Source organism: Ambystoma mexicanum, chromosome 8 (genome assembly GCF_040938575.1).
Source record: "Ambystoma mexicanum isolate Mex_15411 chromosome 8, UKY_AmexF1_1, whole genome shotgun sequence".
In the NCBI taxonomy this organism is placed as follows: Eukaryota; Metazoa; Chordata; class Amphibia; order Caudata; family Ambystomatidae; genus Ambystoma; species Ambystoma mexicanum.
In genome coordinates, this window is record NC_090929.1 from 1,306,316,251 (window position 1) to 1,306,388,339 (window position 72,089).

The following is a 72,089-nucleotide window of genomic DNA, read 5'->3' on the forward strand; positions in this document are numbered from 1 at the left end:
TTCATGAAAAGAAAGAAGTGTTTGCAAATAATATGTCAGGATGTGGTATCCTGGATCATCTTTCCCCATCTTTTGTGCACAGGGTAAAGTGGGATCCTAGAGCACATCACAGTCTCGAGCTTCCCCAGCATGAGGCGACAGTTCCACTTGCAGCTATCAGGGCTGTCAATGGCCAAGTTTAAATTCTCTTTAAAGTCTCTTGTCTTTGCGGGCCGGACTTATCCAAATAACAAAAAAAAACTTCTCTTCAACTTACTTAGGGTGAGGATTCTTCACCCCTGGGTCCCCTCTTTTGGGCACTGACCCCTCACATATCATATTCCACAATTTACATAATAGTTCCTTTTCTCAGTGAACTTTGAGTGATAGCCCCACCCATGGATCTCCCTCGTTCGGGCTTGGGCCCGTCTTGACAGTTAGCCTCCCTCCACCGGGTTCACTATGGCTTTCAACAGAATCTTTATCAGTATGGCTTTTCAGGGTGATGGTTTTTCACCCCTGGGTCCCCCTCTTCTGGGCACAGACCCTTCTCAAATCTCTGCTTCCCTCCACTGGGTTCTCTCTGGCTTTTCCTTCATCCACAAATCTTAATGTCTTTTTAAACAGTTCCAGTGGACATCCCTCAGCCGGGTTCACTCTTGTCAACACACTGTTTCTTGGGACTTTGGACTTGCCCCCTTCTTGTCGGCATCCCTCGTCCGGATTCACTCTTGCCAACTTCACATTCACATTTAGTTTCAATGTTCACAGGATTCACTTCCATTGCTTTCGTTATAGTTCTTAGGTCAAAGGCTTTCGACTGTACTGGGATTTTGCTTGACCTCCTGTATAACCACTTTGACCTATCTTGGAGGCTCTCTTATGGCCTTCTGGTATCTGCAGTTTCACTCAGATGGAGATAGACCAGAGTTTCTCAGACAGCATCCACGTGGTGCCGACCCCCCTCTGTAGCTGGTCTCCCCTTTGCAATATCACAATTATGTTTCTTACTTTGTACCTTTGCAATTTTCATTCACCACAGCCCGGTTCTTATCGGCTCTTCCCTCGACTCACCAGCTGTGATGAACCACCTGGCTTTCTTCTTTACTGGAGTCAAGGCCGGTACCACGGAAGCAGGAGTTTCCCTCACTCCGGCTTATCAGCGTCAACACGCTCTGTGTACCGATGACATCTGCTGCAGCACACTTGGGCTATTGTCCTCGCTCTTACTATTCTTTCAGCGGAGGGTTCGCACGGTTTTGTCGAAAAGCGCAAGGTTGTGTCTCTCCTCGTCAGCTTCTCGATATTTGCTGCCTTTCACCTCCTCTTGAACTGCCAGGTCTGGATAGCTGTCTCGTCGTGTGGTCTGCCTTTCTCATACTGTGCTCTCTTGCTCCTCCTTTTATCCCTGTGGGGAAGGGGAGTCAGGTGTGTGGGATTCTTGTCAATTTCCTGACTTTAGCCTGATGACCCTTATATTGGGACATGTCAGGTAAACGGCTCTGGTGTTCGTCCGTTGTGCGAATGTGTTCGTGTTAGGAAAGGGGGGGGGCGGTGTTTTCGAATGTCCTACGCGGTAGGATAGGGAAGAGTTATTGAAGGAAGGGTCATACTGCATCTCACCCGTCAGTGTCCCACTCCCACTCCTGAGAATCCCCCATCCAGGTGATCCTTCCTCACTGGTCCAGCCCCAGGAACTGGATCCAATAGCGATGGCCGTGTCTTGGCCACCTGAATGACAGATCCCCCGGGGATTTAATCAGGGAGACACCCTCAGGTTTCTCACATTACCGAAAAGCTTCTAGTTACAAACTCGCCCCTTAGTTCCCCTCCAATTCCCATATTTCTCTTGGTGCCCTCTAGCCACCCCCCCACCGCTAGCCTGATGGCATTTGCATGCTTTTTGACCCGCAAATGGCTTTTTTACTACGTTTCATTTTCTGACATTCGCAGCTAAAGCTGCAGCTATTTCTCAGATCGAGAGAAAAACAAGATGACAGCTGTTTCATTTCTAAAAACACAGAGTTTGGCAATTTACCCGAGATATAGCAATCTATTTTGAAAACTACTGCACGGAATGCCCCCAAACCACAAAAAGGCCTCCAGTAAACGCTTTGTGCCCAAGTTGTTTTGGACCTGGTCCAAATCCATCCAGCGGTTTTGGCTGTGCGGTCTGGCAAAAATGTTCCTTTTTTGTCTATGGGAAAATGAATGGGAAGTAGGCTTTGTTTTATTTCTTTTTTTCTTAATAAAATTTTTATTTTTTAATAAACCTTTACCAAACTTTTCATTTGGAGAGGTTGGAGTTTGGGGGGGGGCGGCTGTCCCTAAATGACTTCAGAATTTTGGCCGAATCCGTCGCACAAATCAAAAGATATTAGCAATCGGATTTTTCGAGATTACTATGGGATTCCGACTCACCTTAACTATAGGGCGGTGACCACCGACCTATATTTTTATTGTTTATTTCTCATTCTGATATATTTCTATCAGTGTTCCACAGTTATTTACACTCTACATTACAACAGGATGCATTTTCATTTTAAATCTTATGTTCTTGACGACACCTGTTTCGATCCGTTAGGATCTTCTTCATGGCTTTTGGTTTTGCAAAAATCGAGCCGAAAGGGGACAAAACAAGTGAGGAGAGAACTGAAAAGCCTACAGAGAAGAAAGTAATAGAGAAACACTTTAAACAACTTAAGAAAAATGAAGATACAGATCAAATCTAGTTTATAGAAATAGAAGCTGAACGTAAATAATCATGAGAGAAATTGACCAGGAAGTCCAATAAAAAGTGGAATGGAAGCTTACTCTGAAGACAAAACTCAGTATTAGCCATGAAGCAGATCCTAATGGTTCGAAACACGTGTCGGCAAGAACATAAGCATATTAGCACCCAAAGATAGGACCCCGTCCATCTTATACTGCTGTGAATACTTAGGCTATTGTATAATGTTGTGAATATTCTGTAATTTATATCATGTAATGGAACGAATGTAATGTTTTTGAATTTTACTAATTGCTAAGCTGTCTTTTAACCACGCCGTGACACCTGAGGGTTTGGGCGTGTAACAAATAAAAAAAAAAAAAATAAAAAATAAAAAAAAAAATATCAAAAATTCGAATTAAACTCTTACAAAAATGTAAATATGTGTAGACAGTTGCATCATTGCAATTCAATTTATATTATTGATAAATAAGAGTGTGTATCTATGTAAAGATTCCATAAGAATCCAAAGCATTTGCGCTAGCATGAAAATGTCATGCTGACATAAATGCTTGTGCCTCTGCCATGCAAATTAATGAAAATATGGTGCAGCATAAAAACCATGTACATATATTTTACACATTTTTATGCTACGTCACAATAAACATCATCCCCACTCTAAAATAAATTGAAAAGGTCAACGGGTATATGTCACAATCTTCCAGCTAGCACTGCACAATGTTAAGAATATTTAATATCCACATAAGCGTAAACCTTTTTTTGCATGTCAAGGTCGTGGATATCATGGCTGTAAACTAATATTTAGAAAGGGATCTTCCTTTTTTACACACTGCAATTGTCTTGGAAGCAGACACAGATTTGCTAGTTAATTGGAGGTGCAAAGGATGCTTTCAGTTGGAAATGCCACAATGCAGGGCAACTTGCCTAACAATTCACACACAGCTGAAAACAAAAAGAAAAAAATCGGGCTCTGTTTAGAGTCTGCATTTCGTCCTGTGAAGGTCAGCAGGTCCCTTCAGGACTTTTCCATCATATGGTGTGTGGAGTCCAATTGGCGAAATGGTGTTGCACACATGGTGGGAGTCATTACAACATTGCATTTGTGACAGGGGTAAAGAAAAAAAAGTTCTCAAAGAAATTCATCATAGGCTGTGTTCGTGCCCTTCAGACAAACAAGCCGCAGCAGCCATGATGGGTTAGGAGCCTTTTTTGAAGTCCAAAGCATCCAAAAAGTGGTGACCATATTAGCACGGGGAGGTATTCAAATGGTGAACTTGAGGTGGTTGCAAAGCTAGGGTGTCACGAATAAAGCGTAGAAGGTGCGCATGGAAACAAAACCTGATTTAAAAGCACCATGGAAACAAAGTAACCTTCTGCAAATCTTCCACCAACTTAAACAGCTCCACTTGCTCCTACAAAATGTCCCCCATTGTAACAGAGCTTTCTTCTGGATGCACTCGCATGACGGAGCATCTGTATGGCACGACGGCCCCTAATATACATATTCATGAGCGATGGAGGTGAGCAAACCTCCCTCTAACCAGACCGCAAATGAAACAAGAGAGAATTAAAGTGGTATTTAACAGGCAGCGTAATTGCCTACTGCAAGCTTCTCCAGCTGAATTGTACGGGGAAAGTGAAAGGAGTGATCAAAAGTTGGCATTGAAGACCCTGTGCACCATCTCAGGGTCCTGCCTACAAAATGACGCTCCCTGGGTCTACAACCACCAGGACTCTGCCTGCAAGTGTAGAAGCCATTTGAAACAGTGTGCCTGGCTCTCAGAAAAACATGTGACTGTCTTGCGGTTCATTTTTCAATGAAAAAAAAATCCATTACTACATCCTGCTTTGATAGCGGTCTCTGTGCACCATCTGAGGGTCCTGCCTACAAATCAAAGCTCCCTGGAGCTACAATACCCAGGACATTGCCTGCAAGTGTGGAATCCATCTGGAACAGTGTGCCTGGTTCACAGAGGAACATGTGACATACTGCCTCCCCTATCCAGTCTCCCCTGCACAACCAGCCCATGCATCTGCAGCCAGGGGCCAAAGTCAGCTCACTGTTTGGGCCTGCTGGTGACGGACAAGGTCCTATAGCCAGAACCTTGCTTAAGTCTGGGCTTTACCAAGCTCGCCATTTACCTGACTTCTGGTCTGCTTGCACGCATAAGAATCCTTCCACCCACTGACTAACCATTCCCTGTGCAGCTTCTGTTACTTCACAGGATCAAGGAACATTGCTGTTTTGGGTCTGTTAACTGCCATTTAGTTACCTAAAGCCCCATTATAACCCATCTCAGAACTTACACCAGCTTCTTCTCAGCCAGCCAGCCTGCCATCGACCCCTTCCTTTTCTGATACCAACCTACCTCTCTCTCTCGGGCTGCACCCCTTCCTAATGTCTTCACTTGCCTATTTCGTCTATCCCCTCCATTATGCATATAGATTTCGCTCCATTCTTCCATCTAATCACCGTTCGTCTTCCTGTCTCTCATAGCCTTTAGCCTCAACTTAGCATAACTCTGAAACATTTTCGGGCCTTCCCATTTTCCTCCTTCCCTCCTGCACCTGCAGTCCACAAATAAGACGCATCCATGCTCCCAGGATCTCCATATAGCCCCTCACCAATCACACAACACCTACACTTTACCCCCACATTCACACTTTCACTTGGCCTCTGAAATGCACATTCCCTCTGCAACAAGTCTTCCTATATCATGGATCACTTTGACTCTTATCACCCTCAACTTTCACTTCTTGCTTTCCCAGAAACCTGTATCCTCCCGCATGGTTCTGCTACACTAGCAGCTCTCTGCATTGGCTCTGCTACCTTCATCCACTCTCCCAGAACTGTTGGTGGCAGTGTGGGGTTCTTATCAATAAGGCCCTCAGCTCTGCCCCTCTACCCCGCTCTGGCATCAACTTAACCTTTTTTTAACATGCCACTATTCAACTCTTCCCTCCTACTCCTCTCACTGTTCTGGCTCTCTATTGACCCTTTGGTCTCTCAACCTCTTCTTTCCTGATACAACTCTTCTACCTGAGTCACTTTGTACTGCCATCCTCATTGTCATGCTAGGGAATGTTAACCTTCCCAAACCCTCTACGGCTACCTGCCTTGAACATAAATCCCTATCTGACCACTCCCTATACTCCCTCCACGACCAGTCTAACCAATCTGGTGGGAACTTTCTTGACCTTGTCTTTCTCTCTAATTCACTCACCTTCTCTGACCTTAAATTGACCCCTCTCCCTCTGATCACTCCATTGTTCAATTTAACATCTCGGTCCCTCCATATTCCACTCATCATCTCCCCTCTTCAATGAGTAAGAGGAAATTCAGACAGGACTCGCTTTCCCCTTACCTCAATGATGTGAGAACCTCTGTCCTGTCTCTTTCCCCTATTCCTGCCTCTCCCATGGACTGGGCTTTCTATGACTTTCACTATGCACTTATGACTTCATTTGACCAACACCATCCTGCACGCAGTCACACCTTCCCATTCCCTTGGATCATCTCTGAGATTCAGACACTCAAAACAAACATTTGCTCTGACTTACAATGCTGGCACAAATTAAGGACACCTTCCCTACTCCTAGCCTACAAAGATTCCCTTTCTGCCCTAACCTCTTCACTGGACTCTGGCAAATCCTCCTACTTCACAAAACTAATCTCTCTTCACAATCACCCCTGAAACTTTCATCGGCTCATCATTAAAACATCGACGTTTTTACTACAAGGTTGAAAACCTTGAATTTAAAATAATGTATTTTCCATTTTAAATGTGGGGGGAGACCCCCGCAAATCCCCCCACCACATCTTCCCACTTTATTAAATACCCCAACTTAAAGCTCCATCTATTTTTGCATCTGAATTCATTGTTTTACCTTTGAGGTTTTCTACCTTGCAGTAATTGCCTTCAATGTTTTGTAGTTATAGTCTACCCTCTGATCTTTGCTCACACCTCCCGAGCCAATATCTATCACCCCCTTTCTTTCTGTTAATGAATTTGCTCACTACGCTTCCTATAAAAATTCATAACAATCTCACAGCCCACGTCTCTCTCCCTCCCCAACCATCCTTCTGTCCACCACCTTTCCCCCACCCCTTCTACACTCCACTTCTTCTCTCCTTTTGACTTCTCACCCATCCATCAGAGTGCCAACCCAGCTTGTGCTCTTAACAGCTCTTTTGCTCCCCAAATGGTCAAAGACATAGTATCAATCACTTTTACTTATCTCTCTGAGCTCTTTATGTATTCATTTATTTGCACATTTATATAGCGCGCCTAACCCTGGGGCATCTAGCGCCTTTCTTGACAAGTAGGATACATGGTTTAACATCTGTCTCCGCTGGACTCTTCCCTGCCCCCTTCAAATCTGCAACTGTGTTACCACTATTGAAGAAACTCTCTCCTGACCCAAACGTCCTAGAAAACTATCGGCCAGGTTCTCTCCTTTCCCATTATTCAATCAGCGGGGAGAGCGTGGTCTGGGGGCGACCAATGTAGAGCTTTATCAATACAGTTCCCAACAGGAATCCTTTTGTATATCCTGTTTTTGGGCGACACAACCGGATCAGTGCCAAGATCCAAGCAGGGGAAGGTGCCCCGGCTGCCTTTTCACTGAGGCGGAGCCGATATTTAGTGGTAAACTTCCCGACAAAAATAAGCATAATGGCCGAGAGCTAAAATGGCCACTGCATGTCAGTGAAACCGCTTTGGCCCATGGCGAGAAGCTGTAGGGGGTCATCTGCACCAAGGAGAAGCTTTTCCTCACAGAACCCTGTCTGGGGCTGCTGGAGAGGAGAGGACTTGATCAACGTGACTCCTGAGACTTCCGAGCATAATAAGCAGCCAGGAGCACGCTCCATGAGCCGGCTTGAAGAACTTGACACCGCCACTGGCCCGGGTGTGAGGTAGGTGGAAGCCTGAGCTGTGGTGGAACAGTGAAGGTCCCGGCAAGATCTATCACCTACAGAGGGGAAGGAGAGCAGCGATGCACCAGACAACAGAAGCAGGAGGAGAGGAGCCCAGATGGTCTGCAGGGTAGAAGCCACCACTTATATTTACTGGAACGGGCTGCATTAGCAGGAGAAGGAACACACCCCACTGCCTAAGAGCAGCCCGAGGAGCCCGACTGGTGGTGGCATAGAAAGTGGGGAGAAAAAAGGAGGGCAGAGCTGCTACGGGGGCCCTGGCAGTTCAGCACCTTAGAAAATCCCTAGCCCAGAGTTGCTATACCACATAATCCTGGAGTAAGGACTTGCACTAACAGACCAGGGGAGCGGGACAAAAGAACCTCCCACACTGTCACAGAGCCGGGAGGATGGATGCTCCACAGGCACTAGAGCAGCGCACTGTGCAGCTGGGGAGTGCTGCGCTGTGCACCAAGGGGTTCTCTGACCAGGATCGCAAACGATAAGGAGGGTGAGAAGTACCTGGGAGCCTACCTGGCACAGCGGGTGAAGGAGACTGGCTGCTGCATAAGAGGCACAGCACAAGGGAAACCCGGAAAGGCTGTCACATAGCAGTGAAAGGAGGGACAAGGTCTGGCAGAGTACACCTGTCGAGACATTGGACCCTTTGGGGTGACTGGCCTGGCTGATGCAGGCGGCATTGCACTGCCCGAAGCGCGGCACACCAAATGAGGGCCTTAACGGGGTCTGGGTCCCAATCCCTCACATAACCCCAGTTGGGGTATAGGCATCAGATGATAGGGCGCCCATTAGAGATCACCAGTTGCCACCGGGTGGCACTGAAAACAGACAGCAACAGCTTGGACCTCAGTCTAACCTGCTCTGGGAGAGCCGCACAGATGACCGCCGGGCCGGCATGATTGGGGGCAAGGGCTGGCAGCCCAAAATTGAGTTCACAGCCCTGAATTCACAGCCACCACCTCCTAGGACGTCGCCTCTCACCCTGCCGCAGGAGAATCAAGCACAAAACCTGGAGGACAGAATTGTGGAAATCTTGCAGGCAGTGAAAAGCTCCAGGACAGTGTCGGAATATAAAATAGGCACGATAGGGGAAGAGCTGACCCTCATCAGGGCGGCCATGCAGAATTTGCCAGAGAGGCAAAAGGCGACAGCGGTATGGGTTACAGCAATAGAAAAGGAAGTGCAGAGACCCTCAAGAAACAAGTAGCCACGCTGATTCAGGCCACCAAGGCCCTGGTGGCCCGATCAGAAGACGCAGAGGGCCTCTCAAGGAGGAACAATGTAAGAATAGTGGGCCTACCAGAGACCACAGATGGTGATTTGATGGAATTGTTCTTGGAGAAGTGGTAACCAGAACACCTGGAATGTAAGAGCCTGTCACAATGGGTCACCATGTAATGAGCGCACATGGTGCCAGCACAAAGACCAATGCCGGGAGACCGGCCCAGACCAATTGTGACCAGAATACTCAACTACCACAACCGTGATGCTCTCTTGCAAGCAGTCAGAAGACAAAGCACAATAGGCTTCTCCACCTCCACAATCATGGTGTTCCCTGACTACACGAAGTACATGCAGCAGCAGAGTCTGAGCTTTGAGGAGATAAAGCGGGTCGTGAGAGATAATTACTTCCGTTACATGCTGCTATACCCAGCAAGGCTCAAAATCATCAGGGGCAACCGCCACTGGTTCTGTAACACCCCGGAAGAGGTCTGGGAGTGGTGGGGAATGGAAGGAAGCTGGATATCAAGTTTGTCTGGGAGACAGCAGGACCGGCGCCCCAACAGCTGAGGACGCAACTGCACCCCATAGGCAGGAAGAATACATTTGATGAGCAGGCGGGCCCCAGCAGGGTCACAGTAGCAGAGGACAGAATCCTTCAAATAAACGGGGAGAGTGGGCAACCCTGCACATGAAGATGCAGGATTATAGAATGCACTGATGGAGGCGAGGGGGTGTCGCTGCAGTGTGGACACGGACGGGAATGCAGAGGGGGAGGTTAATCACCTTTATAGTTAAGACCCTTGTCACCGGGCGGTGGACCTGCATCCTCTATGGGTCATCACGAGACGTGCAACCCCAGCACGAGCGCTGGGTCAACCTCTATGACACGCTGCAGACATTCTGATAATGATTTGGAAGTTATTGAAGTTACTTGTTGATGTCATGGGGGTGAAAAAGGGAAAGGGAGGAGGTTGGGGAGTTTCAGGGGGGCAAGGGGGAAGCAACAGGAGACACCATCTCAGGAATTCATGCTATGGTTGAGATTGAAACCTGATGGCCGCTGTCGGGAGGAGGTGGGAGATTCATATTCCAAAAAGGGGATCATTGACGATTCTTACTTGGAACGTAAGGGGACTGGGGCACCCGGCCAAATGCAGAGACTTTTTGGGGTTTCTCAAACGGTGGGGTGTGGAGATAGCATTCCTCCATGAAATGTACCTTAACAAACCTGAACTTGGGAGGGTGAAATGTAGCTGGGGTGGAAAGATGCACGGTACAACCTTCTCTTCCTATTCCAGAGGAGTTCTGATCTGGATTTTAAGGCCATACATGATGATGATGATGGGAGGTTGCTCCCCCTCCTAGGGACACTGGAGGGACAGGAATTATACATCACAAATTCATACACCCTCAGCATGATGGGGGGGGGCAGGCACAGAGGAAAAATATGGGAGGTGACTTCAACTGTATATTCCAGCCTTAGTTGGATAGATTGGACACCAAGGAGTGGAGTAAGCCACTGTCCTCTAAATCCCTGAGCCGAGCACTGGCAGACCTGGACCTAATAGACCTATGGTGGGAGAGCAAGTGTGATGAGAGGGGCTGCTCCTTTTATTCTCATCCACACAGCACTTATGCGCTTATTCTTGTTTAGACCACCTCTTTGTAGGGAAGGAGCTGTATCCTCAGTTTTGGTACGTGGGATATTTTGGCAAAGTGATATCAGACCATGCCCCCTTAAAAGCCACACTGTTCTGGGGGAGGAAGGGGAGCACATCCTCCACATGGTGATTGCAGGTCGAGGCCCTGACAGATAGAGCATATGCAGGGAAATCAGGCGAGCCATAGTAGAGTATTTTGAACACTATGGAGTAGTGTGGGAAGTGTTCAAGGTGACGATTAGGGATGAGTGCATAACCACCTCTCATGGGACTTGCTCCACTTTAAAGCACACAGGGGAGCGGATCAGGAAACTGGACAGACAGATAGTGACGGGGTTGCTGTGCGGGGCCAAACTCCTTCGGGCTATTGTACAACGACAACAAGCACAGGAGCATGGAGAGGGGGGACAAGGCAGGACGACTTCTGCCTTCTCCAGCAGGAGCAACCGCGGTGCCTGATCACTCAAATTGAGGATGAGTAGGGGTATTTGATAACCACGCAGATGGGCATAAATGAGGATTTACTGAAATATTATAGTAGGCTAAATGATAGCACGGGGCCTGGGAATGCTGAGGACATGAAAGACATGTTGAACCAAGCCTCTCTTCCACGTCCGAGTACGGAGGTAGTGTCAAAGTTAGAGGAGCCTTTGTCAGTGGACGAAAATCAAAATAGCAATAGAGACCTTGGGGAATGGGAAAATGCCCGGAGGCGATGACCTCTCGGATTAATTTTATAAAATGCATTCAGATCTGCTGATTCCCTGGCTCCGACAGCTTTGCGATGTGGCCTTTCAGAGAGGCCGCCTCCAAGCTTCGATGAGGAAGGCAATTTTCGTAGTCTTGCTGAAACCGGGGCGGGAACCACAGGGCAGTGGGTCATACCGCCCATCTCTCTACTGAACATTGACATCAAAATTCTGGAGACAGTGCTGGCAGCAAGGCTACTAAGGGAAACCTCCCGCTTGATCCACAGGGACCAATGTGGCTTTGTATGGGGCAGAAATACCACTATGAATCTTCGAAGGCTCCAATATATAATAGAACAGGTATGGGGGTGGGAGAGGAATTGGCAGTGGTCTCCCTGGATGCGGCAAAGGCCTTTGACTCAGTGCACTGGGATTGGCTTTTCAGTGTGCTTGAGAGGAATGGTCTGGGCCCGAATATGATTCGGTGGATCCGCCTACTGTATCAGAAGCCCCTGGCAAAGGTAAAAATGGGCAAAGTGGCCTCACATAGTGTCATGAACCGTCATCTGCGCCCCTTCTGGACTTTGTGGTCCCTGACCCATAGGGGATTGAATACAGTAATCCTTCCAACATGGCCGCTAGATACGGAACGCTGCTTGCCAGTCTCTGCGCTCCACGCTCTACGTTCTACAAAACAGACACGCCCCTGCCGCTCTGCGCATCTCAACGCTACCGCTTGCTGTAGTTGGACGTGTGTTGCCGGAGTTCGCTCGGGGCTTTCTTCTGATTCTTGGTTCCCGGTTCCTTGAATTCCCCTTCCTTCCACCCTTTCCTCTGCCTTACCTCCAATCTTCCTGGATTTTCACCGGCGCTCGGGTCACGGCGTTCCGTGCCTCCGAGTGTGAGCATCATTTCTTCCTGGTCTCCGTCCTGGTCATCTGAACGTATCCTGGAGTTGGATTGTGAACATCACGCTGGAATCCGAGGACCAGCACACGGGTTTATACAAATCCCGGACCGTGAGAAAGAAGATGCCACAGAAGGTCGCAAGCAAACAACAAAAACAGATGAGAAGGGGAGAGACTTGTGACAGATTGAGACGCCTAAAAACCTATACAGATACAGAGATGGAAGCCGTGGTTCAAGACCTCATGCGAGGCATGCAGGAACTAACCACAGAAGTCCAGAACCTTAAGGCTGAGAATGCTGCATTAAAACAGCTAGTTTTGTCATGTAACTCTGCAACTAAGGAAAGCGTGTTATTGGGAGGAGTAGTGGACAAATATGATGGTTCTTCAAAGTCCCTCTGTGCCTTCCTTGATTCATGTCTAGTGCACTTCACCTTCAAGCCCTACTACTTTTCCACTCCTAGTGCAAAGGTGGGGTTTACGATATCACACCTCAATGGTAATGCCTTGACCTGGGCAACCCCCCTAGTCAATTTGGGTGATGCCCTCCTGGATGATTATGATGGGCTTGTGGAAGCTCTAAAGGCCATGTTCGATAGCCCAGAGCAGGTTTACAGCGCTCAAGAACGTTTACTTGAATTTCAACAAGGATCCTAGGATATGCTTACCTATGTGACCCGCTTTAAACAACTCGTGAAGGAAGCTGATTGGTCTCAAGAAGCCAGCTTCACCTTCTTCCGGAGACGTCTGAATGAAGAAATAAAGGCCAATTTAGCCAGGGTAGCTCGCCCAAGCTCCTTCCGGGCTCTCATGGACCTTTCCTTGCAAATAGACTTTCGAATCCAGGAAAGAAGAGCGGAGAAAAAGAAGTCTAAATCAACTCCCCAAATGGCCACCTCAGACCATCCATCTAGACCAGAGCCCACAGCTTCTCCGACCTCGGACCCAGAACCCATGCAACTGGGGGCCTTCAGTGGACCCATTACCCCACAAGAAAGGATGCAACTGATTCACACTGGTTTGTGCATGTATTGCGCCTCCGACAAGCACCTTGTGAGAGAGTGTCCTATTGCTCCTCCACGGCGTTCAGGAAATGCCAACTCCCGATCCTAGATGGGGTACAGTTTCGGGAGAGAGATGCCTGCTCCACATCAATTCCATCCTTGAACTCTCCTGGACAAAATAATCTTGTGATTCTACAGGCCTTTCTATCGCCTTCCAAGAAAGAATCTTACCCCATCCTGGCATTAGTGGATTGCAGAGCCATGGGCATATTCATAGATCATGATTTGGTCACTACTCACAACATTCCACATGAAACTCGAGAGACTATGCAACCTGTAGAGGCTATTGATGGGAGACCCCTGTCTTCAAGACCCATAACCCTTCAAACTAAAGAAATCTTACTCTATAAACCTCCATCCCATCAAGAGAGGATCAAATTTGACATTATAAGATCTGCCCACTATCCAATGGTTCTAGGCATGCCCTAGTTACAGAAGCATAACCCCTACATTAATTGGGCAGCAGGCTCCTTGTTTCTTGGTTCTGAACACTGTATGTCCCACTGCTTATCCCTAGATTCCTTACCAAAGTGCTCTGAAGACTCGCAAGAGATTCAGCAAAGTCCAGTCACCGTCTCTAACATCATCCAGATTCCCAGGGCCTATCTGACTTACACAGATGTATTTTCGACCGCCATAGTTCAAGCTCTCCCTCCTCACAGACCTGAGGATTGTGCCATCGATACTGAACCTTCAGCAGTGATCCCTTTCGGGAGGATGTTTATTTTATCAGAACCTGAAAAAAGGGCCCTCCGGGAATACCTCGATACTAACTTGGAAAATGGCACCATACGACCATCTAAGTCCCCGGCGGGTGCTTCGTTATTTTTCGTTCCCAAGAAAGAAACCAAGGAGCTCAGACCATGTCCAGATTACCGTTGCCTTAACCAGTGTACTCACAAGGACCGCTACCCATTGCCTCTCATCTCGGATATCCTGGAAGCAGTCAGAGGTGCAGTAGTCTTTACAAAATTAGATCTAAGGGGTGCCTACCATCTTATTCCTATAAAGGAAGGTGACGAATGGAAAACAGCCTTTAGAACACCCTTTGGCCATTTTGAATACCTGGTTATGCCCTTTGGACTTGTTAATGCCCCAGCGGTCTTCCAACGTATTGTATATCTGGACGACATACTGATATACTCTAAGGACCATCTAAAACATGAAGAGCACGTAAAGGCAGTCTTACAACGTCTACGTGAACATAAGCTCCTGGCCAAACTCGAGAAGTGCCTTTTCAATGTATCAACTGTTCACTATCTCAGATTCGTTCTTAGTCCAAAGGGGATTGGAATGCACTCATCGAAGGTAGACTCCATTCTATCCTGGCCCGTTTCAACTACTGTAAAACAAATTCAGTCCTTCATGGGGCTTGCTAACTTCTATCGGAAATTTATACCAGCCTTTTCGGAGATTGTGCATCCTATTATTACATTGTTAGAGAAGGATACCCCCTTTTCAGTGGACCTCAGGCCAAGATATGGCGTTCCAACGGTTGAAGTCGGAGTTCACACCAGCTCCCATCTTAGCTCAACCCGACATTGATCAACCTTTTCTTGTTGAAACTAATGCTTCCAACTACGCCATTGGGGCAGTCCTAAAACAAGAATTGGGTGACAAGTTAGAACACCCCATCGCCTATCTTTCTCGCACCTTGACTCCCAGTGAAACTCATTATTCCGTCCTGGAAAAGGAATTACTAGCCATCCGTCAAGCCTTCACTGACTGGCGTCATCTCCTCCTGGGAGCCAAACACCCGGTGCAAGTCTGCACTGACCATCGGAATCTTCAAGTCCTGCAATCCCTAGAATGTAGAAGCAGTCGTCAGGCCTGTTGGGCCTTCTTTTTTGCTCAATACCAGTATCAAATTCGCCATGTCCCAGGAACACACAACATAATAGCCGAAGCCTTATCCAGATGTCCTGATTACGAACCCCATGAAGATCGGACTTTTCCTAAAATGTTTCTGCAAACATTATTTGTTGCCCAAGCAATCACCCTCCTGGAGGATATTCGAATTCAAACTCAGTCCTCTGAAACCTGGAAGGAGTTTAAGAGAAACAATCAATGGAATCTCAAAACAAAGGATGGATATCTGTTCAAGGACAATCGCTTGGTCATTCCTACTCCTGGACTGAGACAAAGGATCACAAGCCTATGTCATGATACTTTTCATTCAGGACACCGTGGCATCACCAACACCCTCCATCTAATTCTAAGACAGTTTTGGTGGCCGAAGAGGAAGGATGATATCAGGATCCATATCCAGACATGTGCAGTCTGCAATCAGAAAAAATGTGATAATAAGAAACCGGCAGGTCTCCTGCTCCAACCAGCAATACCAACAAGACCCTGGGAAATCATTGCCACAGATTTTATCGTGGAACTACCATCTTCCAGGGGCTACACAACTATCATGGTTTCCATTGATTTGTTTACTCATATGGCTCATTTTACACCTTTATACAAACTGCCATCCTCATCCGAACTTGCCGGAATCTTCCTGGAACACATATCCCGGCTTCATGGGCTACCTTCCAAGATCATTTGAGACCGAGGACCCCAGTACATATCCCAGTTCTGGAAACAATTATGTCGTATACTTGGAATCCAACGTGCCTTGTCCTCAGGTTATCAACCACAGACCAATGGAGCCACTGAACGTGTAAACCAAACTCTAGAACAGTACCTTCATTGCTTCGCCACCAAGGTCCAGGATGATTGGTCACTCGTAATACCTGTGGCCGAATTCGCTTACAACAATTCGGATCATTCAGCTATCAAAACCAGTCCTTTTTTCTGTAGTCAATGATTTCATCCTTCAGTTCTACCATACATTCTTCCACACCCTACCGCAGTTCTTGCGGTTGATTCCTGGATTGAAACCCTTATTAATGTACACAAAGAAGCAAAGGAACACTTAGAAAAGGCCCGAAGAGACGTTAAACATTATGCTGACTCTAAAAGAAGGCCTGGGCCTTCCTATTCAGTAGGCGATAAAGTCTGGTTATCCTCAAAGCTCCTTTCCCGACATCTGCGACCAAATAAATTGGCTCCCAGATATTACGGGCCCTTTTCTATAAAAGAAATAGTCAATCCAGTGGCCTTTCTACTTCGACTACCAGAATCATGGAAAAGGATCCATCCAGTCTTCCACACCTCTCTGTTAAAACCATATCTTCAGCCATCTCGAACAGCTCCAATATCTACCCCAGTGATTGTCAATGACCAACTCGAATATGAGGTTTCCCAAATCTGTGACTCTAGGTACCGACGTGGTCAACTACAATATTTGGTTGAATGGAAAGGATACCCTCCCAGTGAGCGCACCTCGGAACCCATGTCAAACATGAATGCCCCCAGGCTGGTTCGAAGATACCATCTTATCCATCCGGGCAAACCGGGAGGAGCTGGGCTTCAGAGGAGGCAGCCTGACCACAAAAGTGATGGGTGGAAGGTTTCGAATGAATCTAAACCACTGGCAATTGCTCTGGGCAACCTTCCACACCACCGTTTTTTAGCCCGTCTGCGCCATTGCAAAAGGGTACCAGCCATGTGCAAATCAGTCAGCAGCTGCTGCCACCGAAGGTAGCAGCCCAGCCCGAACTGCTAGGCCAGGTCCCCTCTGCACAGAAAACCAAGCAACCCCAGACATGTTTCGGCCTTGTTGGACCTCCTCAGTGAGGTGCAGCCTGGTTCCCTGTGGCGCAGCGGGCAAGGGACCCACGTCTGGGCATACCCTCTCTCACAAGGAGAAACAAACTGACCACAAAAGTGATGGGTGGAAGGTTTCGAATGAATCTAAACCACTGGCAATTGCTCTGGGCAACCTTCCACACCACCGTTTTTTAGCCCGTCTGCGCCATTGCAAAAGGGGACCAGCCATGTGCAAATCAGTCAGCAGCTGCCACCACCGAAGGTAGCAGACCAGCCTGAACTGCTAGGCCAGGTCCCCTCTGCACAGAAAACCAAGCAACCCTAGACACGTTTCGGCCTTGTTGGACCTCCTCAGTGAGGTGCAGCCTGGTTCCCTGTGGCGCAGCGAGCAAGGGACCCACGTCTGGGCATACCCTCTCTCACAAGGAGAAACAAACTGACCACAAAAGTGATGGGTGGAAGGTTTCGAATGAATCTAAACCACTGGCAATTGCTCTGGGCAACCTTCCACACCACCGTTTTTTAGCCCGTCTGTGCCATTACAAAAGGGGACCAGCCATGTGCAAATCAGTCAGCAGCTGCCACCACCGAAGGTAGCAGCCCAGGCCGAACTGCTAGGCCAGGTCCCCTCTGCACAGAAAACCAAGCAACCCCAGACATGTTTCGGCCTTGTTGGACCTCCTCAGTGAGGTGCAGCCTGGTTCCCTGTGGCGCAGTGAGCAAGGGACCCACTTCTGGGCATACCCTCTCTCACATAGTGAGACAAACTGTGACCACAAAAGTGATGGGTGGAAGGTTTTGAATGAATCTGTACCACTGGCATTGCTCTGGGCAACCTTCCACCCCACCGTTTTTTAGCCCGTCTGCGCCATTGAAAAAGGGGTCCAGCCATATGGAGTTGGTTTGTGAACATCACGCCTGGAATCCGAGGACCAGCACATGGGTTTATACAAATCCTGGACCGTGAGAAAGAAGACGTCACAGAAGGTTGCAAGCAAACAACAAAAACAGGTGAGAAGGGGAGAGACTTGTGACACATAGCTGGCAATTAAGTAAGGGCATGCGCCAGGGCTTCCCGCTGTCACCAGTTCTCTTTGCTCTGGTGCTGGAGCCCATGGCAAGAATTTTTAGAATGGAATTCCGGGATGCAGAAATAGTGGTGGGGGGCCAGCATCATGTCATCTCCCTATACGCAGATGATGTCCAACTTTATATGCACAACCCCAGGGTACATGTCCCATACACGCTGGAGGTGTTACACCGTTTGGAGGCGCTTATCGGCTTCCAGGTGAACAAGGACAAATCGCTGGTGTTCCCGCGGGGTGCGCTGCAGAACAGGGCACTTTCGGAACCTGCTGGAGGTGGAGATGAACTGGGAGGTGGGCTCCTTTCGTTATTTGGGCATCCAAATTCACAACTCTGTAGCAGACACCTTCCAATATAATGTGAGATGGGCGCTAACAGGTATAGACGATGGGTTTGCGTTCTGTAATCAGCAAAATGTTGATCCTTCCCAGGCTGCTTTAGTTCTTCACAAACATCCTGCATATGGCTAGGACACATTTCTTCAAAGTGTTTGACAGTAAAATAGTGGATTTGCTGTGGGGCGGGAAGCAGCACAGGGTATCATTGGCCACACAGCGCAGGAGCCATCAAGAGGGGGGCTGGCTCTTCCCGACTTTGAATTATACTTCCTGGCATCTCAACTGCAGCATGCCACCAGATGGGAGCTGGGGAGCAAGGGTATAGACCGGCAATTGGTGGGGCCGCCCAAGAAGCATCATTCAGGACTGGAATTGCTTTGGAGGGAAACGGGGGGAAATCGGAGGCATCGTGTCTGAGCAGGGTGGTCAGGCAGGCATGGAAGAGGGCATGTGCCAAACTACAGGCAGGGGAGGGCATATAGTCCAGAGATACTGCTGCGGGCAGATGCCAAGTTAGCCGGAATCATTAGGGATATTGGAGACTCTAAATGGGCTGAAGAAGGGTGCAATAAGATGGGAGATCTTTTCCAAGGGGGGACCCTATTGTCATTCAACACTTGTGTGGAATAATAACAGGTGTCTCAGGGGCAGTTCCTAAACTACGCAAGGCTAAACAGCAACCTGGTTGCTAAATGGGACACAATACCAGAGGAGCCCCCAACCTCCGCCATCCTACATACTATCCTTGACACAGAAAGCGAGAGGCAGGCTGTATCCTGATTATACTTGTACTGCAAAGCACCAGAACCCCGCCCCAGCTTCAGGTGAAGGACAAGTGGGAACGGGACATGGAAATGACTTTTGAGGAGTCGGAATAGCGTAAAATTTGTTGGGGGGTCAACAAAGCCTCCAGGAATGCCTGATTAAAGTTGGTTCAATTCAACATATTACATTGGGTGTATCTGACCCCCCCAAACACTACACATGATACACCCCGATTACTTGCACCAGTGTCCTAGGTGTGGGCACAACTCGGCGGAATTCTGGTACATGTTGTGGGTGTGCCCGGACATCAGAGAGTTTTGGCAAGGGGTAATGTTAAAGATAAATGCATTGTTGGGGAACCAGCTGGATTGTTCCTCCAAAGTTTGTTTACTGGTGGTTGTAGCTGGGGGGAGCTGTAGAAACCACAAGAAAAGAATGACAATGTTTTTCTTGTTACTAGCCAAGCACAGATTGGCAATTTCGTGGAAGTGTCCAAAGGTACAGTGATAGTGCAGTGGATTGCTGATTCGTTAAGATGGGTGGCAGCAGAACAGCTGAATGTACAAGAGTAGGGGAGGAAGGAGGAGCCTGAGGACAAGGGACTTGCATGGAACATCCTGGTGCATGATTTACAAACAACCCCAGATTACCTTCCTCCATGGGGCAGGAGAGTGCCCAGCCTGGTGTAGGACCAAGGACCCTTTGAGGGACGGATTGTTACTTAAGCATGGCCAGCACTCCTGATGTGTCATAACTTGCAGGGGAGCAGAACCATAAGACTAAGCATGTAGGGCTGGAATGGGAAGGAGAGTTGGGGGGAGCAAAGGGGCTATTTTGTTGTTGCTCTTGTTCTATGTTTTGAAAATCGCATAAACAGACTTTAAAAAACGTCTGTCAGTGGGTGGCCTTCTACCGGATCACTAAGTACCTTGAGGATAATTGTCTTGGAGATGCCCTTCAATCTGTCTTCCGTAGTAAACACTCCACCAAGACTGAAGTCATGATTGTCTATGACTTCAACAATTCCTCCCTACCACTGCCTTTGCTGCTCATTTTTAATCCTCAATATCCGGAAAATATGTCCATTTTTTACTAACCACTCTACAAAAACTATAATCGTCGCTCTTGCACTCAGAAAACTGGATAACTGCTCAAGCCTACTCCTTGGCTGTCTTCCATGCTCCTTCCTCCCTATATTTTACTACCTGCACTCTCTACAACCTACTCAGATCCTCCCCCAACTTTTACCTACCAACAACATGAAGCCTGGTGCATCAAGATACATAATGCTCTCCTCGACAAAATAGCCACCCTTCATGACAAAATCAAGGCCAAACAAGCTACCATTAGCACCAACCCACACCCCCCTCTCCTTCCTAAACCCCCTATTATTAATCCGGATCACCCACCCCTTTCCAAGTTAACCCACTCAAACAAATCGAGATTTCCGCTATGAGGAAAAGTCTGACACCATTGGGATGTAAAGGTGACGTGTGCCCAGCAGCCATCATCGAGGACTGTTCTGATGCCTTGACCCCATTTATCGCCACCTTCATCAATGCTTCCTGCTCTTCATGTCAGGTTCCTGCCACTCTTAAGGAAGCTTGCGTGCTACCCCTACTAAAAAAAGAACCCTGCACCCGGCCACACCCTACCAACTATCAGCCAACAACCACAGTCCCCTTTCTCCTCATGATCGTAGACATAGCCGCATACCTTCAAATTCAGCTGTACCTGGAATCAAACCATATTCTAGGGTTGCGACAATCTGTCTTCCGACTAGGGCATGGCACAGAGCCTGCCTTACTGGACGAAGAACCAGCTAGATGAGATCGGAGACACAGGGAAACCAGCCATACTACAACTTCTAGATCTCTCAGCTGCTTTTCATCTGGTCGGCCAAATCCTAGGCCAACACCTCATATCAGCAGCTAACTTCTCGCTGGAAGCAACAAGCTGAAACGCCTCCTTCTTGGAAGGCAGAACATCGAAAGTCTTCACTGACAACGTAAGCACCCCGCCAACTCCAATCTCATATGGCATTCCCCAAAGGTTGTGCGTCCCCCTGACCCTTTCAAACATTTTTACAAAACCCCTCTTTGTCCTCCTAGACTCAATGGGCATGTACTACACTAATTACACAGACGATACCCAAATTCTCCTTCCTCTCACAGGTAATCACGATATTGACTAAATGCATCTACCAATCCATCCATGCCGCCCTAAATGCAGTCTACCAATCCATCCAGGCCTGGATGGTCATGCACTGTCTGTGTCTTAACGACGAGAAGACAGAAATCCTACTTGTGGGATCGCCAGCCACTTTAAGAAACCTCGACCATCTCAATGCCTCTTTCACCAGTGATGGTTTCGTAATCCCAGTTTTGACATCGGTAAAGACACTTGAAGTTAACCTTGATGTCTCGTTCTCTCTCACTCACCAAGTCAACGCCATCGCCTCCTCTGCAGCGTACACCTCTAAACTCATCAACGCATCCAGACCATTCCTCTCCCCCGACAGCTCTCTCACTATTGCCTGAGCAATCATTGGTTCCAGACTTGATTATTGCAAAGTGCTATTTGCAGGAACATCAACTCGCAGCATCCAAAAAATACAAGTCACACAGAATAATGCCCTGTGCGCTGCCCTTAACGTCACCAGGCAAGCTCACATCGCTGCAGCAAGAATACATGCCCATTGGCTGTCTACAAGAGACCGGATCACCTTTAAAACACTGGCGGTCCAGCACAAATGCCTTTCCAATTGAGCACCACCCTACCTATCTAAGAAGATCACCCAATTGTTGAACTGCATACACCCACCACCTGCTCACATCCACATTCATGCTATCCAGATCTGCAGGTTCCAGTTTCCCTGCCATGGCATCCAAACTTTGGAATGCCCTACCACTTGACTTAAGAATAATCCTATTGGGCTTTCTGGAAACATCTGAAAGCCTGGCTCTTCATGGAGGTTATCACCCGAGCTGCTTTCACATTGTCTGATTCCAATCATCATATCCTTGAATGTATAACTTGAACTGTAACAGCGCCTTGATGCCTTTGGGCTTAGTGTGCTTTATAAATGTAAAAATTAATAAATAAACATGCTGGTTGGGTCTCCATGCACAACCACTCTTTTAAAGTTCATTCTCCTAGACTACAAAGCTATCAATGGTCTTACACCTCAGTACCTGTCTGATTGTATCCCAGTTCACTCACCATCTGTTACCTCATATCCTCTTCACTCAACCTTACCTTCCCATATACTCCCTGGGCCTTCTCTCACTTTTTCTCTTTCCCTTTACTCAACCCACTCCACTGCAGCCCGCTGCTCATAACAATCAAACCAGCCCAACTATAGATCCCTTCAAAGCTCGGCTTAAACTTCACTTACTTGCTAAAGAGGGAGCTCACCTGCCCTCACCCAATCCTCCCTAGCTGACTCCATCACTGCCTCCAGTGACGCTTTATAATGTAATTTTGTATATGAAATTAGTACTCTTTAGTTTGAAGCACTTCCCCCATTAGGTTAATGTTATCTTTGTAAGTCATCTGTTTTCTTATATACATTTTGTTTCTATATGTTTAGTTTTGTCCCTGCTTATGTCCACATTGTTTACACCTTCATAAACTGGCTCATCACCTGTTCTCATCTTCATGCTGTTGTACAGGCACCCTTTGTGGCAATGTTTCCGGCACACCATCTGTAAATCTGTCTGATCAAAAGTGACATTCCTGTTCTTCAAATAAATACCAAATGACTGAAAAGCAGATTTTGAAATTAACAATGGATCCAGACTCACGTGCAATCCAAGTTATAGATGCTCGGGTTTAAAATGTGTTCCATTTTTGTTACAGTACACTTCTTAAAAAGAAAGCACTTTGATGTTCTAAAGGATACCATTCTGCCAATTCGAACTCCAGAAGCCCTGGACTTGCATAAATCCTCTATTGAGGGGAAAACGGACGGTTTGTTACAATGATAGCACCAAATGGCAAACAGTCAGTACTGACACCCTTCCGATTGAATTGTATATGTGTCAACAGGGTACAGCTGTTAACCCATTACCCAAAACGTCTTAAGATTTCAACAGGAAGGCATGAACAATGTAAAGTGCTGTAACTTTATAATTTCTTTGTTTGCTAAGGAAAGATCTGCTGCTACATATCGGCCCTTTAGCCCTCTTAAATATGGCTGCAAAATATTTGACACATTATTAGCAAATAGGGTAAACTGGCTCTTTCCCCAACATTTTGCATATAGACCAATATGTGTTTATAAATGTCACGGTTTGAAAGAAAACATCACATAAGTTATCTCTGTGGTTGGTTTTGGAAATACAAATCATCTTCCTCTAGACATATTGTGATTTGTTACAAAAAAGCATGTGATAGCTTAAGCGGATATACTTCTTAAATGTGTTTGTGATTCAAACAGAGTTGTGTGTTTGTGTGCAAGCCTTATACAATGCTTCTTTTGCTCAAGTTTGCATAAATCAACATTTGGCAGATAAATGTAACATCTTTCCTGGGACACGACAGTGATGCCCTTTATCCATGGCACTTTTTGCTTTATATAGAGAACTGCTGGCCGCTAAATTAAAAAAATAACCTGTCACATTTCTTTGTAATAAATGACAAAGAATTTAAATGTAGACTGTACACTGATAAGTTGATGATCATAATGAGCAATCCTGATCCAGCGACTACTGAAGCCAAATTATTTCAGATTTTGGGAAACTATTGCGATACACGCAGAATTCGACTAATGCAGAAAACATAGTCTGGAATATCGACATGTTAAACATGTGGGCACTAACAGATATTCTCCAGTATTTATTGGCCCGAGTAGAAAGAAATATATCCAGAGGTTGTTTCTTAGTTTTAAAGGTATCAAAAATGTATTTATTAAGATACATCATTTACAAAAAAGAATTAATCATGCACACATATGAAATTACATTACCATTGCAGGAGAGCATAAGACACCAGATAATAAAATCCTAACATCACCATCATTCATCAACAGTCACACCATCATTTGCAACACAAATCAATCAGCCTCATTCACTCACAGTAAAAACCTTTGAACTAAAACATTTAGTACAATTCATAAGTGGTAGCATTTCATAAATTAGCCCCACAGAGTCTTTAATATTTCATTGTATCCTCATGTAATGTGTAGCAGCACAATCATTAACCACAGAATGTGCTCTATTCCACGGAGTGGGTATGTTCAACAATAAATGATAAATTCCATCCCCGGATGTTCTTCTCTACCGGTTTCAATGTTTTATGAAGTGATTGAAATAACGTCTGCATCAGGAGAAATAATTGATAATATTTTCGCTGGTTCCCAATGTCATATGCTCCAAAGGATCAAGGACCACAAAATGTGGCTCAGGGACAATCCACCAAATTCCAAGAATCTTGAAGATGAGCTTGAATTATTCCAGTATTCGGACAACTGTGGCCGGTATCAATGTTAATTCGGCACAATGGTTAAGGTTTCAATCAAGTCTGCCTGTGTGACTGGGTCAAGTGCTTCACTGAATTTCTTGCTGGGACACAGGTGGTTAGGTTGACACACCGATGCTTGGAGCGATGCATCGGCAAGTCCTACTACAGAGGTCAGGATTTTTTATGGTGCCACTGCTGCTGCGGACTTTGCTGTCCTAGATGGGAATATAGAGCCAATTTGTGTTCCTGCCATACACAGCATGGTCCATGGAGTGCTCTTTCCTCAGTGATTCCCTTCCTAAGCATGTAGGCGTCCCCTATTGCCAGATGCACCATCCAAACCAGTAAGGACATGGCTATAACCTAAGAGGAAAGGTTTTCAAAAATGTGGAACATGTACCATGTGCAGATATGAGATATTCATGAATAAAAAAGGAACCAGAATGAGGATTGACAATAAAAACTGTAAATCCAAATTGGTTGTATACGCAATAAAATGTGTCTGTGATCAGATATATGTAGGAAGTACGATACAGGAACTGAGGATTAGAATAAGGGAGCACATGGCAACTATCGGAAATCAGGATGTAAAATTTCTGTTAGCATGCCACTGGCAATCCGTCCACCAACTGGAAAATAAAAAAGACATCAAGTTTATTGGGTTAAAAAAGATTAAAATGGTTAACAGAGAAGGTGACAAGGAAACATGTCTAAGGCAATTAGAAGCCTGTTTGATATGTGAAATACAGACAATAGAATTTGGGTTAAATAAAGATAATGAACTGGCCTCATTCTTGTGAAGGAGATAAAACTAATCTTTTATGAGCAATGGCCTTCAGAAATGTTAAAGTATTGTACACAATGAATACGAACAAAGTACCCTTAAATGGTTGATTTTGAAATGCGTGAGATGAGAGCAAGTGTAAACATAAAATGCGAAGTGATTTAAGAAATCACAGCATTTCAAAGGGGTCGACATAATTTATCACCATTTAACAAAAGAATGAAATAAGACCAGGAATTTAAATATTAAATAAAATAAACAATAAAATAAAATAAAATAAATAAATAAAATAAACAATAAAATAAACAATTACCACTTAATCGTGTATGATATTAGCAGACTTGCACTAGGCAATCATAAACGAGGACTGTTCATTGGAACAGTATGGCGTTTAAGAAAATAAGATTATGACAAATTGGGTTTACATTTGTACAGAAACATGTCGCACTATGAAACATCACAAAATATGGCAGCCGATACGTCAGAGCGCAACATAGGAGATAAAGCTGCAATGCGGATGTCATGATAACAGTAATCAACAATAAGAATGGCGCCGACTACACGGTCTCTTAACACGAAATCCGACGCGATATAAGAAGCTGCATATTGGAAAAGGTAGGACTAGTAGCGAAAATGAGGAAATGATCCCGTTCTTAATACACACGGCATTTGTCAAAGATAAACTTTGTCAATACGACAGTATGAGAGAACGCAAATGGGGAAGCGTCGGCACTGGTTATGAAAACACGAATGGCGATGCGAGGGGACTGAAGAGAGCGGGATGGCCTTTTAAGTGACATAATACAATTACATATACATTCTTTGCAGAAAGGGAGTATCCCAGAACTAAAAATAAGAAATGGAATCTACAAAGATAGTGAATTGATGTTGAGTATTAAGCTCCTTTAAATTAGAGACGACGCACGTTTCAGTGAATGACACTATAAAAAAGAGGGGCAAGGAAGTGAATAGGCACAAAGAGAAAGTATGAATATTCAAGATCCTATTTTGGTGCAATAAAACGGGAAAAATAAAGGAATGGGACAACACAGACAATTAGATGGGACTAGATGGGAACTAATTGGAACCATAAAACAAGCATTGTGAGACAATGATGAAAACAATGTGAATAATAAGAGAATGCCATTTGTTGCTCCACACCCTAACCAACCCTACCTACTACCAACCCTTACTTTCTGTCGTGTATTACAATGAACCCTATATTGTGCACATATATATGTTGAACATTACTACTTATGTTGTGTTGTGATATACCTGATGAGAACAGCCCGGTTTTGAGAAACACGTGTTGACCTAAAATGGCTAAAATAAAGAACAAAAATACAATAAAATAAGGAAAATAATTAAACTACTGATTGTCTGGTGCATCCCTAAGAGCATACTTAATTATCTTTGAGCAATGGCGTGGGTATATCTGTATTACTCTGAGAAAGTGACTGACTACATTTGGAAAATAAGGAATAGTGTCGCATGGGCATTACCTGATGGCAAAAAAAAAAAAAATCACAAGAGTGATACTGTAATCCTAATGACATGACGGCATCAGCCAAGCAAGGAAAGTGAGGGCACTTATCGTGCTTGTGCTGGGGCCCCCGTTTCACCTCTCCAGTGTCACTGTGTATCCTGCTTGCAGCCAGGCTCTTCATTAGGCCAGGTTAGAGAAGACTCTCTCTGACAGGAATCTTGAAGGTAGATTCTATAGAGCGGACCCTTGCCTTGGTCTGCTGCTCTGTCATGCAGAGTGCATTCTGAGGAAAGCTCGGTTATAGCAGCAGCCTATTTGTAGCACAGTATTCTGATGCGTGAATTATTGCTTTCTAGATAAGGATTAGTTTCCATGCTGCTTGCAACATGAATACTTTTTACATTTATATTTACGCACTCGCTGTGTAAGTTCCTGGATGCTTTTGCTGTCTTGCAGAATAACACATGACACTTCCCCTGCGACGTGCTCAATGTGTCAGTGCCTGGATGCATTTGCTGTCTTGCTAAAAACAAAAACATGACACTTCCGCTGTGCCTTGATCTATCTGTTCTTTCCCAACACATACACAACAGGCTTCTTCTCAGGTCATGTTGACAATGCAAAGCTCCCACTGCAAAAGGGTCAATGAACATTTTACTGGTGCCAGAACCGAACCGCATGACACTGTAAAAGCGGACCCCAGTGCGAAAAAAAGTAAAAAGGAATCCATCAGATTTACAGTACAGTTTCTGTAGGACAGCATGGGACATGGTGTGCCATCTATAAAGGAAATGCACGCAGCATGTGATGTTAGTGAAATGCCTTTGTGTTACTTAAAAGAAATGTTTATGATAATAGACATGAATATAAAGCTAACGCACAGTATCATGTTGGTGCAGAATCCATGAATCCTACTCACTGCTATGTTCTTTTTTGACCGCCTAGATAATACTTTAGCTCTCTGCTGTACCTCTTGGAAATAAATTTTAGAGCGGGGACCCCGGTGGCGGTCAGGAAATCAGGCGTCGGCCTCCTCTTCGTCTTTCACAAATGTATGAAACGTGAGTGATTGAAATTCAGTGTGGATTGTGATGGTGGTCCAGAATATTTTCTGTCCATAACCATTGTTCATTCTATCAATGGGATTTATTAGCTCGTGTTGTCTTAATATTTTGTGTAGGGGAAAAAAGTAGTTAGCTAATCCAAGCCAGAGTACTTTATCTCTTCCCTGCACCACTCACTCTAACTCAGTCACGAATACTGAGTCAGCCTTACTTGGCAGTTAATCTTAACTCTCTCCCATTCACTAGGCCTGACTTACACAGTCACTTTGTCAGACTCATTTAGCCTGGCACACAGTTACTCGCACACTGAGTCAGAATCAGCCTGACTTGCTCAGTCACTCACGCCGAATTACTCAGCCTGACACACTAACTCAACCAGACCTAAAGTCACCAGAAATGGGAATGTTCAGAGTATTGGTCGGTGTGCATCTTTTCTTACCAAAAACAGTCGTACTGTTATGATATGAAATTTATAGTGCGCCTATACACAAGTGTTTCAAGGAGCGATGAGGCAAGGGAGGGGGAACAGAGGGAAGACAGAGCCAACTGTCTTACTAGGCCAAGTGACATGGAGATTGCACAAGTGCAGTGGAGAAGAAGGGGAAAAGTACCAGTGAAAGGGGAGGAGGAGCAAGTGCACGACATAGAATCAAAACATCGAAAACAAGTAGTACGGCCAGCAGGTGGTAGTGTAGGGGTAAAGTGTGGACAAGTGTTAGATAAGTGCCGCTACGGGGACTGTAGGGTCGCAGATACAGCCCCAAGTGCAGGGTTGCCAGGAAGGTGTGCAACTGGGAGGGAAGGGAACTGGGCCCGTGGTTCAGAGGGTAGCCAGGGGACCAGTTCAGAATCAGAAAGGATATCAGCAGGGGAGAGGAAAAGAGAAGGCAGAAGCAAAGAGGAACGTTTTGAGCTGCTTCCGGAACTGGAGATGGTTCTGCTCGAATTTAAGAGAGGCAGGGAGGCTGTTCCAGAAGGAGGCACCAGTCGAAGAGAGAGATCTGACCCCAACTCGTTGGTCCGCATTACCACACCACCGAACTATGGGTTTGGAGGTAAGGCGTAGGAAAAACCTCCAGCATCAGCCTATGGACTACTACAAACAGAGACTATCATCGCGGAAATACAATTTGTAATCCAACAGTAAATCCACCGGATTAAGCAGTGGTAACAGTAAATCTGTTTGGTGGTATCTGAGCGAATTTACCGCTAAAATGCCACTGAACTAATGAGGACCAATATCTTTACCTTCTAAGTAGTGCTTCCTGTAGCAGATGCAAAGCACTGGAGTCATAATATCCAGTAAAGTAAAGGCAGACCTCGGAAGTAATGGAAAAAAGCTGTAGAAATTAGGATTCATTAGATTGTTGAAGAAAACGCGACCTAAACATTTCAGACTGGCTTTGGACTCGGCCTGCAGGCTGAACCATTTCGACCTTCTCTTAGGATGCTTGTTTGAACACGGATTCCAACACATCTTTTGACAGACCTTGACACCACCGCTCATCGGTGCCTCCTTCAGTGCAAGAGCTGCATCATGTAATGGAACAGGTCTAAAACGGATGAAGTCTTTTGAAATTGTCAACAGACAGGCACCATGCCACCATTTGAATGCAACCCTAGATTACGTTCTAAAGCTGTAGCAAAGGATTGCCAACTCCACTGTATACTGTAACGTATATGTCCCCTTTAAGCAGTCTGTTTGAATAGTTTGGCCCGACAGGTCATGTGTGTGCCAGTGACACACAGGTCCTCATGCTCTAGGATGGGGGCTCAGTGTGCTTGTTCCTAGGCTAACATTTTATTTTGAATGGGTCATTCAAAATATTGAACAATAAACCGAAAACCAGGCAAAACTCATCCGTGTGCCGGATGCTCCGTCTCCTTTATGTTTCGTTGTCTGCCAACAAAGACAAACACAAAATTACTTTTAAGCATCTGAACTGTTATCCTGCCCAAGTCCAGTTTGGTAGTAAGAAGCCTTTGCATCACAAGTGATGGATTTACAAATGAATGTGGTGTCCACTATGACAGAGCGAAGCGCTCCAGCGAAGACGCGGCCACAGTTTGCTTAGTGCAAGCCGTGGCCACACCATGCAGGTATGGACACCACAATGTGAGGAAGCTGCACCAGGGTCTATGAAGTGCCCGGGCCTCTGGGCAAGTGCCAGGAGAATATATTTGTGTGCGTCTCTTTATTCACAGCGAAGCTAAGAGGGTGCATGATATAGGACAGGGCCTGCGTTACAGGAAACTGTTTATCTTTAATCCTACCTGACTGCATGCCTCAATAGCAGAGTGTAATCCTGTGAGACCTGAGACCACTAGCAGGCTCTCCCAGAGAGCATCATCAGCAAAGGTATAATACAACTGGCGACTAGGACGGGATGGCCAGCTCTGATAAAGATGTCGCCCCCACTTATAGTTCCCCCTACACTGTGTTTAAAAAACAAGCAATCATCTGCCACAATACCCACCCATGAGTATGATTCTCAAGTGGCACTATCTGACTTAGGACCCAAGTGGGCCATGTGTGTAGAGAGACTCATACTTTACTTTGAGACGAGTCAAGATTTTAAAGCAGGTGCAAGAAATAAACAAATCTGCCTTTTTTCTAAGCTGGCCCAGGAGTCCACAAGATATTCTCAGCGCTGACTCCCAATAACACATCTTACAGCTAGGCCAAGAGCGAACATTGGCAGACTATATAAGCCCTCAAGCCAATGCTGATTTTAAGAGATTTCAGTGAAGGCAAACCTGACAAAACGGATGAGGTCAGAGCTCAATTTATTCAAGGCTGTTATTCTTACAAGCAACATCAACAGATTTTGAGAAAGCCAGATCTGACTCTGCCGTGAATCCTAGAACTAGGCCGCTCGCACAAACTCACAGAAGTGAGAGCTGGTGAGATGGAGGTGGCATTCCAGACAAGAAGTTCAAGCAATTTGGAAAAGACTTCTGGGGAAATTAATGCCTGATCCCTGATCTACACACACATGCCCAAAACACTGCCTCAAGCCCAATCGAAAAGGACATCTTGTGACTATTGTGGAGGACCAATGCATCACAAAGGCCATTGCCCAGTGTGGGGGGAGGGGGGGCTGAATGCATGAAGTGTGTTGTAACGAGGCATACACGCAAGATTATAAGTAGATTCCTTTATTGGATCAACCTGAGCCCAGCGGACTCCACCTTCTTTACACTCTCCTCTAACTGCTTCCCATCAGAATGTCACACGTAAGTAAACAATCTATAGAACAACAGGGTGTGGAATTCTACAGCAGTAGAATTCCACACCAGAGCATAACATAGATTACAACACTTCTCCCCCTTTACTCAATCACACCACACCCTCAACCATTCTTAAAATCACGTACACCACCATACTGGAAGGGAAAAATAGAGAAGGATGACGGGAATGGAAAGGAAAAGCTGGGAACGAATAAACGGACAACAAGGTCCACCCTAAAGGGAAACTAAGGAGCTAAGGCATAAAGGAAGCAGAGGAACCTCTTGAAAAACTGAAAGGAGACAAACGTGCACGTATCCCCCCTCACCCCCCCCCCAACTAAAACTAATGTGCAAAAGACCCCACCTCATACTCCTTATATTTGGCAGGCAGTTTCCTTACCCTAACCGGGTAAGTCCTAACTTTGACAGGAACGGAAACACTACTATCGGAGGCTAATTCAGCACAACCATCTTGCTCCACCTCACCACCCGCGTTCTGAGCAGGCATCAGAACTTCACCACACGCATTCTGGACAGGCATCAGAAACGCATCCGACTCATGATCACTCATGTACCCCAACAGCCACATCACACGAGACCGAAGGACCAGACGACGTGGTAAGCTCCCCATCCATACAACCCTCACATGAAACGAACCCTGGACAATCACCGCCCGCGCTAGCCCCTGAAGCCCCACCTCCTGTGGCCTCACGCCAGCACACGGACCCCTATCCAATACAACCACCCTTTTACGGCTCCATCTTGTTCCGTCATCCAGTTTTACATAACCTCATCCAGTTTTGACCACAGTACGAGGTTGCATGAACTTACTAGCCCCTTTGACTACAAACCTAGGGTTTTTGATCACCACACGATCGCCAACCTCCACAGAAAGAGGCTTGGCACGCTTCAACTGCCCGTGCAAGAAGGTCGACTGCTTACCCCGCACTGCCTCAACACCTCCTGCATAGCAACCTGTGATAGGGAACCTCTGCCCAGTGCCGGGACTCTCAACTTTGAGGCAGGCTTCCTTCCCCGCATCAGCTCAAACGGGGATAACCCTGTGAATGCCGAAGGTGTCAGCCTATACGCCTTAAGAGCCTCCGAAACCACACTACACCACGGGAGGCCATTCGCAAACGCCAACTGTATGGCGCCTTTCACAAAACGGTTCATGCGCTCCACCAGACCATTCGCTCCTGGATTATACAACGCAACTTTATGGTGACGTAGTCCCAGATTTTCAAAAAACTCTTGCATAAAAACGGACACAAATTGTGCCCCGTTGTCAGTAACCACACCGGCAGGGGTACCTTCCCTGTCAAACACCATGGAAAGAAATTCCACCACCTACTCTGATGTTGCGGAAGACAAGGCCGCGGCCTCCACCCACCTAGATGTATAATCCACCAATACTACAATGAATCTGAGACCACCACCTAAGCCTTCCATGGGGCCCATTATATCGACTGCAACCTTAGACCCCACATTCTCGGGAATGTCAACAGGATAGATAGGTTGGGAAGTGGTCGATTTGCTCTCGTCACTAATGGAACAGGCCGCACAATCCTTAACAACAGCTTCCACATCCTCATCCATCCTGGGCCACCAGTACACATCTCTCAGCCTTCTCTTGGTCATGGACCTTCCCAGATGCCCCTCATGTGCAAGAGCCACTAGCCTCCCTTTGAGTGACTCAGGAGGAATCAACCTCAAACCCCTGGCAACACCCCAAGGACCCACCGACAATTCCTGCCACACATGCCCATAGAGCTTGGATAAGGCCTCATTCTGAACCCCACTCCTAAGGGAAGTCTTGATATCCATCAACACAGGATCTCGAGAGCACTCCTCACTCCACAATTGCTCGCCAGCGGCTGGAACACTCGCTATCAAAGTATGCTCATCATCCCCCATTTCCTGAACATCGCCAAAGCTGCCAGAACGCGGAAAATGTGATAGACAATCCGCGACAGCTTTCTTCACACCGGGAATATACTGAACCCTGAAGTTAAATTCACCCATGTCGGCCATCCATCTCATTATTCTGGATGAGGCTTGTGACAAACAGTCGTCAAAACATGAGCCAAAAGTTTGTGGTCCGTGCGAATAGTATATTCAACACCCCATAGGAAAGTCCTAAAATGTCTCCAGGCCCATACTGCCGCCAACGCCTCCCTTTCAACACCGCATACCTTTGCTCCGCATCCTTGAGGACTCTAGACGCAAAAGCCACAGGACGGTATACACCGCCATCCTTCTGTTCTAACACTGCTCCCACACCATACTCACTTGCGTCCACAGTCAACACAGTTTTCCTGGAGGGACATCATGGTGGATTTTGTCTTAAAAATACCTTTGTCTGCCTCTCGAGACATGGGATACTGCCTTGGTCGAGGTAAAATTGCTCCTGGCTTTAGTTTAATCTTAACTTCTCCAACCCCCTTTAATAGACCTACATCATAGGGGCCCATAGTCCATAAAGAAACTGGCACTTTTGCCATATCTTCATCAAAAAATTCAGGACGCTGTGGCACTATCATCATTTTCTGTGGAACCTTGCGTCGTTCTGCCCTAACCCAATATGTAATGCTCATCTCAAATACTACCTCGTCGTCTGACGGATCATCTCTAAATATGTCCTCATCAGTGACATCAGTAAATCTGCAACATTCTCCAATAGCAATCACTGTGCCCAATGATCTGCCGTCTTCATCAAATCCTATGAGCATAGCCAATTCTCTTCGCAATTCTCTTCGCATTACAGCTACAGCTCTAAGGGAAAAACCTGTCCCCAATCTTCATCCATGGGAATCTCTGGCCTAAAGAGAAATTCATCAGGTGTTCTCATAGTCTTATCCCCACTACCAGGCAACTATGTTAACAAAATGCATACCCCATAGTGAAATACTTCTGGTTCTAAAGGTACGCCTCGTATGGCTATTTGCCCTGTAAATGCCATAATAAGTTCGCCCATGTTTAAATAATGTATTCCTGGCGTTGAACACACTATGCCTTCATCAGTGAAAAAAATCGTCATGTTTAGTTTCGGCATTACATTTCGGCCCAGTATATTAACTGGCGTCTGCCATGAATACAACAATGGAACAGACATATCACATTCTCCTATAGAAACTGGCAATTTTTCAGTGAAAGGAACTCTACTTGTAGCTCCTGAGAATCCTTGAGCATTCATAGCATTATCCGATAATGAACATGTTCCCTCTCATATACATGAGCGAGTTGCACCCATATCTACTAAAAAAGAAAAAGATTTGCCTATAGTGACGTCAACACTCGGTTCCTCTTGAGGATTGGGAGTAATGGATAGTACTGAACACATTAACTCACCCACTGAACTGTCCTATTGTGGTTACATACTTATTCCTGTGCCCGTGAAAGGATTCCCACCCTCGACAGTGACACTGCATATCCTAGGAGTCAATAACTGTCCTGTGTTTGCGCTCTGCTGTATCTGCATAGGTGCGTGCTGTGACTGCCCTTGTGGCGGATTCAATGGTGCTTGCTATGGTTGCAAAGCCTGTTGCATTCTCAGCGCTTGTGCTTGATACAGTGTCTGATCATGGGCAAACCCATCCCTACTTTGTGAGCTATATGCAGGCAGATAAGCAGTGCCCCCTCTTGAGAACTGCCCATTCGGTACATACCCTTGGCTCCAACATGTTTGCGCTATGTGCCCTGCCATTCCACATGTCCAACATATAGGAGGAAGTCTTCTGATTTGCTCTCCCTGCATGCCTTGATTTTCATTCTGCATAGTCTGAAACCCACCTTGGTTACTCTAATAATTCCCTTGATTATTCTGAAAGCATCCTCTTCCGTGGAAACTTCCCCTACCTCTTGGTATGAATTTGTTCCCTCCTTGAGGGAACTGCTGTTGGTTATTCACTTGCGGCATGCCCGTTGCTTGTTGTGATCCTGGCCCTTCTCCACTAGTTAACATCGCCCCATCAATAGCACACTTTGATAGCTTCTTCTCTATTAGCTTATCCTCCTCGAGCATCCTCACATGGTCTCTCTTTTGATATTTCTCCTGCAACAGTCAGCAATGATGCACAATGGTCAGCTGTATTTCTGGTCATGGTTTGGCCTCCATACCCACCAGCTTCTTAAGCTGTCTCTGCACCTTACAGGTACAGATTTTACCCACTGTTCCTGTATTTCCAAAGACCACTGCTCTTGATAATTCTGAATGTAAACAAGCAGATCCTCCGCTTCCTGCATCTTTCATGCCATTTTAGCTCCCATATCTGACGTATCAGGATATTGCACCCGAGCGCTTTCCAGGCTGCTGCTCTACAATTATAAAAACAGCGCTCCATTGTGACAACTTTGAGCTGCAACATTTAACAAATGAAGCTCTGCATTATATAATAGGAAACAGGTTTACCTTACACATTAGTGTTTTTGTAAGATGGTTTAATTGTTTCTATTAAGGTTTACAAAACTCCTTAGGGATGGCTGTGGTGTTCTTTGCTGTTTTTAAAGCAACTTTCAATATATTTCATCGATCTATTGTATTGAACATACATTTCCAAAGCAAAACAAATTGCTATGTGTACACACCAGTAACACTAATTCTGAAAAATGTCAAAGTGTGGATGGCAATGTTTATTCTCACACCACTGTTATTCGACTCAACTCTCCATCGTGTGTGAAAATAGAACATAATTAACAGGAAGAAAATAGCGGTATCTATTACAATACATGGGAATGCAAATAGGACGTGACTGATGTTTGCAGCATGCATGATGGCTACTGATCAGAGAAATTAAAACATATATAGCTGCGGGGGAAAGAGGGAGCTTTGAAAATTGTCAGATTTTTCAAAAGTGGAGGCAATGGGAAGTCTCGGCAATGGGAAGTCTCTGCAATGGCAACTACACAATAGTAGACATTGACAAAGTCAATAAATCTTGCTTTATAAAATGTTAATGGCAAGCCTTTTTTGTCCTCTGGGGACTTCATAAAACAATCACACCCTCTACAGTTACAAAGCCAGCGTTATTGGCTTTGTCAATGCTTTTTTTGGTTTGGGGCCTGCACAGAGTGAAAGTTACTCCCTGTAGTGACTACTGTACTCCTAGTACATAGTCTCCCTTCCTTTATACTCGTGGGTGCTCCTGCTCGCATGGATGGGACCACAGGATTTTTTGGGTGTTTTGAAAAAATCCCTAAAATTGTGGCTATGGTTATGCACATGTGCACGCATATGGCCACGCCCCTCCAAGCATCAACCACGGCCTCACCCTGCCAGATCTTTCCCCTTACCCTAGGCTGTGCCTGACTGATTTAGCAGGGAAAGTGGGTGAGTGTATGGAGGAAAGCCGTCGATGAACTAAGGGTACAATCGTCACTACATTAAGCAACTTACTCAGAGATCCCATCCGCAGCCTCCATTCATGTGGGAGATTATAAAGCCCTCACACTGAAGGGGAGGTAAATGAATGTAAGGCAACAGAGGTCAACTTGGACCCTTACTCCATGGGTGTGAAGCCACTTGGGAGTAGGCAGTCTCTGGTATTTGTAACCTTCACAATAAAATGTGCCTGTGGCATTACAACTTTTTTTATGCTGAGCCCCCTCCCTCCTCGAGTACAAATATAGTTGCTGATCCTCCCCAGATACAAAATCCGTTTATATTACCTATTAAAAGAAAGCAGTCACTGCACTCCCTGTTTAAAGAGCCTCGCACCCCCGGACATCCTTAGGACTCCCCACAAGTTTGAAGACCCCTGCAATGTACTATACACCGAGCTATAGTGGACATGGAAGACAACTGGTGGTGACTTACCCCCGTAGAGAAAGTTTATTGGAGGAGCTAAACTCACAGTCCTGTCCAGGTAAAACAGAGCCTGATGGACAACCAGATTGTGCGGTGTTCTTCCCCTTCCAAAAACGTGTTAGGGAAAACATATTGGAAGGGATATCTCCTGGTTAAGTGTAATTTTTTTTTGCCAAAAAAGAAGGGTGTATACAGAGCACCACCTTACACTTTGTGAAAGTGGCGAGCGGGTCAGTTGCAGAAAGGGACGGATACTCACTGACGTGCTGACATGACAGCCACTAAAAAAGCTGTCTTCCAGGCCACTAGGCTGATGTCTACCGTGGCTACAGGCTCAAACATTTTACGAGCCAAGGCAGTGAGCATGATATTAAGGTCACATGATAGTATGAAACTCCTAACAGGAGAATGCCAGTTCGCCAATATGTTACAAAGGGAGCTTGAACTCCCTTTGACATTCTTATAGTCTGTTACCGCTAACAGGTGGGAACAACAGGATTCCACAGAGATCCCTTAAGAAGTCAGGCCAGAAATGAAGGACAGACCTGGATCCTAGCCGCATCACAAGGCGTTTACCTGCCTACCGAGGCACCAATGGAAAAAAACATCCATCTGCTTTTATATTGATCCCATGTGGAAGGGAACCGGGCAGCTACGATGACTCCTAAATTCTCCCTGGTCAATCCAAGGTGTCCTAGGGTCACCTCCTCCGGAAATGAGCTGAAAACTGAAGAGATTGAGGACAGCGATGCCATGAACTCCCCATCCCGCCTGTGAAAGATCAGGCCTCAGAGAGGAATAGACTAATCACTGGAAGTCCGAGAACAAAAATCTTGTAGGCCTCAGAGGAGCCACCAGAATCAATAGGCAAGAGGTTGTTTCTATGAAATTCCTGAGAAGTAGGTTTATGATGGGGAAGTTGGGAGAACAAGAGGATAGCCAACCCCTCCAATGGGATCACAATACTATCTCCCATCTGCTCAAGCAAGAGGCAATCAGGAGGCACTTAAGTGGAACGTATGGGGAGAGATCCCTGGCATGGGAATGTCTAGGCAATCCATAATTCTGCCACGCATTGATGAAAGGTTCTTTCCAAGGGTGGCAATTTCTCCTCTGGGTCATCATGGAATCATCCTAATCTGTGGGGTCAGCATAGAGTGGAGCTGGAGGAGCCAGCACTGGCAGGGATGGCAGTCGCAAGGGGGCTGCATAGGAGGTGGCTCCCCAGGCAACAGAGGAAGCTGCACTGCAGCTGGTGTCATAAGTCTAGATGGCAACAAAAAACAGGGAACCTGTTCACCATATGATTGACACCTTTGTCACCATAATCATATATATTGTAACACACATGGGTGACTCAAGAATAATACCAAAAAACTTAAGGCTAAGATTCAATCTATAATCACTAACTAAACTCTCCCTGGGAATCTAGGATGACCCTAGGGAGCGGTGTTGCGCTGCCTGGCTAACAGGTATAGGAGGAGAGAAATGTCCATCCACTTAACTCAGAACTGAAACTAAATATAATGCAGGTTAATACAATCTTAGTTAAATCGTTCAGCCAGTCTCCTTTGAGCACCTCCCCACAGGTAGCGGGCCCACAGATCCTAACCCAGATGTCCAACACAACCAGCAGACAGCTCAGATCAGACTCGTTACAAAAGTACAATTTAGAAACAAGAAAAGGCAAACTCACAGGACCAACCCATCTAGCATTTAAGAGGGGATTTTCCTCTTATTCAACCGACCCGTTAAGTGTGCATCCATGTGATTTGTCCAAAACAAGTTTGTGTACTCACAACCAGTCACACGCGACAATGCCCATAAAAACAAACTAAGAAATGGTATCCACAGATAAGGTCGATGGCCCCAGTAAAGGGACGGTAGGTGGAGAATCGCCGGATGAAATAGAGGGAACGATACATCAGTGGCATGGTGGTAGTGGTGCAAGAAGGGATAACCAAAACTGCTCCCTGGGATGGCAACTGCTTCCATATAATGTCCCTGAAATGTCCCTGCATAGCTGCAGATTTCATGAGGCCCTAGAATTTTAGAAAGAAGATATCCTCTGAAGCAGTTTGATGTGACTGGACAGGGCGGGCACAGGAAGCCGGAGAGAACAAAACCAATCTAGGTCCCCTGCTCACCAACATCCATTGGTCTGGAAAAATCAATGTGGAGGAAGGGGGACGTCAACAACATCCTTGCTGGTACCGACCAGTGAAGCCACAAGGAAAAAGGGTTGAAACCATGATTGGAAGTGGGTAAAGGCTTCCTATACATGTTGCCTCCGTCACTAAAGACTTGGTCCTTTTGTGTTCAGCTTCCTAGATACCCAGAATTGGCTCCTGGCCAGTGATTCTCAGACTCCTGCCCATAGTTAAACCGTGACTGGGGAACCTTAGCCCCTAAATGGGGAGCCTTGGAGGTACCTCCCATAGCTAGAGGGTCGCTAGCACCCATTGCAGTCGAGGACGCTCCGGGAAAGGAATCCCACAACCAGGGTGCTCTAAAGCATGCAACAGGGAAAAGAGGACTTACTTCCCAATGCTTTCTTTTGCCCCTATGAAGTCATGAAGGTGACTAGGAGGAGGCCTGGAGATTTCTTCCTAACACTGCAGCCGATGTGCAACGGCACACACAGACAGGGTGTTGCAAAAGCAGCAGTGGTCCCACCAATGTTCCAGGCCCAAGCACGGAAGGCAGAGTGGGCTTCATGGTGGGCACCTGATTATGGCAGCATGTACAGGACACACAGAATATAGGCAAGAGAACCAAAGCACTACCGGGGGCGCAAAGTGGTTTTGGAAGTAAAAGAATTAGAAAAATAACTTGGCAAGGGAAAAGTACAAGGAGTGCTTCACCACAGCTCTGTCCTGTCCAGCGCAGAGAAGAGGTCTGGTCAGGAGGGCGAAGGGCGTAGCAACATGTGCTCATACATGTACTGTCAAATCGGAGTTTTTGTTTTCTTCTTTTCACTGCACAAAAGAAATACTCTGATCAAGAATGGAGGAAGGGGGGCGGGACATAAGTTACAAAGCTCCCCTGCCACTGATAATTTCTGACTGCTATTTTCGTCTGATACAACTTCTGCCTAGACAAATCCCCACATCTGTGTAATTGCCAGTACCAGGTCTCTCAAGTACAGTGCAGCTAAGGGATTCTTTCATATCGCTTCCCCACACTGAATGTGATCGTGCAGTCAATATCAATTGCTTTGCATCAAAAGAACTCTCTCTCAAGGGCTAGAATAGAGCGTGCCCCAACCTGTGAGTCACGCCTGTTGTTGTGGAATGCTATGGAGTATTCCTGCTTTCAGTCAAAGCAAATCTAAAACATTGCTGGCACTCAGGAAACCCTGTCAGTGACAAAGGAGGACAACAATGTAAAAAAGGACTAATTTGCAAGAGTCAAATTATACCTTTTTGAACATTAACTAGAACATTAAATAATGTGCACAGGATTTCTAAATGAATCAAGAAAAATGAAATTGTTTTTCCATACTACAACTGAAGGATAAATAAATATTTAATTTAAAAAAATGTTCACGGCTTTAAGGATATATATAACAAATAATTACCTGACCATGTACTGCCCATCAGCTTCTCCGCCCACCACCTATTTCACCAGTCCCCTTTAGGCGTCCTCATCACAGGTGTACTTCGCAAAGCACAGGAGACAAGGTCCTCACTGGTTTTTGACTGTTCCGGTCTGATAGAGCCAAGGGTCGGACCCGCTGTCCTGCATTTCACCTGCAAAATAGTCGCTGACACTACTATTTGCCAAAAGACATCACCATGTGCCTTTTCCCTCCACAACCTATTGCGACCCTCGCTAGGGTTCAAATGGCCAAGTGCCCTGGTCATCCCCGGTAAGCTACCCTGGTAAACATTAATAATAGCGCCCTTGCCCTCATCCAACACCGAGGGGCCGAACACACCCTCATGCTGATCAATCACACTCAGTAATTACACACACCGCAGAGATCACAGACCAACTCTCAAACAACCACCTTGACAGCCTCTTCTTTACTGAAATAGTCTACCTCATCCTCCCCCCATGTTTTTTTAACATCCTCCCACCCACAGACTACTGCGCCAATATGCCGAAAAGCCAGGAGGTGGAGTGACAATCATCCACAGGAGTGATTGGCCATGCTCCAGCCTCTCCTCATTGGCTCTACCCACAAGCTCATTGGAATCACTCACCTGCCTGTTCCCTTTATCCGACAAGTAATCCACCCACTTCCACCTCACCTACAGACAACCTTACAGGAGTGACTTCATTGCTGACATCTCCAATTTACTCTCCTCTGCCAAATTAGCACATGTCTTTCTATGAGATTTCAATATTCCCTCAAGTCTAATGCCAACAACCGTACTTGAAGCACTATTTTTCCATGGACCTTAAGCAAAACAAAGGCAGCACCCTAGATGTAGTCTTTACATCACCTTCCATATCACCTGCACAGACCAGATCCAACTCGACTTGTCTGACCACAATGCCATACCACTGTCAATCAACCAATCAGTGTCACTTCTTCAAAGCCATCCTGGCCAATGAGCTAGAAGCAAACTTTGCAGACTTCCCCACCTGAGAGAAAGCCTCAGTCCTACAATTATTCAAAATTCTGCTATGGGAATGGTGGAAACTCATGCCCACTAAAAAACAGACGTGCTAGAACCACTATGGAACTGGCGGACACCCATGCCCCTTAAATAACAGTTCCGCAAAGACCAAACCATCCACCCCTTGGTACACACCCGAGTTCACCTCCAACAATCGCTCAATCAGATCTCTAGAGAAAATGTTGGGACAAAAAACATAACCCTGGAGCAGAATTGAAAATTAAGGTTCTATGAGCAGGAGCTAAAACCAGCTCCTGGGTGTCGGGTGTCACCCAGTAAGCAAGAGCTCACACTGAGGAACCAGAAGTGGGTACACAGTGCGCTTGAAACCTACATGACAAGGACACTTACCTTTGGGCCATTATCTATGATCCATTATGTTTAATTGTGTCCTAGATGTGCCTTTATTCTTCTTCATCAAGATTCTCAAACACACAAAGATAATGTCACATATGCATGTTCATAAGGCATCAGTGGGCTTGGGTGAGCCCGAAGTAGCTGCTAGTAGCTGTTGGTTTCAAGCTAACCAGGTTCTCCTATGGTCGAAGCAGGAGCTAAATAACTCCCAGCTCCCACCAATTTGAACCCTGTGGAGATATCACAAACCGAAATTTTGTCTGCGCCAACCGTAGGATTCTGATTACCGAGGCCAAAGTTGCTTACTACTCCACCACCATAGTGGCATCCTCTAACAAGAGCAAAGCCCTCTTTGAAGTAGAAAAGCATTGTGTCAAACCCTCAAGAGACCCAGAGATGCCAGCAACAACTCAGGAAATATGTGATAGAATCAACGTCATTAAACAACTGATGGGGCTCTATGCGCTCATCATTAAAGCCTCCCTCACAGAATGCTCATTCATGGACACCCTTAAGACTAGTCTCATATGCCATCTTTTAAGGAAATAATTCAACCTAGACCCAGAAGACCTTGTCAAGTACCGGGCAATTAAAAAACTCCCATTGATTGGCAAAATCATGAAAATAGTCGCTACACAAATACTCACCAGAATCCAACAAGTACACCTCTTAAACAACTATCAACCAGGGTTCAGCCTCAGGTGTAGCATTGAGACAGCCACCTTCCAGGTGGGGGATGATGCCCTCCTAAATCATGGATAAGGGCAACAAATGCCTCCTCATTCTCTGTTGCCTCTCGGCTGCCTTCAACACCATTTACCACTGTGTCCTCATCGCAGACAATATGGGATTCTCTGGTACTGTCCTGAATTGGTTTACCTCCTACCTCTCTGGCAGACACCAGGCCCTCCAGATGAACATGTGTTCTAACCAAAACCCAGTCTCCTGTGGAGTCCACTAAGGCTCCATCCTCTCACTGATCCGTTTTAATCTTTACATGGATACTCTGGGCACACTCCCCAAAGATCTAAATAGCCATCCACCAATACACAGACGATACTCAGATATACATCAGAGTAAAAAGCCCCAGGACATCAGCTCTGTGTTTACGTTGCCATCATCCAGTCCTGGATGATAACTATCTACCCATCACTTAACCCATTCAAGACCGACTAAGTCCTCATCGGTCCCCCTGCTAAACAACAGCTTGTTCAACAATGGCACAATACTATGCACCTAAAAGAATTTGATAAACAGACCTCGGACTCAGCAAAATCCTAAGGCTTCACCATTGACAGCAGCGTGTCCTTCAAGAAACACATGGCCAAGAAGGCCCAAATGGCCTAGCTCCAAATCGGCACCCTTCACAAAATAAAACCCTTAATATCCACTGCAGGACTTCCTGATTGTAATGCAGGTGCTTCTGGGCTCACATCAATGGGGGACATACCTACAGGTAGGGCTCCCAGCTGCTCAATTGGCTCCCCTAAAAGCAGCACACCATGCTGCAACACAGCTTATTAAGGCTGTGTAGAATTTGGACCAAATCATCCCCATCCCACGCAAACTACATAGGCTTCCTCCCCAAGCCAGGATCCTGTTCAAGACTGCATGTATCTGCAAAGCAGACAAGAGTAGCACATATCTGGTGGCAAATGCTCCTCATGCAGCAAATAAACAAACTGACTCGAATCAGGACTCATCTGCAAAGAGAGGACCCACAAACAATCCTTCTCTTATCAGACACCTGCCCTCTGGAAGTCGATCCCAGTATCAGCTCAGAATGCCCCCACAGTTCTCCAGTTACGTAAATCTCTGAAAAAGTGGCTTTTCAACAACCCCCGACAATTAATACTAATGAATGCACAGACAGCCGCTCACAGTACTGCGCTACTGTTAAAAGATGCCAATCCAAATGCTGGCTACCCAGTTCTTTCCAGCTCTCAAGTTAGGTCTGTACTTTAAACAATAAAATAAAAAGAATAGTGCAGCCATATAAAATATGGTAATTTTCTCTTTTTACTTTTTTTTCCTCGTATGAAATTGCTGCCATTTTTTAAGGAACAGTTCCAATATTTCTTATTCCAGATTCAGACAATGGGCCTCATTATGAGCCTGCCGTCCGGTAACAACTTTGCCGGTAGGGTCACCAGCACTGTTGTTACCGGACCGGCAGAGTACAAGTCTGCGAGCTGGATACCTTGCTGCCCGCCAGGTCTGACCTGGTGGGTGGAACGGCACCCGCTCGCAGATTTTTGACGGAAGCACCGGCACTGTTGCGCACAGTCCTCCCCATTCCCATTGAGCAGCTGGGCGGCCTCAATTTAGTATTGCTCCCAGAACCTGCACACAATCATAAAGGTATTGTGTCAGGTAAAGGGTGATAAACATTAATACATTTCTTTTTGTAGCGATCTACATCGCAAATTGCGTTTTAAGACAAAAGGGGCGGCATCATGAGACCAGAGGCAGTGTGGTAATATGCCACTGGTGTCCGATGTCTCCCAAACTGTCTCTCACCTTAATTTGCATTTGTCTGTGATGACGAAGGGTTGGGGAATCGCCACGTGGGTAAGCAACAGTGCACGTAGCCGCCCCGAGCCACGTTTTGTGAAGCTGCAGCCCGTCCTTCCGGGACGCACTTGCATGTTACAGTGAAAAATGGCACTCATGCAATAGGGAGACCATGTTAAGAGTATGGTGTCTCTTATGCTTTTCTATGGCGGAACCATCAAGTGGTACTCGCTGGTCCATTAAGAGCACACTGCTAGCGTGTGTGTCTGGCCATATACGGTATATATATAGTGTAAACAGGCCAAACGCTAAAAAAAAAAAAAAAGAATTGTATAGAATTATAAAGTTCTATTGCGAATATACCGACATACAAACTTCAAATGCATTCCTCATTAGTGTACTTCCCATTATTGACCTGCTATTATGCAGTAAGAGCAGTCAGCAAGTCTGAGGGCTCAATGCAGCCTGGGAATCATAACCGGCAGAACCTTGAGCGTGTTGGTTACCATGATGACCGTGAACGCAGGCTAGCGTCTACTTGTTGCTACAGCTCAATTATTGTGGTCTGACATGAGTGGTTAATTATTAGTAGGTCTGAGAATTCAAAGGTACAGACATTTGTGCACTTATTCACGGCAGTCTATATGCTGTGGATTTACAAATGTACTGACCGATGGAAATCACGAATTATTTGATTCACAACAAACGTGATACTTCCAGGGCGCAACGCAGGATTCCAACAAAGACGTACTAATAATAGCCCACGTCCAAGACCCGACAATTGGAATTTCTCGTGCCAGTTCCAATGACAGTGGACCAACCACCTCAAGCAGGGCACCAGCAGCCTTAAACCATCCAGACAGAAATGCACAATGGGAACACAACTGAGAACAGTAACCAGGTTCCTTTTTTACAAGGCCGAGGGAGAGCGAAAGGAAGAGTAGGATGGCAAGACCAATCCCTGAGGCTTAGAGGGTGCATTTCCTGTTGCTCTGAGATGCAATGATAGACACCAGAGAATACCCTATCGAGCACATTTTCAATTCAGCACTTCCCACACTTAAGGGGCTTGCAAATTACTTCACAGGTAGTCAGCTTGAACACACAGCTCTCACCACCAGGTGAGAAGCAGCTGGGAAAATGTAGATGGGCAGGTACCAGTGTCACTTTTCCATAGCTGATCTTCAGAAGGGAAGACTGTATCCCACCCAGTTTGCTCAGATAGGACATGGTGCGTCAACTCTATAGATGTGAAGCCTGTGGCCCCTGTATACATACAACCCCCACACCCTCAACTTAAAAACTATAAATAAGTACAGTGATGCCATTCAAGAGATATCTGGGTGTGGGGAAAGGGGGATGGGGGCGAGGAGGCTGACCCAGTGGTGTAGTGTTTGTCCATGTAGCAAGGTCTTTCTCCCATTTCTGATGCACCCGCCACACCCATATACATTCGATCCTAGTGTTTATTATTTTTCTTTAAAATCATACCAGACAGTTAAGGGTTTCGCCCTGGTCTACAGGCGTGAGGCAAGGCTTGTGAGTGACTTTATAGACTGAGCACATGTCGCCCGGTAGTATGTTGAGCTTGGACTTTTTAGTGTGCCCAGGGTGACTGGGTGAAGGACATCTGAATGCCATTTTTTGGATAAAACTAGTTTCAGCCGGCCTAAACAATGAACCTCACATAGGAGACTGGAACTGCCATCAGATGTTTAAGGATGTACGCACCTCGCCTGTGGAGGACGGAATAGGACATTGTAAGAATCAGTCATTGTGCATCAGAAGTACATTTCCATGTGATGTGCTAGAATCATTGAAGCCGAAGAGTAGTATAACAATAAAATTAATCTTGTTAGTGGGCGCCGAGAGCAACATGCCAAAAGGCCTACAAAGGAACATCTTCCCCCAAACCTGAAGAGCATAGAGTCTTTGCATATATTTAGGTGGAAATTAAAGAAGCATCTCTTTCATTAAGGGTATTTCTTAGTTCACTCTGACCTCTGTCCTGAGCGGATATGTCCTGTATTGTTCAGTTTGTTTATGGATGTTTAGTGCTAGTACTCTTATGCCTGCGGGCCTGTTGTGCAGGCGCTATACACATAATAATAACAGGACAATTTGAAGATACATGGGTTGAGCATCTACAGTGGTATAAGGGCAGCTCAGCTGGGTGGCAGAGCAGGTTAGTTGTATCTGCAAGATTAAGATGGAATGTTCTTTTTCTTGCAAGAATGAGATACTAATAAACCGTTAGCTGTTCGTTTTCATAGGGCTAATATGGCTGCTTTCTGAATTACGTTCATAGATGCTTGCAACATCGCAGTCGGACATTCAGACGCTGAGCTACCTCCTTCGGAAGAATCCCCCCCCCCCCCGTGCACACTTGAGGGTAAAATTTCCAGGAGGATACCAAGTCTGTGAACGCTCATATGGGGCAGCACACGAAAACCACGTTTTTTTTTTAGGGGGTTTTCCCAACAAGGGTGAAAGGAAACGTTATGGAAACAAGGCAAGTCACCACACACGATAGATACGCCTGACACAAGGTTGTATTCCCAAAGCTAGGGTTTATTGCAAAGCAAATAGTTTCAGTTGGCCAACTCGGTCTCACGCCCCGCGACGTGCATCTCTAGACCTCGAGGGACGCAAGCAAGCGAATTACGTACATCAGTTACATATATACAAAATGCATATCATACAATCAGCTGTGACATGTTTAACACCCCCTTTATTGGGTTTCTTTGAACTCAGTTTGATGATGGACACTTTCGACGAATATGACACCTTCAAATATCTATTCTAGTAACAATATGCAACCTTGCAAGTGTGGAGACATCTTTTCTTTGTTGAACAGAACACAGTGCTTCTGTTCTTGTAAGCGAGCTACATAAAGGGGAAGAGTCACATTCCAGACCTTGCCATCTATGAGGTGCTATTCGTGTCCTGGGAGCCGACACGCTCTACAGGGCTCGGAAAAGGGGGGGCCATAAGAAGAGCATAATTCAAGCCTTTAGCTGCTTTATTCTAACATATTCTACCATATAACGAGACTGGTTGGCATCTGTGAAATTATTAAATGCCCTGCGGCTCTGCTTCAAGGCTACATTCGGGAGGGAGCCGGGCATTCCTTCCCAGAGCTGCCTACGTTGTGTTTCAACGAACTCTTATTAGCCTCACGGCCCTGCGGCCTTTTCCTTTCACGTTCAGACAACAATGTTAACAGTCGAGCAGTGTAAGCAGAAAATGTGCTGCGAAGCAATGTGAACAGAAAGCAATGAGCAATTTGTTAGAAAACAAAATGGCGATCCTTGTTACATCAAAATGGCTGTTCACTGGTAAAACTCGGAAACCTGTATTTCTAGCGTTTCGGGTGTCTAGTCAAATGTTCAACAGATAAATGGTCGACACAATTTGGTCGACAGGACAAATGATCACATTTTTTTTAGTTATATATATTTTTTTAGGTTTTCGTTTAGGGAAAAAAGGGGTTTTTAGCAAAAAAAAAAAAAGGGGGTGGCAGGGACCCCCCCCAAAAAAAAAAAAATGTGAAAAGAAATTCGACCATTTGACCTGTTGACCTTTTGGTGTCGACCATTTGTCCTGTTGACCATTTAGATTCAACCAGTTGACCTACAACCATCGTTTCGTACATTCGGCCACCAAAATACATTTGCCGTCAATCATGAGAGGTATCCATTTTTCTAGACTGACAAGGGGATGGCAAGCGAACTGGGGCCATTTAGACACAGATGTGCGCTACCCAAAACGTATCCCTTTGAGGCACCCCATGGCGCTTCTACGTGAAAATGTCCCTAGGACAAACGTTTTTTGAAAAAGTAGTCAACATAATGTTGTTCTAAAACATCTAGTCATTCAATGCAAGCAATATCATGAGTGAAAATGTTACCAGTAATAAGGTCGCCAAAAAATCTATTTTTAAACACACAAAAAGTACAATGCTGCAACTCTAACAATGACCTAAACTTCTAATAAAATATTCACCATCACCCTAACTACATTTCTAAACCTTACCCTAACTCTAAATACAACCCTTCTGCTACCTTACCTAACAAACCCCTCAGCACGCTAAGTATTTTATCTGCATTTAATGCAATACAAAACACCAAATAAATAGAAAATGAATAGCAAACCTAACTCCAACCCCATTAGTAGATCTCCACAAATTTCATAGCACTTTCCTCAGCCCAAAAGCTTACTCCAATCCTAACCGGAGCCTTACCCTAACCGCAACTCTAACATTTACCCTAACGCTTACTCCGTTCTTTCATTTATTTCATTTATTTATTGCATTTATTGACATCGTCCAATCCCATAAGTATCACAGCGCTGGTGTGTAGGGAAAACAAAGCATGGTATAGATCAGAGTAAGAGAGAAATAAAGTGCAAAAAGTGCTGGGTCTGTAAGGGGGGGGGGCACTCGAAAACTGAAATTAGTCATATCTGTTGAATAGCCAGATTTTTTTATTTTTTCTGGTGAATCTGGGGACGGCAAGAGTCATGTCGGTAGAGGCGCCTGTAGTTCAGATCTTATGTAGAGGAGATGCTCTAACTGGCAACCAATGGGCCTACCTTCTGACATGAGAGATGTGGTCTGAGCATTTAAGGCCCCAGACAGCCTAGAGAGCATGGTTTTGAATTAGCTGCAGTTTTGAAAGCTTTTTTGATGATGTGCCTGCAAGAATGGTGTTGCAGCAGTCCAATTTGCTCCATATGATGGCTCTAGTAAGGGTGAGGCAATTGTCTGTGCATAAAAAAGGTCCTGCTGAGGTTGATGAGCTTAGTGGTGTAGGCTGCTGGGGAGGCGAGGGCTTTAATATGTTTGTGCATAGTTAGTTCTGAGTCTAGATATACGCCTATGTTTTTCACATGGCTAGACACGCTGGTGCGGTTGCCATCTATGGAGAAAGAAGCAAAGGCATGTCCAAGCGTTTCAGTCAGTTTTGTCATCATTTAGGCATAGATGGTGTTCCGCCCATCCAGGCCTAAATAATACTGTAGACTTGGTTGATGTTGGCAGAGTCAGTGGTGTGATTGCCAGTAAGTTTTAGCAGAATTTGCGTGTCAACTGCAAAGTTTGTCTAGAGGATGCCCAGGTGGTCGAATAAGGGTTTTGTGGACATGTTGTGCAAGGTAGGCGAGATGCAGGAGCCATGAGGAACACCAGAGGGAACAGGAATGGGATTGGCGGCTTCTGATCCAGCAAAGATCCTAGAGGATTGCTCGCAGAGAAAGGATTTGATCCAGCTGGTGACTTCACTGGAGAAGTTGAATTTGGTGCCAAGGTGTTGGTAAAGTATGTCATGGTCGACCACATAAAAAGCAGCGTAGAGGTCGAGGAGAAAGAGGATAGCTAAATCACCAGAGTCACAAATTCTGTCGAGCTGGATCTTGAGGTCAAGGAGGGCAGCCTCAGTGCTGTACCTTGGTCTGAAGCCAGATCAGCGGGATCCAAATAAGCAATTGTTTTACAGGTAAGCCTGGAGCTGGATGTATGCAGTGTGATCCAGGATTTTGAGGTATAAGGGTCCTGTGGTGACCTAACCCTTATGTTTATCCCAACTCCTATCCTTGGCCAAAATAACCAGCCCACTCCAACCTCCCTATCCCTTGCATTGACACGTACCCAAGCCATTACTCCATTAGCCATAGTCTTCCCATCCTGACACTTAATCCATTCTGACCACTAACCAAATTCCAACATCACCAGCAGCCCTCCCACAATCACCATGACCCTACCATTATCATAACCAAAATCTTTATTCTAACCCTAAACCCTATCCTTACCCCCAACTCCTATCATAAACCTAAAACAGGCAATCACAAGCCCACTAAACTAAACTTATCCCGGATACTTAACCTAGCAGACTAACAAAGTTACTCAGCAGACTAACAAAGTTACTCACCGTAGTGACTATCTTACTCCTAGTCCATAGTCCCTGTTCCTCCATACTTTTGCGACACTTTCCGTCCAGTGGGACAGGACTGAAGCACTTTTATAAAAAAGTATCAAATTGAAAAATGTGTCCTTGCTGTCATGAATCACCGATTCGGCCCCTTCTGGACAACATGGTGCCTCAAACACTGTAGTATTGCAACCATTGTACTCCCAACATGGCCAACGCCACGGGGAAACACACGGTCTAGTCTCCCAGTAAGGCCTGTTGCTTCCTTGAAAACAGACACGCTAAGATTGTTCTTGCTGTTTGTACCGGCAAGTTGCTACTCTGATTCCATCCATTGTCCGCTTCCCTAATCCTTTAGCTTCCTTGTGGTTAGCCTTCCCTTCCTTCCCGGTGTATTGATCTGTCCCTCTCCTCGCTATCTCCGCTTATCTGAGCCGTGCGAGTATCTTTCACAACTTCCTGGATTGTTGCCTTCCCTCTGGGATTGTTAACTGGTCTTTCCTGGAATCCTTCCTGGAACTCTGAACGCTCCAGACCATCGTATCCTTCCTCGGCAGGAGCCCAAACCTTTATCAACACATTACCTGCCTGCATACTGGCGACGGAGGAGACACGCCCCTTTTTGTACAAATCCCAAACTTCTAGAAAGAAGGAGAAATCTGCAAACTCAAGAAAGAAAACGTCAAGAAACAAACAGGTGAGCCAAGAGTCCGAGGACTTAGAGTGTGACACTTCCTCTCTTTACACGGGGTACCACACATGGCCATAAACCCGCCCTCCGGAGCTCTTCCTCCCCACCCCCCACATCGCCCTTCAGTCCTTTTCAATAGCCAGGTCTCAGACGGAAGAGGATGAAATTACCGAGGTAGAAATGTTCGACCACCAAAAGTCAGACCCCCATTTATTCATATATGTATATGTGGGGGGAGGGTAAAGTTAATATAAATGTATAGGTGTAAGGGCTGCGGGTTGTATATATTTTACATGGCCTGCGGTAGCTGGCATGTAGTCATGGTTAAGTTGCTAAACCCACAGGAAGAGCACTTTTTGGGCGGCTTATAACTTTGCTCGCCCTGGACAAATCCTCATCAAATTTAGCAAAAAAAAAAAAAAAAGTATATGGCCCACTCTGGACTTTTGTAGCAAAGTTTTGTGAGGTTTGGTGAAGGGGGTGGGGGACAAAGTTAAAGGGGGGTCCCACAATTTATTTTTTTCCCTATAGACAATCGGAAACCCTTTCTGTTGCGCCTACAGCCCAAACTGCTGGATGTATTTTCACCAAATTTGCGGCAGGAGCAGCGGTTTGGTCCCGAAAGCTTTTGTTAATTTGGTGTAAATCCGTCCAGTAGTTTTTATTTAAACGCCCAAAATGTAAGGCACAAAAATTAGTGATATCTATGTCCGCTCCGTGGACACACTTCCCTGTTCGCTCTGCGGATAGGACACCGATTGTATAATCCGCTTGCGTCATGTCCGCGGACATGCATCTTGTTCTCTGATTGGCTGGGATGAGGCGTGAGGTGCGTCAAATTGTTTCGATGCGCCCACCACATTGGATGCATGAACATGTGCTCGAAGTGAGCATAAATCCAATTTTGGGGAGTGTGTTGGTGTGTATGAGTGCTTGCAGAGGGTGGAGGAGTAAGAGATGGGTCAAATGCTCTATTTGTTTAGGTGGGAGAAGGCTGTGATGTGTTTGCGGTGTCCGCGGTCAGCACGGTTGTCAGCGGACATACTCAACACTGGGCGCACTACTGGCTATTTTAGTTTAGTAAATTATTTTTTAGAATGTTAATTGAAGTGTATAGTTTTGAGGTGGGTCTATTATGTTTTTGGGTTGTGGTTATTTAGTAGGTGTTTGTTTCTATGGGTGTGTTATGCTGCAGTGGTTGTGGCCAGGGCCTAGAGTCTTGGGTGCATGGCCGAAGGCCGTAGGCCATGCACCCAAGACTCTAAGCCCTGGCCACAAGCACCACAGCATAACTTTAGAATGCAACCAAACATTTTGATTGTGGTATGTGGGCTGAAAATAAATCAAAAGGATTTTATGGGGTCGCCAGCGTATTACTCAGTAGGTGATTACTAAGTACTGGGTGATTATGTGGTGCTTGGAGATGGGAGAGTCTGAAATAAAGTAAGGGTTGCAAGGAAGGACCTGATGCTTGTGTTGCAGACTGAAGGGAAGGGGGGAGATGTTGCATGTCTTGCTTTAAAACACTGTACATAGTTGTAGATGATGTGATAGATATGACTGCACCTGTGCATAGTTGAATGTGGTTGTGAAATCTAGAAAGGAATGGGCAACCAGCTGGAATGAGCGAGCTGTGTAGATTGGAAGAACAGTTGTAGAGGCAGTGGTGGCGTTTCAGCTGGGAGCCTTTCAAATGATATTGGCTATACGTGTGCATAAATAAAGATGCCACCACTCCTCCTGGCTGTGTGTAACTTTATAACACTAGAAAGCCTTTTTCCATAATTATACTGTTATTTCTCCCATCTTTTAACATGAAATGACACTTTGTTAGACAGCTGTGTGTGTTGTGTCTGATTACTATTATAATCATTCCTAATGGAAGTTCAAATGATAGATTGTATGTAAAATATGCAGAATGTATAGAAAGGAAATTGTATGTACAACCAATGCACTATAATCCATTAAATTCTATTATGGTTGAAATGTGGATAACTAGGTGGCAGTGGTTACACAAATTACAGAATGAATGAAGAGAATAACAGTTTGCACATTACAGTTAGTAATATGGGCAAACAGAAAGTTGTAGAGCAGACAGTTTTGGAAGTGACACTTGATCATAGCAGATGGGAGAAATTACAGTAAGCTTTTCTACAGGTTATACAGGGTAAGTGGAAGTTACCCTGTTCATATGTATTCATACAAGAGCTGTACATGTACTGTGCAGAAAACATTCATAACTGTAGTTTATGTTCATGCATGTGGATGTGCATGAACCTGCAAGCAGAAGTATTGGAGAGTTTTATAGTAGTTGTTGCTGCTGTAGGTCCTTTGCTATCACAGCACAATTGTACTCAGACTGATCAACAGTACATCTGAAGTGCTGAACTGTGATGATTGAGTTAGATGTAGAGTTCTTGGGTGCGATTGGTGGATGGTGGGGTGACTGCTTAACAGTAGCCAATGAGGGAATGGTTCAGAGAGTGAATTGGAAAGGGTAGAAGGGCTGCCCCAGTGTTAAGCACTCCGCAGACAGCTTGGCTGTTCGCAGACAGGACATGTGACATCCGGGGCTTCTCTGCAGATCTGGCATGGAAATAGGACCAGGGGAATTAGCCAAACAGGTGCCGAGGGTGTCATTCATAGGGAGAGTGGGTATTCATTTCTTTCATTGTTGCATGCTCTGAAGATGGCTTTGGTTGCTCAGATGGACAGAGTTAGTGTGGATAATGGGAGATTATATTACTCATCTGCAGTGGTATGCAAACATGTGTGGCATTTCAGACAATGTTGGGATGCAGGAAGTGGAGGCTTACTGGTGTGATGTGCCAGGGAAAAATGTGCAAGGTGTTTATACACTTTGTAGAAATATGGCTTATTTAAACACTCCTGATATTGTGGTGGTAAAATGTGGAGCAATGTATTTGGGCTATCTGAGTGCAACATGGTTGCTGGGTGCACTGAAGCAGTTGCTAAATAAACAGATGCACCGGTTTCCATCTGCTAAAATAGTTTTTTCACATATACCACCTAGGACTGCATGGATGCCTTGTCATGTATCTAATCCTCAACAAGACATAGCAAGATGTCTTGTTAATGAAGGAATATCTTGTTTTATGTATTCTGTGGGCATGTCATCATTCCAAAATGAGAACCTTTTGGAAGATGGTGCAATTATTTCTTGTAATGGAATGACTTTCACAGATTTTGGTCATGCAATATTTCTTGGTAATATGCAGACCTCAATCAGGAAGTTGTTGTGAAGTCATGTAACAGATAAAATCTGAAAAAGCCTAAAAAGAAGCATGGACAAATTTGCCAAAAAAAGGCTCTTTTCAGAGCCAACCTCAAAGGGGAAGTGGGGCACACTATTTAAATTTTCATTCCTCACCCTCAGATTTTTCGATTCGTCTGCGAACAGCGCGATTGTCCGCGTGCAGTGCATATTAGATACAGGGATTTTGAGTTTGAGAGGGATGCAAATGAGACGTAGCACAGGAAGGGATTGGTCAATAGGGTTTACTGGATGAGGTGTGTGAGCAGAGAGTTTGTCAAAGTCTTTTCCTGAGAAGAGAGGAGATAGCTATGACTGTTTCAGAAAGCAGATTGTCTGGATTTTGGAAGATTCGTGGATAGATTGGTTGGAGGTGCATGCAGAACGCTGCGCAGTGGCGGTACATCTTGGATTCCCTCATGTGGAAGTGCACTGGCATGGCATGGAGTGCATGGAATGAAGGGGCTGGATTTGGTACCTCTCTATGCTACTTTGGTGACACAGAAATCATCCAGACATTATTATTATTCATTGTTGAGGGAACAGTTTAGGACATGTGTCTGGAATCCATTAGCAATTTGCAATGAAAGAAGGACTTGGGAAAGTCATGGATATTTATCCAAACTCCAGAGTAATTTTTTCCCGTATTGCGCAGAGACAAATGTGGCTGCGTTCTTCTTTATTTGGTCCACAAATGGAGAAAGCAAGGCACAATGTTAACAAGGCTGTCTGTGCGTTTTTGAGTGCTATTGGTAGGTCCTCTTTTCCCAATGATAACATTATGTTTCGTAGTAAACACATTTTACGCAGAGATGGAGTACATCTTATGCCAGAAATCAGACCTTTCTGTAAAATATACAAAATGCATTAGAACCTTTTTTGGTTCTTTTCAAAGCCACCACTTCCTCCCAGAGAAAACGAGGACTGTCCGCAGACTTCTAAAAATGCACATGGCTCTGTGCATTTCATTGACACTTCTTGTTTTGTACTGTGAAAGGAGGCTCTGAAAAGAGCCTATTTTGGTTTTTGTTGTTTTTAATTTAATTTATTTTGGTTTTTTTAAACACAGCACACAAGGAAAGGAAGGGAAAGGAGGGTAAGGAAGGGACACCAACTACGGGGATAAGAAAGGGCAGGTGGAGTGAGGAAGATGTAGAGTGGCCTTATTCAGGTAGGTAGCAGTTCTTCTCATGCTCCTTCGTCTCGAAAGCACTTTGAAGGTTCTCCACCCTGCAGAGTACTGCGCTCTGTCGCAGTACGTGCACAATACTGTGACTTTTGAAAGTTAAGGATCAACAGCATCATGTATGGCCTGCGAGGCAACTGGAGGGATCTGCTGCCCCACAGGAGTGTCTCTTGCGGTGGCAGGAGCGGAAACGGAGGATGGTGTAGGGGGACTCAACCTACTACGTAGATTGCAAGGTACAACTTTATGAATAGCCCCATCGTGGAGGTAGTACCATCGCTGTACAAATCCGGTTTCCCATGACTCAGCACCATCTTGCACTGTTTGCAGGTCACCTTTTGTGCACATGCTTTTGGTACTCCATCAACAGTGGTAAATAACCTCCAAACCCAAGAGAACTAGTAGTAGGGACTTCCTCTACCTCATCCTCTTCACTCTCCTCTATATCCCGACGCCTGCTCCACTCTGCAGGCCCTTGGGGAGGGGATGGTGGCGCTGCCGAGACAGCAGTAGCACCAGCAGCAGCAATGGATGCCATCAGGACAGCTGTTTCAAAGAGCAAGAGCAATCCAATGGAACAAGGAGCAGTCTCTGTCCTGGAAGCCCAAAAACAGAATAAGGAGCAGCTCTGGGGTGTGGCCTTTTATAGGGGTACTGGGGCACGCTTCGCGGACACCCTCGCTGTCCTAGGACACTATGAACACCATGAAAGGGCTAAAATAAAGTTCCAAAAAGTATGCAGATCGCCAGGGACATAGTGTGGGAGATGTGCAAGGGTGAACTTTCCCGGGAAAATACCTTGGATTGCAGGAAAAAAAAAAAAAAAAAAAAAAAGAACACACGGGCAGTGTCCGTTACGCTTAGCGCCAGTGCGGTCACATGACGACGTCGAGGACACATTGGTGAATGTGACAGCTGTCCGTAGGACACTAAATGCGCGGGGTCAGGTCTACGCATGCGTGTGGGTGTTCTACGGACAGTGTTCCAGTCCCTGAAGTAATTAAAAGTGCGACACATGTGAGGCTGACAGTTGCGGCAGGCACAATGTTCGTAGGGGCAAGGGTGTGCTACGTATGCACACGGGTGTTTTACGGATAGTGTTCAGGACCCTGCCCAAAATAAATGTGCGTCACAACTTTGCGGACAGGCGATGTGTTCTACGGACATATTAATTCTGGTTACGGACAATGCAAACAGGGAGAATGTTCTTAGGACATTTTATTTTGCATAGCTACGAACATGCGGACGTCTTTAGTGTTCTTCGGACACCCCCCATTTTGACTACAGCCTATTCGAACAGGTATAGTGTGTTTAGGACACCCACATTTTGGTTAGTTGCGGACAGGTGGACATCTTGTGTGTCCTAAGGACACCTCCATTTTGATTGTCAACAACACGAACAGTTAGTGTTCTTAGGACACCCCATTTTGGTTAATTGAAGACATCCCAGACAGCCGTCCTGTCCGTGGACACCCTAACTGCCTTTTTTTAAAAAAATAAGACACAGAGGAATATACGAACAGCACACTTAATATTTTATTATTGTATAAAATATAAAAATTAAGAAAGTGAGTGGAAAGCAGAAACGGATACAAATACAGGGGAATTAAGGGTTTGCACATGATGGATGGTAGGGGAGGAAAGGAGTGAAGTCTCATCGTAACATTTTTCTTGCTGGGGAGGTTTTGGGGATAGTTGGCTGGGACATTGAGAGGGGGAACAAGTACATGTGGGACAGTGATATTCAATGTTCTGTTTTATATGGTCCTCCACAAAGTTTCTTAAAAGATTTACATTTTTCATTAACAGATCCATTTTTAGCTCCATTTGCTGCAGAGGATTTTCTAACGTCTCTGTTGGTATATTATTTTTCATGTCTGTATGGTCTCTTAAAAAAAGAAAATGTGTTAAGTACACATAAAGTAATGGTTATTAATTGGCTTATATAGAGAAGTGTAGTGTCTACCATTAGTATCACTGTCTTTACTCATTTCATCCCGAGGAAAATGTTCTTCCAGCCATACCAAAGTACTGGACAATTCTGTGAAATTAGTTTTAGTGTACCTAATACAGAAGTTTATAAATATATACAATAAATGTAGTGTACTCACTAGTTTCTTGCTAAGTTTTGCTGTTACTGCTGCATAGGTGTCCTGTTGATTTTTGCTGTGCAATTTCTGTGAGGTAATTCTGTTGGAGGCATATTTATTGTGTTTTGGTATATTCCACTATGGTGCATATGGTATGTAATTGGACTTAGTGTTTTACATGCACAGTTTCACTTATTATTTATTATTCAATGTCATTTATTTATATGCTGCTTTTTGAACATGTTTAGTGTTTTTTTGGATGATATAACAATGTAGCATACCCTCTGAGTTTTTGGATAGTGTTGATGTTGTCCGAGTCCGTCTGCGAACAGGCACATGGTCCCCGGACACCAGACCCACTAGCGCAGGTAGGGGGTTCAGTATGTTGTACGTTATATATATATATATAAACTAAGGGCATCCTAGTAAACATTTATCAAATGTACATTATCTATATATCTATTTTATGTGAAAAAAGTGTGTTACAGGAATGTTATGGTTAAGTTGTGCTACTAAAAACCTATGAAATTCAGTGAAAAAAACTTTGTTACAGGGACGTTATGGTTGCAAGTAAAACCGAAAACCCCCCTGAAATTCGCAAGTTATGGTAAACAAAGCAACCATAACTCGCGCCACCATCGTGCATTGCTCAGACAAACACCCAGGACATCAAAGATGACATCACAAATATCATTGATGACATCACTGAAGACATCACATGTCGATTTACTTTTCATACAAGGGGTTGTGAATATAATGTTGGCAAAAAATGATCAGGGACTATCAGGAGATGTGTCATAAACTACATACTTCATTACGCAATGTAGTGTTCTTTAGAACATTCCATTGCATTGTTCTTTCTAGTACAGGAACCTACTCATACAGAGAATGTTCTTTGTATTGTAACTTGCCTTTAATATTATCTTGTAACCTAAAGTTAACATGTATTTGAGTGCAATTTGAAACAGAAAGCCTCTGCCTTCTGCACACATTTGCGGCTCACAAGACTACAATACCCAGCATTCTTTGTAGTCCACAAGCAACTAGCCGGTCTGCGCCGGTCCATGTTCGGGACATGCAGACATCTCTGCCTTCCTCTGTAATGGGATTACAGGAGTGCTTGCAGCCATTTCGGTAGCCAGAAACTACTCCTTGTGCAGAACCCAGTCATCAGAACATATAAAAGATTGACACATGCACCGTGCAAGGGTGATTTACAAGGTACTGTGTCCCATCTGCCTATTATGACATCAACGATGAGTTCCAGGGATATTGCATGCAATTTTTTATCAGTAGATTCACCACCATCGCAATCTCCTCAGAGAGAAATAATTTGCCTGTGTGAACATACTAATAGCTATAAAACTACTAAGGTAGTTTAACCTACTATGGCCACACCCCGGATAATTCGTCCTATCACCCCCATATACGACCTCAAATGTCTCCTTCTCAAAACATGCTCCCTTATTTAACATGCCCACAAGGTCCAAACATATATCATAGATAACAACATTGATATATGTGCTTTAACTGAAACTTGGGCCTCTATAGCAGCGGACCCCTTGCTTGATATCGCCATCCCTGAGAGCTAAGCAATGCTAAACCAAGATAGAATAGAAGGTAAGGGGGTGGAGTGGCACCTATTTTTAGAGCGGATTTTCACATTTGGGAAATGAAAAACTGTACATTGGAGGGTGTAGAATCACTTCATGTCAAACTAGGCATGAAAGCAGAAACCACCCTTAATCTTATTCTGATATATAGACCTCCATCATGAACAGTAGATTTTCTCTCAGTGCTCTCAAATCACTTACTGTCCTTTTTAAAATATAATTCTAGGTGTCTATTGATGGGATATTGGAATCTGTGGTTGGATCACCCAGACAATTGTCTGGCTAGAGACATGGTAAAAGGCTTATTGGAATTAGGCTTTACACAAAGAGTTCGAGCCCCCACACATTCACTAGGTCACATACTCAATTGGATCTCAACTAATAACATTGAGAGTAGTGTTACTGAGATACTAACATGCCCATGGTCTGATCATTCATTTATCCATTTTATCAACAAAGCAGAGTTTTCTTCTAAGAATAAACTCACGCGCAGGTTAGAAATACCAAACGTACGACTAAGGAGAAGATTTTGCCGTTGTTAGGGTTACAGTTCTCTAAGACAGACTCGGCTGCATCCATGTGACAGGCTATCACTGCTAATTTAAGTTATATTACTAGCACACTGGCTCCACTAAAACAACGAAATACCATAGTTGAAAGAACCAGTAAAGCTTGGTTCACACATGAACTACAAAAAAGTAAATCCCTGATGACAAAATCATATTTTATTTGGGCACATATAAAGCAAAGGCCAAAGCCTATAAGCTAGCAATGGTTAAGGCAAAAAAATATTTCCATAACACAAGAATAACAAATGCCAAGTCTGATATTAAAGAACTTTTTAAAATCCTAAAAGAAAATGAAACAGGCATCAAACCCATAGTTCACTCCATAAAGACAGGTGCCTCCAGGGGCCAAGAAATACAGGACTCTATGCAAAATAAACTTTCTACCATCAGGGAAAATATAGCCCAAAAGAAAAGGCCATATCACAGACTATCATAGAGAAGGCTTCATCCGTAAGATGTCCATCGATACCTCAATTTTATTTTAACTGTATATCAGTGCAGGACCTGTCCCGTATTATTGAACAACTTAAAAGTACATGTTGCAGGAAAGACCCATGCACCGCCTTAATCATAAAAACTTGCCCTATGCCCCCTTTGGAGGCTATTTGACATTTTATTAACACCTCATTCTTAGAAGGCCAAGTACCTTGCGATATCAAGCAAGCTTGGGTTTCGCCAATTCTGAAAAAAACAGGCATGGACAATGATAATCCCTTGAATTATAGGCCGATAACTAACATCCCTTTCTTACTTAAAATTATAGATCGTGCAGCTTATAACCAAATCTCTCAATATCTTGATTCTCATCCTATTTTAAATCCCCCGACAATCTGGATTTCAAAAGGGTTTTGGCACAGAGACTGCCTTATTAGAATTAAAATCAAGACACTGGAAAGAATGGACAAGGGTGCAGCATCTATGCTCATGCTCCTAGACCGGTCAGCCGCATTCCATTTAGTTGATCATGCGATCTTGGCTGACAGGCTAGGGGAAGTAGCTAATTTTTCACCGGAGGCACCTCAATGGACCATCTCGTTTCTTGATAATCGAATTAGCTGCGTCTTTATAGATGAGGCAACTGCAGATCCTGTGACCGTATCGTTTGGAGTGCACAAAGGGGCCTGCCTTTAGCCTTGTATTTATAACATTTTCACTGCCCCGTTTTTTAATACTTTAGAACAAGAGGGTGTGCTGTTTACCAACTACGCCGACGACACCCAGTGTGTCGTCCCTCTGGCAGGCTCCCATGACTGATGAGGAGGAACTCAATAGAGTTTATTCTATAGTGGAAGAATGGATGATAGAAAACAACTTAGCCCTTAACAGGGACAACACTGAATGAATGTTTATTGGTACACAATCTATCATTAAGAAGCTGGGACCATGTTACTCTGAATTTCATCTGGGAGATGTTATCATTAAACCACAGAAGAAAGTGAAAACTCTAGGGGAATATTTGACCAATATCTAGACATGCAAGCTCATGTTAAAAGTTTGGTCTCATCTGCTATTTACTTTATTAAATTGCTCGCCCATTTGCGCCCTTTCATTACTCAAGCTAATGCCGAGACGCTGGCAAGAGCTATTATGGGTTCTAAGATGGATTACTATGGGAGCCTTCTGATTGGATGTAGCAGAATATCACTAATAGACTTCAAGTGGTGCAGAACGGGGCTGTCCGAGTAGTAGTTGGGTTGACCCTCCGCAATCACGTCTCTCAAGCAAGAAGGTTTCTGCATTGGCTGCCTGTGGCATCCCGAATCCAGTTTCGGCTATTAACAATAACCATAAAATGTAGGCTTGGTCTAATGCCGAACTACCTTCAAGATTTAATTTCGAATAAATCGAACAGCCGCCCCATTAGAACTAGCTTCCTGAACCTTATGAATATTCCTAGGAGCAAATCTAAAAAAATGGAAAAGGGAGCTTTCTCTACTGCAGCCCCAGCAGCCTGGAATGCTCTTCCATCAGATCTGCAGGGTCACACATTGCTTACCAGCTTCAAGAAGAAATTAAAGACCTGGCTCTTCGCATAGACCCCGCTCTGACGCTCGTTTCCTGGCCCTACACTGACACTCGCTCCTTTGCCCTCCATTATGATCCCTCTCTGTGTTTTATGTTTATGTTCCTAAGTTTGCGCCCTAACGCCCATGGGTTCAAGGTTGCGTGGTACAAATGACAAAGTAAATATAGGTATTGGCTGCAGCATACAACACAGAGGTGCAATAATTGTAATTTTCCAAAGTTATATAATAAAACCATGAATGCTTCTGTATCAGACTTTTCCATACTGTGAAACATGTACTAAATAGCTAATAATGCATCACTTACTAGGTATTTCTTATACACACAAAACCTAGAGACTACAATGCATACATATATAGGGAGTCAAGTAAGCAAACAAGAGGCAGTATCATTAGCAACTGTGTATAATCTACATGATTTTATTCACGCACAAAAATGATTGCTGTGTTTCAGGCCTGCTTCTTCCCCTATATATTTACATCATAAGATGCGATTAAATTCTAAGGAAAGTAGTGTAAGAACATGTGAGAATAGCAATATCTATAAATGTAATACCTTTTGAAAGTTAAGTTTCTGACTGTCAGTAAATAAAACTACCTGGCCTAGATATGGCAGTGAACAAAAATAAGGTGCTAGACATGTGATGTCATCAATGATATTTGTGATGTCATCTTTGATGTCCTGGGTGTTAGTGTTAGCAGTGCACGGTGGTGGCGCGAGTTATGGTTGCTTAGCTTACCATAATTGGAGAATTTCAGGGGGTTTTCGGTTTTACTTGGAACCATAACATCCCTGTAACACAGTTTCTTCACTGAATTTCATAGGTTTTTAGTAGCACAACTTAACCATAACGTCCAACAACGTTGTTTTCACTGAATATATATATATATATATATATATATATATATATATATATATGAAAACATTGAGGGAAAAGAAACAGACTTTGGTGGTCGGACTTTTCATCCCAGTCATTTCACGCAGATCCGTCCGAGACCTTTTAAGCAATAATAGAGGATACTTATTAGGAGGGGAGAGCGGGCAGGCGTATTTTGGAAAGGGGACTATGGACTAGGAGTAAGATAGTCACTACGGTGAGTAACTTTGTTATACTCCTACGTCCCATTCCCTTTCCTCCATACTTTTGGGAGATTACCAAGCCCTCCTCACAGGAAATACGGGTGGATGGAACCTGCTTACTGAAAAAGGTTTTTAAGAACAGCCTGACCGAATGGAGCATCGTCTCCGGAGCTCAGGTCTAAGCAGTAATGCTTACCAAAAGCTGATGGGAAAGCCCAAATAGCTGCTTTGGTAACGGTTCGATGTGCTTACAGAGCGACCAATAGATAGGAGGAAATGAGGGGAAAGCATAAGATTTCATGTTGACCCACAAGCTGCAAAGATGACCACCTCTGGCGTGCCCCATTGCTGGAAAAAGTTGGAGATGATATTGCTGTTCATCTCATACTTGTAACCGATGCCGACTGAAATAATCTGCGGTCACATTGAGGTGACCCGGGATGTGGATTTGTATGGACAGATCCACAAGGAGATGAGAGTCTGTGTCGCCCTGCTTGTTGATGTAAAACAGGGAGGTTTCAAAATGGCTGCCGTGGCACGCAGAGGTTGGGCCGCCATTATCACACACCAGGGGCGAACAGCGTCACAGGAGCAAGTGAAGCAATAGTCTCCCCAGGGGAGTCGGGAGCCATGCGTGCCATCCTAGCCTTGAAACAAGGAACCTCGGCAGAGCCAGTACTGGCAGATCTAGGGTGTTTACCCGACACGTCAGGGGCTTCCCCAGAATTAGCCTCTAATGGAGGATCCACGGCAAAGCCGGTACTGGAAGGTCTGTGGTGCGTGACCGCCTTCTTTTGCCCCCTCAACAGGACTGGCATCACCACGGCCTTGCACGCAGAAAGGCTTAGGGATATACCTTACAGCCAGGACCCTCGATGAGGGACTCAATTCCGTTGGTGACCGATTTAGCCCCAAGCAGGGAAACCTCAGGTTTAACCCTGGTCGTATAGCCACCTCGAGAGGGGCCTCCATCCAAGACTCTGTACAGTTAGCTCCAGACCGAGAAGTCTCAGGGCGAACCTTGGTATCCAAAGCCACAGCAGAACTGGGGTCAGGCTTAGTCCCAAATGGGGAACTTTGGAAGAAGATCTGGTATTGGGAGACCGCTGCGGGGCCCCTTAGAGGAGTTTCTGGTGCGTTTCGCTGAGTCGAGGCCAAAGGGAGTACCCGAATCTGAAGTGTTCTGCTCCCACAGAGAACCGCAGATATTTCATATAGGGCTCCAAGTCAGAATGTGCATATAAGCATCCTGGAAGACCACCACACTGAGCCAATCGCCCTTCTGAAGAGATCACTTTATTGGGCAGGGCATGATCAACTTGAATTTCTCTCATAAAAACCGAAGATAGTGCGCAGGCCAGCCTGGTTGAGCACTGTGAAAGGACTGCAGTACTAGCTCCTCCCTTGCTCCATGATGGGAACTGGTTCCACCGCTCTGAGGTATAGAAGTTTCTGTACCTCTGCTCTGAGGTAGGGCATCCCGGTTTGAAGGGTGGGGATGGAGCAAAAGGGCAAGCGAGAACCTGCCTAAACGATGGACAAACCCCATCACACTTCGGTGATGGTTTGCCACGACTCCAGATGAAACGAGATTCGTCCTCCCACCGAAGTGTAGTGTGACCAACAAAAAATATCATTTGGGGATTTGTCGGCAGGGAGATTACCTGTCCCTGTAGAGGAGACTGATGGGCAAGAGAAAAACCTACCACCTTGCCTTGACACTTAAGGCAGGGCTACCAACAGGAGTTTCAGATTGGGGCGCACGGCGACCCTGAAACCCCCTGATCCCAGAGAAGGACCGAGTCTGGGACCCTGACCTCTGTGTACAAGGGGCCTTTGCTGAAGCTGTCGTGAGGGCCGACAAAAAGGTCTTTGTTATCCACATAGCGTGGAAAAGCTGCTCAGCCCCAAAAGGAATGCTCCCAGCACCAGTCATGAAAGTTGGTGTAAGGGAGGTATACAAAATGGCTGCCGTGGACCAAGGAGTTTGGGCCACCATTTAGTCAACACCTGAAGAGAACTACATCACAGGAGAAAATGAGGCAACTGTCCCCTTAGGGGACACGAAACACAGCCTTGAAACAAGGATCCTTGGCCGACCTGGTGCTGGTAGATCTAGGATGTTTAGTGGACATCCTAGGAACTGAGAGAATTAGCCTTCAATGGGGGAACCTCAGCAGAGCCGGTACTGGAAGGCCTGTTGCTGATGACCTTCTTTGGCCCCTCAACAGAATCGGTACCACCACAACCCTGAACATGGGACGGTTGAGGAATGTACCCTACTGACAGGACCCTTCGAGGATCCCTCGACTCCGTCGGTACTGTATTTAGAGGAAACTTGGGTTTTACCCAGACATACATCTCCCTCAGGAGGGGCCTCGAGCCATGGCTCGGTGTGACAAGCACCAGAAATGGAGACCTCAGGATGAACCCTGGTATCCAGAGCCACAGACGAACTGAGCTGAACCTTAGCACCCAAATGGTGAACCTCAGAACCACGTCCGGTTTTGGCAGGTCCTCTGAGGGACCCTCAGAGAACACTCTGGTGCGCCTATTAGGCTCTTAAGGCACCTCAGGGGAATCCCTGTTAACAGAGCTACACAAGCTCCTCCCGGTCATGGAATGCTCTCACCGAGCGGGGATGCTCATCGCTGTCCTCATCCGCTAAAGCATCATCCCAACGAGGCGGAACAGAAGTGCGGTCCTCTGCGCCTCCCACCTCAGGTTTTAAAAGAAAAACTGAATCGGACCAGCCATAGCCGAGGCGGAACAGGAGTGAAAAGACAATTGAAATACGTCCTTATAGAGAGTCAGCGTGCATAAGCAAAAATAAAAACTCATCCTCAGCCGAGGGCTTAGGTGTCGAAGAGGAAGATACCGCTCGTAAGGGACCTACCCCCCCAACACAAGGAGGATGGTTACCAGGAGGGTCCAAATAGATCAGTGGAGCAAAAGCAGGAGGGAGCGAGACAGTATGAGTCAGTGGAGCCCATGCACGCCAGTCAAAAAAAGGATGGAACGGGTTACTATTGCTGAAAGGAATGCTCCCAGCACCAGACATTGTGAACATAGGTGTAAGCAAGGTATCCAAAATGGCCACTGTAGGCCACGCAGGTTGGGCTGCCATTTTGTCACCACCTGAAGAGAACTGCGTCACATGCATAGCTGAGACAATTGACTCCTCAGGAGAGTCAGGGGACTTAAGAAATACTTTAGCCTTACAAGGATCCTCGGCAGAGCCGGTATTGGGCGGTATCGGATGTTTAGTCGACATCTTCGAATCAGTCTCAAAATTAGCCTGCAACTGAGGAACCTCGGGCAAGCCGGTACCAGAGGGAAATCGGTCCGTGAGTCCCCTCTTTTTCCCCTTGACAGAACCGGTACCACCACGACCCTCAGCGCGGGACGGTTGAGGACAATACCTCCGACAAGACCCTCTGAGAAGGCCTCTCAGATCTGTCGATATAGACTTTAGCCTCCACAAGAGGAACCTCTGGTTTCAACCTGGTACGTAAAGCTCCCTTAAAAGGGGCCTCGAGTCGGGACTTAGTACAGACTTTAGCCTCCACAGGAGGAACCTCAGGTTTCAACCTGGTTACAGCGGGGAAAGCTCCAGAAACGGAGACCTCAGGGTTAACCCTGGTATCCCAGCACCCAGCCGAACTGGGCTTAACTTTTGCACCGTGATGGTGAACCTCAGAACATTGTCTGGTACTGGCAGGTCTGCCAGAACCCTCAGAGGAATCTCTAGTACGCCGGTTAGGCCCTTGGGGCACCTCAGGGGAAACCCTGGTGACAGACCTACAAGAAAGGCCCTTAAAGTACTCACTCATGGGGTCAGAGTGCATAGGTTTTTTAAACTTCCCGAAAAGGGCATCCTCTGATGAACGTAATGAGGAAGGCTGCCAGGAAGCAAGACCGTATGCGATAGTGGTATCCGAGCACGCCAGTCTTAAGAAGGGCGGAACGGATTCGCACTGACCCGTGGAAACGGTTATTCACCAAAAAGAAGGTTGCCAGCACCCGTCGTCGATAGCGTGGATGTAAGGGAAGAATCCAAAATGGCCACCGTAGACCACGAGGGAAGGCCCGCCATTTTGTCCACACCTGAAGAGAACTGCGTCACGTGTGGATGAGGCAGGTATCTCCACAGGATGGTCAGGGGACTTGATTGAAACTTTATCCTTGACACAAGGATCCTCAGCAGAGCCGGTACTATGGGGCCTGGGATGTTTACTGGACATCCTGAAGGGGCCCCTTGAATTAGCCTCCAAGAGAGGAACATCGGCAAAGCTAGTAACAGAGGAGCTGGTCAGCGAACTCTCCGTTTGCCCCCACAACAGAACCGGTATCACTGCGAGCGCAGGAATATTGAGGCATCCACCTCACAGACAAGACTTTAACGGGTCTCTCAGTTCTGTCGGTACACACCTTAGCCTCGATGAGAGGAACCTCGGACCGGAGTCTGGTGTGTATAGCTCCCCGAGAGGGGCCTTGAACCATGGTTCGGTACAGAAAGCCTCAACGGAGGCCTCAGGGCGCACCCCGGTGTCTGTATGGGAAGCTCCAGACAAAGAACTCGGGGTGAACTCCGGTACCCAAAGCCTCAGCACGACTGGGCTGGCTATTAGCACCTGGTTGCTGAACCTCGGATCGTGATCCGGTGTCAGCTGGCATCTCGTTGGAACCCTCAGAGAAAACCCCCAGTACACCCATTAGGCCTTCAAGGCTACCTTAGGGGAAACCCTGGTACCAGAGCTATTGAAGCCCCTCCCGAACCTGGAGGACCCCGGAAGTAGAATTTACCAGGCGTCTCTTCTTTTCGTTGTTGAGGAGTTGAAAATACGGTGGAGGAACTCGCTGGAAGATCTCCTCCCACCGACGAAGATGACGCTGAAGTGCCTGGACCGAAATGGAGTCGCAGTAAAACACAAGTCCCAACGGTGATCCGGTCCCAGACACTCCAAACAGAAAGAATGGGGATTCGCCCTAGCGAAGCGACATTCACAAGAGGAACAAGAGACAAATACCAAACGATCCGGCATAGACCGAGGACTACCGCAGAACCGGAGCAGGAGAGAAGGACAACGGGAAAAAAGTAAAATGTCTTCCCGGTGATGCAAGTGCGTCCATCCCCGACCGCGCAGAGAAAAGGACTGAAGCTCCGGAGGACGGGGTTACGGCCATGTGCAGTACCCCGCATAAAGAGAAAGGTAGGATACATTTTTCAATTTGATGCTTTTTTACAAAGTGCTGCGGTCCCGGCCCGCTGGACGGAATGTCCCAAAAGTATGGCGGAAAGAAGACGGGACGTAGGAGTATTGCCTTTTTGGCTATTTTTCTGTTGCATTTCTTGACTACTTATCCTGGACTGCATTTTCACAGGAGAGGTCTTTTCTCCACAATTTTTTCACTGGCTCGTTTTTGTTGGCAGCCTTTTCACTGGCTACTGCCCATGAAAGAAACGCCTATAAAGTATAGGCATTATGTAAAGGATCTCCTAGATGGCAACATAAATTGTGCTGCCCAGCAGACTTAAGACGATCCAATCAGTTGCAGCAATGATTTTGCCAATCTAGCAGCTAAATTAGATACTTAAGATACGTGGATTCTCCCTATCAAAGCTACTCCTGATCCTCTTTATAAAACTATCTTTTGGCCTTGATAAAAGAGAATGCTCGCGCTAGTGAAAACGTTATTTGGTTAAGAAAAGGGGGTTGATAACATAATTAATCTCTGTGGACAGTGGACCAAGGTCGATAAGCGGCTTCCAATATTTTAATATTCCATCTTGTTAGATTGCAACACGGTCGAGCACATGTGGGCCGGGTGGAATGGACAGATCTCTGAATCGTTCATGGTCTGTCCCAGAGTTTGCCAAGATGGCGCAGGAATACCGTCAACAATTTTCATAAAAACATGGGCCAGGCCATACTTTCCACCCAGCAGACACAGCTACAGCCTTATGGCCTTTGTGGGTCTTCATTTGTACTTCGTGCAACTTCCACACTGCAATAATTGGTAATATCTTCTTGGTGTCCTGGATGTGTTCTCTGGGTGGGTGGAAGCTTACACATGCAGGAAGGCAGATGCAATAAATGTTGTAAACATTTTGTGGCAGGATTCTGTACCACGGTTTGAAGTGCCAATCAGCATAAACATTGGTAACGGCACCCACTTTGTGAATAACATTATAAAATCACTTTGGTCTACTTTGAAGTTTCAGCATAATTTGCACTGCTCCCTTAATCCAAAGGTGCAGTAGAGCGCTGAACAGGATACTGAACAATGAGTAAGCAAAGTTGTGTCAAGATCCTTCTTTCAAATGGCCTCAGGCTTTGCCACAAGTGGTGTTTAGCATGAGAAGTACGCAAAGCAGGGCTTAGCCCATACAATGTCTTATACGGATGCCCTCTGAGATTACCTGTGTCTCCTCTTGTAAAAGCTCTGACTAATTATTTGCATCTTACATACAGCATATTAGAGTATGTGAAGTCCTTAATTTCCTCTGTTAGTCTTGTCCATGTTCAGGTCAAGAATGCACAGAGAAGAAAGCCACCCGTCTCTGGTCACTCCTTACAGCCGGGGAACCGATTGCTGAAAACTTTGATCAGCGGAAGGAGCCCCAATTAGTCCTCCTGACATCAGCTGTTAAGTTTCAGGAACCTCCAACATGGGCTCACGTGTCCCACTTCAAAAGGGTGGTAGCCCTAGCAGATTGAAGTATTAGATATATGTATTCTGCTGCTCTGTCCTCTTATTCTAAATTCTGGTTTTCTAATGTTGAACGCTTCCAATGTAGAGCCTGCAAAGAAATAATTTACCTAACATAATTACTACTTCTGAGGTCGAGAGCTCGCCCTGGTACGGAAGGAGTTATATAATGTACTGGCAGGTTGGCACTTGCGTTTTGTGGGGGATTGGCAGTACAGGTATGACTGGTTAGGATTCCTTCCAAAACTGGTCTCCTCCTAGAGTGTTTCGTTATCTGTGGGAAGATCTCCCAAATCAGATAAGTGAAGAGGACAACCTCCAGACCCTAAATGAAGAATCTCATACCTCAGAAGTAACTCCCCCTTCACCTGAAACTTTTACTAAACATGAATGTGCAGCTGTTCGATCTACTCATACATCAGAAGTGCCTACATTTTATCAAGAGCCATCCCGTGTTCTGATCTCTTCCATCATTATAAATAGGTCATGCTCTCTAGGAGAAAGAATAGTGATCTGGAAGACCAGATACTGATACCCCGAAGTGCCATGGTGACCAGGCAACAGACAAGGTAGTAATGAAAGCAAGACTGCTTATGCAGTAAAGCGGCCTCAAGGAATGCAGACTCATTGTCCCAGGACAGTGCAGCATATAGGGCCTGAGTGTCATTATGGAAAAGTTCCAAAGGCGAAGTTCAGTTATATTGTTATTTGTGGACTACTTTAGATTCTAGGAACATCACTCCGATGGCTAAGGTATGCTCAAATTCATCCGATGCTCTGGAGATTTACCAAGAATTTAGACAATAGAACTTGTACGATGATACAGCATTTGGTGTCACCAGTAGTTAAGATTATGGAGTTTATGAGGATAGTACCCATAGGACCTCTTGCCCAGATGAGCTGGAGCTCATTGCAAACTGCAGGAGCAGTGCCTGCCCTTATTTGGAGAGCCCAGTGTGTCAGGTAAGCCTGCGGGGCCCTGTGCACTTCATCGGAAAGAAACTGCTGACTTCGAAAAGCGCAACGCATCGCGCATTACAGCATCACTTTTTATACTATTTCACCCGATCACATTGATTTGGTGCACTGCCCTAAATAGGCTGTTTTGATTTTAATATTGCCCAGCAGAGTCCACCGTCGCAATTGTGCTCCATGAGGGGTACCACTGAGTAAGATGGCCGCTGCCATATCCCACTAGGCTCCCCCACTGAATTTGAGCTCATCAGTCTCCTCCGACATTTCAGATTGGTACTCAGCTGTCCTTGAGCACCAACCAGAACGCCAGCAGGCTTGAGCCAGCTTCCTTACGAAGGTGCCGTACAAAGGTGCCAGTCGTGGCCGTGGGCCAGAAACGCTGCATCTTGCATATGAATCCTCCAGGGTAAGACTGATTGTCGACCCATCTTGATCTAACATCCTGCTTCTAACCATATGTCACTTCACATTCTCTTGTTTATCCACTAGCATATTGATTCCATTTACCGGGCCATATATCTCTCCAAATTTACTGTGAGTTGTAAGCCCTAACTCTAAATCGTATTATTGACTCCCATGGACTACTACCAATGTGCCTTTGCTGACACTATTCCGACAATACCTACGTGCCTGCCTCCCACTCAATGGCTGCACCATGTCTACGTACGTTACTTTTTTCAAATATGTATTCGACCTTTTTCTGCTGAAATGAGTAACTAATATTGTACCTGCCATGCCTACTACTGCTTAATGACCAGTCTGTATCGCCTTCTGCAATCTTTCTATCTTCCATTGCTATCGAATCTATAACTATTACTATGCACACCTGTCTACATATGTGCCTTTAAAACAGTATTGTTGCATATTTTGCTAAACTGTGCAACCTTCACTGTAGTCTGTTATGCCTACTATTGTCCAGCGACTAATCTCGCTCCTGCCATCCTTGATCCTGACACTCTCCATTAACCTCTCTACTGGGGCCGCTCTGAGACCCACACTTATGCTGTCCAATTGTTTAATGCGATCCACTTCCGCTTCCACTGAGCGCCGCCACCCACACTAGTGTATTACACAACATACCAATGCAATCCAATGCAACATGCACACCAAGCCTTACCAATGAAGACACCCAACCTCACCACCTACCTAAAGGCCCAATCTACCATGAGGCTAAAAGCTCTTCTTACTCGGCACACTGCTCCCTTTACCATCCTCTCCCTGCTCTTCGCCCTTTAATCGGCTAGCGACCTGATCCTCCAAACCACCATTCCTACTAACTCTATTCACACATTGACACCTCAGATCACCTCAGACCTTCCCACACTACCTCAGATCTCTCTGCTGCTCTCACCACCAAGAGGGCTGGATGCCACCTTACACCTGGGACGCAGAGCACCCACTGTTACACTCTCTCAATCACACTACCGGACTTTCTAGACTCAGAACACGGACTCTACCTATGCACACAATTGTTTCCCCCACGCCTACCACGCTTAGAAACCGTAGATTAGGAACCCGCACCACCGCGAGTTACCCCACCTACATCACCTGCCCCCACACACATAAATCAA